General features: G+C 42.0%; 1 protein-coding gene across 1 annotated transcript; it reads right to left on the reverse strand.

The window, feature by feature from the left end:
- Positions 1-3,139: 3,139 nt before the first annotated feature.
- On the reverse strand, positions 3,140-39,504 carry LOC134431494 (spindlin-Z-like). The gene is made up of 5 exons (XM_063179504.1): positions 39,392-39,504; positions 27,252-27,300; positions 5,903-6,156; positions 4,669-4,902; positions 3,140-3,393 (listed from the first exon to the last, which is right to left on the reverse strand). The coding sequence occupies exons 1-5, from the start codon at positions 39,441-39,443 to the stop codon at positions 3,194-3,196; spliced, it is 789 nt and encodes a 262-aa protein (XP_063035574.1). The 5' UTR covers positions 39,444-39,504; the 3' UTR covers positions 3,140-3,193.
- Between the last annotated feature and the right edge of the window lie 32,585 nt (positions 39,505-72,089).

Below are 72,089 nucleotides of genomic sequence, written 5' to 3' on the forward strand. Positions count from 1 at the left end.
TGAAGATAAATCCTCAATTTTAAAGAATTAATTTTAAGAAGATGGATACCTATTGTTATAAATAGGATTTTCCCCAAAGTATTTCAGTCTTTATGTAGTCCCACTTAGTTTAGGGTTTGGCATTCAAAAGAAAAAAATTCATTGTTTTACTTATCAATTATGATTTTATTTATTCTTGAACAGAATACATGGTCCCTTCAAATGCTGTATGACATACAACTGGGAAATTACCTTTCGTTGGAACTATGTTTGCCTCACCAGTGCATTTAATCCTATTAACAACCATTCAAAGAGCACAATAAGGAAATTCACAAAAAACTGAACACAAAATAAAAACAGAACAAACCCCAAACCTAAACATTATAACATGCAACTTCCATTTGTTACATTGAATGTTCTAACCTTCTAAGCATGCAAAAAAGGATGGTCTGCATTTAAGGTGGGTTTTTTTCCTTTTTAAAAGTTTTCCATGGCAGCTCGACATCATGCACACACAATATACAACAATACTACAGCAGGTAAATGAGAGGCTAATAATTTTTATACCAAGATCCATGGCTTGTGTCATCACAAGACCTATGATAAATTTGGAAAGTAATGTTGAACCCCTAGAATAAGGGACCAACATGTAGTTACTAGGGTAATGCAAGCACTGCATGCAGATCTGAAACATGAGCCTAAAGTAAGCCCAAAACAGATGGCAGGGAGTGGAATAAGTCTCAAGTCTCAAAATGGTGGTTTAAGCTATTAAAAAAACCATCCACAAAACCAAAACCACCCCTCCACACAAATCTTAAGAAAAAAAAGATGAAAAGAAAAATCCCATGCAACAGACAATGGGGACATCTAAAAACAACCATAAAATTTGACAGTATATACTGTATAGATTATATTCTAATTAGCAAAATATGTGGTGTATTAGAGTGGCTTACATAAAAACCCACAAATGCAAGCCAAATGCTAAAAATGTTCCAGTAGAGCTAAACCTCAAATATTTCAAAACAAACCTTGTTGTTACATCCTTAGATGTAAAGCCCAAAATTCATTGTAATAAGTTATTAGTGTATTTTGTGTGTAATCAATACACTCATTCTTGTGCCACAAATATCAACTTGGGCTCATGGAGCCAGGCTCAGCTTTGAGATTTACATGCAGGACTCTTAAGAGTCAATAGGAAGCACATAACAGATCTGCAGGATGAAAGCACTGTGTTGCAAATCTGTTCATTTTGTTCAAAACACAATGAAAATTTACTGACTAGATACTTGGTGCTTAAAGACTGGATTGAGAAGTTTTGAACTGAAAGACAATAGCCTGCCTTTGGTTGCCCATGGTGAAATACAGGACATAATGCAATATAGTAGCAAGGGACAAAGAATTGATACCATATTTATACAGTATTACCATTTAACACCATAACGAGGCACAAGCCTTAAGGCTAAAGCATGAAATCAGGCAAAAAAAAAAAAAAAAAAGACAGAAAAGGATTTAAGCCACTGAGTCTTTGCTATTAAGAATACTCACAATAGAGGTCAGACCCCTGATCTCTGATTAGCAGTATCTCTCCTGCATCCTTCCACTAACATCATCAAGTTGGATATCTACATATTCCTTCTTTCCATCAATAGCGTTGACTGTATTCACATTCTTCATATACTGTATTTCTGTGAAGCAGTGGTTTGAAGCCTGTAGAGATCTGTTTCAACATGAAAATTTTGTTGCTGTGCTGATCCTCATTACAATTATGATGCTTTTAAAAGTTGCTATTCTTAAAAACCCAAATACCCTAACCTTGATTTACAACTATGTTGCAAGATTAAAACTGTGAAAGGATTCTGCTGTTGTGGGCTGTTATTTGCATCCACAATCTAATGCAGATGACTGAACCACTGAGACAGCCTATAGCTCCCATTAGATAGTACATCACTGGCATGCATAACTCTAGTGTTCACAGAATGAAATTCATGTTAATGGCATACCTCAAAGCAAGTACACCACAAAAGGCAACAACAGGTTTAAACTGTAGATTTGTCTGGACACTCCTTACGTGGAAAAGCCAAAAATAGAATACACTGAAATTATGCCTTCTTGAACCAAAATGGTTAAAAACAATAGCAAAGCCCAGCACAAAACAAAGCAAAGGAATACAGCAGACTGAGGAGAAGGCAACAAATGCTTCTCCTTCTCTAAAGGAGGTCCTCAGTGTAAAAGGACGCCCTTCCCGCATAACTTGTGTTTATTGTGTAAAAGATTAACTAATACTAGCTTTCTAAGTTCACACACAAACATCCAGGTTGCTAGGTTCTGATATTAAATGAGAGACTACTGATTGCTGATGTGTAGTCCAAAGTCTGCTTAAGTAGCATTATATACTGTTAAACTTGTGGCACCAAGCACTTGTATTCTGCTACGAAATGTGTATAACAAAACAGAACACAACATTTAGGATTAATGGCAGCTTTGTTGTGTGTATTTTACTGGTTCCTACAACTTGTAAACACAGGCCCTTAACCTTCATTTTCTAATTAGCTGGATATAAAGATTAAATATATTTTTATAGCTTAAAGCCTTTTCACTGAAAGGTGCATAAGTCAAACACTTGATATCCTACTGCCCTGTGACTAGTAAAAAACACACAAGTATTTAATAGCTTAATTTGAAACAGAGTAGAAACACAGTAAATTGATGTTACGTGGGTTAGACACTCCTTACTGCTGCACAAACTGTTTAAACCTTTCAGAAAAGTCACCTCTGTCTCAACCCAGAAAACAAGGACTGCCAGTAGCCAAGAAATTAAATTTAATGTTGCAAAAGAAGACATATGAAAAATAGCAAACTACACTTGCATGTGGCAGTTGAACAGGTGATGCAAGGTTGAAGAAAAAGTTAATCTAAGAAAAAATCTAGATTACAATACTAGATTGACTTCACACAACTTGAATTTGCAACTGTTCTTAGCTTTTAACTCCCTACCACCCAAATATATTGATTTCCTTCAAGAAAAGGAGCTCTCTTACACAAGATGTGTCATAATCACATAAATTTGTATTATTCAGAACAAAACAGTTGCTGGCAGAGATTGTGGGTTCGCAGGGACATCTAAATTTTCATTCAACTGAAAAACAGTCAAGTCTGTGTCTACAAATTTTACATTTAATAGTTCCACAAATTTGGCAGAAGTTCATGATGACGTCTAGGATGTCTTCACCAAATCATAGACATAAATATGGAAATCATCATCAAACTTGATGAAATAGACAGATGGTTTGGCTTCAACTTGATGAATGACCATGCCAGTCCGTTTTGAGCCATCTTCTTTGGCATATTCCACTTGTTTGCCTACCAGGCTGTCTACAACTTCACCTGGTTCTCGTTCTGCAGGAGGCGAATCATCTGTAATATGAAAATACATTGTACTTTGGTAGACATTTATGGATTTTTTGCGATATACAAAACTGCAGACTTCTTTATAAGTTAAGAAAGTCACAAGTTCAAAATGCAAAGTATGTCTAAAGTAGTTTAGACAAGTGCCTATTGCCATGCTTCTAGAGTAGTCACAGATGTTATTTTTTAAGTAATACTGTTCACTTTTATGAATTAAAAATTAGCACTTCAATTGGTTAGAAAAGTAAATCTTTTGACATGGTTTACACACCAATTGCAAAAAATGTTTGTAGATAATTGAATTTGAGCCCCCAGCAGAACAAGGCACTGAGTATATTTAACAGAAAGGCAGGTGTACTAGAACTCACTATCCAAAATGTCAATGCAAATATGTCATTGCAACAAAACTACATCTTCCAAGCTAAGTGTAACCTCCTTAATCAATAATGCTGTAAAAAGGAGCTTTCAATTTTACACTAGAATGGATACTGTTGGGAAGTTTAATCTTATTATTTGCTTTTCAATCAAAATCTACCCAGAAGTATCCTTAAATACACAATTCGCATTGTCTGTAAAGGACAAAAATTATCAACAAATTTTTTTCTTCTTTTTTTTTTTTTTTATTAGCTAAAATCCCTTGAACAACACTGATTCTGCAAAAAATATTTCTAGGAAAAAAGCCAATTAACTTTCACTTTAAAAAAGAAAGAAAAAATAAAATATTCCTCCTAACCTATTGAAATTTTTTCCTGTTTATATGTTTAAACATATGAGAGAAAATGAGTTTTGAAATTATTAGTGCTTCTTTCCTCCAAGAAACTATTCAAAAACTTTTCAAACTGATGATGCTTACCCAAACTAAATTAACCTATTTTAGTTAGCCCCAAGACATTATTTTTATAACAACTGCTTCAAAAATATAACTCCTTGATTTATGACACTTCTATAAGAAAATAACAATGGAAAGATTCTAGTTTGTGCATGTAAAAAAAAAAATCTAAGTGCAATCTCTTCATAATAGTATGCATATCTTTATCAAAATTAGGAATTATAATGGAAAAGGATTTTCCAGTATTTATTGCATATTTCACCACTGACTCAAGGAAAATATTTCAGAAATTGTTTAATACACATATTTTTTCAGTTGTGTTGTAACCTTTGCTAGTTTTGATACTTAAAAAGATACTTCTTTGTCAACTCTCTTTTCCATACATAACCCATAAGCTGTATAATAATACAGAGAGATGCCACTTTTCAGAATAAAAAAGTAACCAGTCTACTTACTGGAATCGGGCATAATGCGAAGGTCACCTTCTTTATAGTCATCTAAGAGTTGGTACATATACAACACAGGATCTTTCTCGTAGGTAATATAAAACCATGTGTTCATAATAGGAGCTCGAGCCAAGACCATCCCCCTCCATTCATCTTTTGAGCCATCCTCTGTCTCAAACATATGTTCCACAGCTTTGCCAATCATTGTGTCTGCCAGATGGGCATCACTAATTCGAGATGAAGCTGAAATGGTAGCAGTTTATAAGTATGTCCATTCAAAAAGTATAGAAATAAATCTTTACAAAACATAATCTTTATCCAGATTCATTAATAATTTTAAAGTTAGTAAATTCACATAAAAAACAAATAATGCCCATTTCAGAGAGTTGAAGATCAAAGAACAGCAGAACTCGAATAATTATTTTAACATGTTAACACTATTGACATTTTCCATCATTGCACTCCCCCCAATCAAGCTATCATAATGCAAGGTAAAGGGAGACCAATATAAGCCACAGCATGGAATAGCATCAGTATTTTAAATGTTTATACTGAAGGGGAGGAGGAGGGGAGGAAGAGAGGTAAATCACAGAGCAGCTGTATGAAGTTATTAATGAAGGTGTTAGGTTTCGTTCCCCCTAACCCCATTCTAGAGACTGCTACTGATTTCTTTGCAGTCAGGAAACCCAAGAGTTGATTCCATTAAAAAAACCCCCACATTATTAGGTCAAACTTCGAACTTTACAGTTTGGAAACACCTGCAGTTCAACAATTCTGTGCTAATTATAAAAAACAATAAAGCCTTGTTACTAGTTAAGTTACTAGTTACTAAGTTATTTCACTTAGAAAATGCTTTTCCCCCCTCCATTTGTATTAATACCTATTGAAAGCACATTAAAAAAAACCCCAACCAAACACATAATTAATGTCAAACACATGCAAGACAGCATAGCCAGGACATTTCTCAGCTGGCTCAGAGTTTAAATTTTAATAGAAATATCGACGCTACATGTACATAAGCTCATTAGGGATAAGACTCTCAAAAAGAAAACCCATGGAACTTTCTACATACAATTTAAAGACAAGCGACAGCACTAATCTCTCAGTTATCATCAAAACTTTGTGAACTAAAAAAAATAAAAATTGAACAGAGCATTTAGATTATCTACCATATACTGAAAAGTAATTTAATAAAATTTAAATGTTCTGACAACATATGCACATATAGGAAAAAACCTCTTACCAACTCTGTCTGGAAGGACTTCAAGTGCTGAAACTCTTTCATCTTTGTGAAGTTCTAGTCCATACACACAATCAAATCCATCATACTTTATAAGATAGAGGGAGGGATTTACAGGAACTTGATCAAGAACTGTGCCTTTCCATTGTGTTACAGGTCCGCTCCCTTCTCTCCAGCCATGCTGTATTCTGCAGCCTACAATGTTTCTTCGTGGCTGAGAAATAGGTTTGCTTGGTCCAACATTGTTTCTATGCTTTCTGTACACAGATACAAACATAACATTAAACAAGTACATACTCAAAATTCTACTCTGGACAAGAGCTACATGCTTTAAGAAGGCAATATATTACACTTATATATTAATATAAGATACATTAATTTATACAGCTTAGTGTACCTTATTCAAATTAGGGTATAAAGAATACTACATTGCTCTGGTAAAAGAAAAAACCCACACTGAAAAGTAGTGGAATACTTTCAATATTTTGTATAAGGTTGCTTTCATAGTAGTAGTTCCTAAAACTAGTTTGCTTAAGCCAAAAGAACTATTTTAGGCATCGCTACACAGAAAATCAAAAGTAAAACTTGATTGCTAAAGCCGTAAATCAAACTTGATTGTTAAAACCCTAAATCAGCTCTGAAAGAGCAATGTCACCTAATAGTATATACTTTTGCTACCTTGTTGCTCTCCGCAGAATGGTAAACATAATTCCCTCACCCTAATAGGAAGAATCCAGTGGAAACATTAGTGGTGGTTGGTTAAAATTCTTCAGAGCGTTTGTTTTCCCTAACTTGTCATCTGAAGGAAATTTCACTTCCCTCTGCACTTACAGGTATCTTTGACTTCAAGTATTTTTAAAGGCACATGGTAGCAACAACATTTTCTAACATTTCTTTTTAGTACAACACAAGAAAAATTATATGCAAAGGTCACAGCAAGAGAAGTGATACTCTCTAAGCAGATAATAGATTAAATATACTTTTTACCCTTCCTCATTTTTGTAATCTAACTTGCATAGGAAGATTCCTTCTGGTGAGTGGCAGCTGCTCTGATAAACAGTCATGTAAGCTATTTGACAGTTTCAACCCACTAAAACAGTGTTACACAAGTTTTATTCTATTGAGTTAAATAAACCCAAACAGTAGCTTGACATTTGTGAATACAACATATGAAGAAACATGAACATTACAACATTACATTGGTGATAAATGTATATTATCATATTTATTTTAGCATGTTACAATATGCATATTCATTCCTAGAGTGATATTTAGTGGGTTGCCTGATTAAAATTCTCACAAATGTTAGCTAATTCCAAAATAAATGTTTTTATTAATTACCAGTTATAGTAGTCTTCATTTAAATGGCAATATACACATTAGAAGCATGCTTAAAAGCAACATCTAAAACCAGAAAAATCAGTTGCAGAAAACAACATCCATCCTTAGATTAGTGACAGTGACCAAAGAAAAATGTCTCTAGGAACAATGAAAGCTCAAAGAACAACCCATGTATGCAAGAGATCCAAAAGACAAAAATAGCAATCTTATCAATGAAGTCTCATAATGAATCTTAAAAACCAATAAAAACAGTATATAAAATTAGTAATGCTGAAGATGTAATAATAACTCCATTAAAAACAAGATGTATAATTCCTTCAATAGCTTGTCCCACCTCAAGACTTTCATTCTTCATGAAAGTCTTAGCAGAGTTCCACAGTATCTTTTGTCTAATTTAACTTCTGTGATGATTTAATCTGATTAAGATCAGTCTGCATTCACAATTTATCTTGTTGAAGTTAGTATTAAAGAAATGCTAATCTCTTCCAATTAAGAGGAACTCCTCTGCAGAGTTGGTTCTAATTTTCCACAGAAACTTGAACATATGTTCAAATACTCATTCTTGCTCAAGTCTTAATTTAAAAAAAAAATTATAATAGTCTCTGAAAAGTTTTATTCTGAATAAATGAGATGAGAAATCTGTTTCTTGGGCACAATGAAAATTACTTTATTTTGCATTAAATTAATCTATTGAATTTTAATGAATTGTGATTCCATTATTCCATTTTAAGGCATCCTCACAGAATAAAACCAACTGTTACTGAAGCTAAAAAGTTAAAGTTAAAAAAGGTAAAATAATACTGTTCATGTTTAACCACACAGTTAATTTCACTTTCTGCTTATAAATCATAACATTTAAATTTGCACAATTAAGTGAAAAGCTTCAGTCACTTAAAAAAAATGACAAAAAAAAGCTACACAATACAGTTCAATTTGGTTACTACCTTTTAAAACACCTTGGAGAGAGCAAAAAGTGTCATATATGCAATTACAAATCAAGGAGCAGCTAGGTATACTTGCAGTTCAAGTTTTCCTTTGTTTGAAGGCTGGTACTGCTGGACAGCCACTCATTGTTATTTGTATCACTATTTGTTATAGCAGGAAATAACGATTTTCAAACAAATAAATTGCCAAAGAATTGGCATTTTTGCTTGCTACTGAACATGTCATAGGAAAGAAAACAGATTACTAACTGACTACAAAAAACAATCATAGAATGATCAGCCTTTAAAAATAATTTACATCCAATTCTTCTACCCCCTGCTATGGACATCCTTCATTAAATCAGGTTGCTCAAAGACCCATCCAAACTGACCATGAACACTTTTCAATGATGGGGAATCCACAGCTTCTCTGGGCAATCTGTTCCAGTGCCTCACAACCCTCATCATAGGAAATTTCTTCCTTATGTCAAATCTAAACCTACCCTCTTTCAGTTTAAAACCATTGCCCTTAGTTCTGTCAATACAAACCCTGGTAAAAAGTTTCTTTGTCTTTTCATAAGCCCCTTTTATATATTGAAAAGCAGCAATAAGGTCTCCCCAGAGTCTTCTTCAGGCTGAACAACCCCAACTCTCTCAGCCTGTCATCATAGGAGAGGTGTTCCAGTCCTCTGATTTCATTTTCATGGCCCTCCTCTGGACCCACTCCAACAGGTCCACATCTTTCTTGTACTGAGGACCTCAGAGCTGCATGCAGTACTCCAGGTGGGGTCTCATTAGACCAGAGGGCTAGAGTCACCTCTCCTGTTGTGCTGGCGACACTTCCTTGATTCAGCCCAGGATACATTGGCTTTCTGGGCCGCAAGCACACATTGCCATCTCATATTCAATTTTTCATACGCTAGTACCCCCAAATCCTTCTCTGCAGGGCTGCTCTCAATCCATTCATCCCCCAGTCTGTATTGATACTGGGGATTGCCCTGACCCAAGTGCAGCACCTTGTACTTGGCCTTGTTGAACTTTATGAGGCTCACATGGACTGAGCCTTTTAAGGTCCCTCTGGATGGCATCCCTTCCCACAAGTGAATCAACTGCTCTGCTCATCTTGGTATCATCTGTAAGCTTGCTGCAGGTGCACTCAATCCCACTGTCTATCAGAGAATCATAGAATTGTTTGGGTTGGAAGGGGACCTTGAAGATCATCTAGTTCCAATCCCCCTGCCACAGGCAATGACACCTTGAACTAGACCATGTTGTACATAGCCCCATCCAACCCGGCCTTGAACACCTCCAGGGATGGGGCATCCACAACTTCTCTGGGCAAACTGTTCCAGTTCCTTACCACACTCCCAGTAAAGAATTTATTCCTAATATCTAATCTAAACCTACTCTCAATTTAACCCATTCCCCCTTGTAATGTCACTACATGATCTTGTAAATAATCTTGTCCCATCTTACCTGCAAGTTCCCTTCAGGTACTGGAAGGCTGCAATTAGGTCACCCAAAAGCCTTCTCTTCTCCAGGCTGAATAATCCCAATTCTCCCAGACTTTCCTTGTAGAAGAGGTGCTCCATTCCTCTTATCATCTTTGTGGCCTTGTCTAGACTTGCTCCAACAGGTCAGTGTCTTTCCTGTGCTCGGGATCCCAGAGCTGGATGCAACACTGCAGATGGAGGCTCACAAGAGCTGAGTAGAGGGGCAGAATCACCTCCCTTGACCTACTGGCCGCACTTCTTTTGATGCAGCTCAGGATACGATTGGCTTTCTGGGCTACCAGTGCATGTGGCCAGCTCATGTCTAGCCTCTCATCCACCAGCACTCCCAAGTCCTTCTCTTCAGGGCTGCTCTCAATCTGTTCATCCCCCAGCCTGTATTGATATTGGGGTTTGCCCCGACCCAGGTACAGCACTGTGTACTTGGTCATGTTAAACCTCATGAGATTCCCATGAGCCCCTTTCTTGAGCCTGTCTAGGTCCCTCTGGATAGCATCCCATCCTTCAGGTGTGTCAACAGCACTATGTTGCTGATAAACATAATGAACACTACTGGTCCCAGTATGGACCCTTAAGGGACACCACTCCTTATTGGTATCTACTTGGACACTGAGCTGTTGACTTTGAATGCATCCATTAGCCAATTCCTTATCCATGTAACAGTCCATCTATCAAACCCATGTCTCTCCAATTTAGAGGAAGGAATAAGTCCACAGCAGATAATATCAGTTGCTCTTCCCTTGTCCACTGATGCAGTCACTCCATCCTAGAAGGCCACTGCATTAGTCAGGCATGACTTGCCCTTGCTGAAGCCATGTTGGCTGTCTCTAATCACCTCACTGTTTTCCATATGTTTGAATATGTCTTCCAGGCAGATATGTTCCATGATCTTACCAGGCATAGAGGTAAGACTGACTGGTCAGTAGTTCCCCGGGAACTTTGCACCACCCTTTTCAAAAATGGGTGTGTAATAACCGTGACCAGTATACTTCCATATAAGATAATAGTCAACTTTCTCAAACCTCTTTTTATATCAATAGTATGTTGTTTCTGTGATAAGCACAGGAACACATAAGTATGTAAATTTTGAGATGGTATAATGAGAAAATCCAAAATGTTTCCATTCTGTTTTATTAGAATTATCCTTAAAATTTCACAAAGTTTTGTTCCTAAAGACTGGAATAACATTTCAAAGCCTTAGCCATTCAAAATTTAAGTCGTCATATGTCACAGCTAGTCTGTAGCTGAGCAATAAATTTGGTTAACAGACAGAGACCTCAAGTAATCACGTTCCATGTTAAGCTGCAGACATCTCACTGGTCAGGACACTGTGTTAAGAGCAGACCAATGAACATTATAGACTGGGATGTTTCAAACCCCCTATATAAGGCTGGGTTCAAAGAATAAAGCTCTGTCTCTTGCCACATGGACCTTGGGTGTGTGTCGTCTGTCTCTGACTCACCCCTCCATGTTACAGTCACACATACATAAAACACACAGAGCCAGGAAAAGCAAATAACGTCAAGTCCTGAAAACAATTCCTGATGCTTCAGTTATGCACTCATTGTAAAAGGCCCTTCAATTCCACTAAGTTTCAGATCCTCTTATTTCAAAGAAATTATAGAATCATTTAGGTTGGAAAAGACCTTTAAGATCATTGAGTTCACCTGCAAACCTAACACTGCCAAGTCCACCCCTAAACCACATCCCTAAGCAACACATTACACATCTTTTCAATACCTCCAAGGATGCTGACTTCAACACTTCCCTGGGCATTCTGTTCCAATGCTTGATAACCCTTTAACTGAAGCTATTTTTCCTAATATCCATTTTAAACCTCCCCTGGCTCAACTATTGCTTGTTATTTTGGAGAAAAGACCAACACCCACATCACTACAACCTCTTTTCAGGTAGCTGTAGAGAGCTATGAGGTCCCTCTGAGCCTCCTTTTCTCCAGGTTAAACAGCCCCAGTTCCCTCAGCTGCTCCCCATAAGACTTGTGCTCCAGACACTTCCCCAGCTTTTTTGCCCTTCCCTGGATACACTCCAACACCTCAATGTGTTTTTTGTAGTGAGGTGCCCAAAACTGAACACAGTACTCGAGGTGCAGCATCACCAGTGCAGAGTACAAGGGGACAATCACTTCCCTAGTCTTGCTGGCAACACTATTGATGATATAAGCTAGGATGCCATTGGCCTTCTTGGCCACCTGGGCACACGCTGGCTCATGTTCAGCTGACTGTCAACCAACCCTCCCACATCCTTTTCTGCCAGGTATCTTTTCAGACACTCTTTCCCTAACCTGTAGTGTTGCATGGAGTTTGCTGGGACCTAAGTGCAGAACCCAACACTTGACCTTGTTGAACCTCAAAAAACTGGCCTTGACCCATTGATCCAATCTGTCCATATCCCACTGTAGAGTTGTTACAGTGATTGAAAAGGATGTTGGCAAACCAAATATCTCCAAATGCTGCAGCCACCTCACTGGCCAGGACCTGAAGAGGTGTGGAGTTCAAACCAATGAGAACATCCAGACTGGGTCTTTCAAATGCCATATATAAAGGAGTGGTTGGAAAATAAAAGCTCTCTGTGCCACATGAACATTGGGGTGAGTGGTCTCCTGAGCCTCTCACCCCTCCCTCCCCCATGATCTAACACAGAGTCTTTCTACCATCCAGCAGATCAACACTCCCAGCCAACTTGGTGACACCTGTAAACTTGGTGAGGATACACTTGATCCCCTCATCCAGGTCATTGATAAAGATATTAAACAGGACTGAGCCCTGTGGATGATGTCAAATTGGTTTTTGCCTTTTTTTCTTTTATATATTTTCTATATTCTTTACATGTATATTTGTAGCTCTGTAGCCTATCATAGTATTTGTAGCTAGCATTTTACCTACTCTATTAGACAGAAGGACAAAATAAATTCCCCAGTGCCTCCAAGCTGTGGGTCCAAGGTTAGATTCTGTGGGAAGTCAAGGTTGAAACTACCTCTCTGAGATACATTTTTTTATACAAAGTTTAGTTACTATTTAAAAGAGGGGGAATTCAAAGAGGGTTGAATGGGGGGAGCATTACCTCACCATGTCTCTAATTGGGGATTTTTGTAATTTATGGTAATTTGCTAAACATATAAAAATACAATAGAAATAGAGCTAGAAATACAACTAGAAAGCCAAGCTGGGAGCACTCTTCAGCTCATGACAGAAGTAGATATGTTAGCATTAGTCAGCTGCAAGCCTTGGCAACAGAAAGCAGAACCCTGAAGAAGGAATGCAAAAGTTAACGGTGTGCTCGGTACAATGTGCTTGGTAAGCAGAAATTATTTAAGATTGCACATATCTGCACTAGTGTGTTCAAGGCTTTTAATTAATCAATGTTACCTAGTTACATAAATGTTATAGTTGTGCTATTTTTAGTTACAGCTGAAAAGGTACATAAGCTCAGCTGTGTATATCAATAAACGGCTTCATGTGTGCAAACCATGGAGACCCCATCTCTTTATTAATTGCTGTCAAATGGTGCCCTCGTGGTAAGGAAGCGATGATCGTCTAGCTGAGTGATTGACAACAAGCCCTGCAAAACAAAGTGCTGCTCTGAGGAAGCAGGAAAGCCAGCTGGCAACGAATCCTTCCGGGATAAAGGAGGTGAGGTATCCCTCCAGAATATAAGAGGTTAACTGCTGCAGGGGACAATGGGTCAGGGGATGTCTGCCCGGGGAAAGAGACATTTTTGAACTTAAGTCTAAGCTGTTGCAACAGCATGGCAAAACTTTGCCCTCACATGACTTAAAAGTCCTATTACGATGGGCAGCAGCTGAGATACCAGGAGTCACAGAGTCCATGGTCTTTATGACAGATTTGTGGGACAAAGCAGGAATTAAGCTATGGGATTCTGCTACCAAGGAAAATAAAGCAGCTGCAGAAATGCTACTCTCCTGGTGGGTGATTTCTGAGGTCTTAAAGGCCCAAGAAAAGTCCCAGGCTAAAGAGAATGCCTGCCCTTCCTCTATGGCAGAAACTCAATGCTCTTTAAAATCTTAAGAGACTGCTGCTAAAATCAAACAGATTGCCATTTGCCTCCCCTTTACGGTAGAGTCTCAGAATTCCTTACATTCCGAGGAGACTGTGTCTCTCCCACCACAACAAACATGACCCACAGCCCCGGTACCCTCCCTTATGAGGGAAAGGGAGGGGGGCCCTTTGCGCTCTGTAGGGGATTTAGCTGCTGGCTACTGCCCAGACAACAGCGTGGAAAACAAAGAGGAGGACCACTTTGATCCTGGGCCCATTGATCCTGACAAAGAACCTGATTTGTATCCCTCTGATCCTCATGACAACTGGGTCTGTTTAAAACAGCAAGCATTAAGAGAGGGGGAATTTGACATTGCTGAAAGAATTGTGGCACCGGTAGTATATTTGGGACCCTAAAAGTGAACTGCCCATTGGGAACAGCTGTCTTTCCCAGAAATTAAAGAGCTCCAACAGGCAGCTACCAAGCACGTCATCAGTTCACTGCATTTTGCAAACATGCTAGATTCTGTTTGCTGCTCACATAATGACGCCACACAATTTAAAAACTCTTGCTCGGCTACTGCTATGCCTCATTCAATACAGTTTATGGGAAAAGGAGTGGGAGAAGGGTCTGCAACACCTTCTTATAACTTGTGTGGGTCATGCTAATCAGACCCTGGCAGGCCTCACAATCAGACAGCTTATGGGAATGACACCATACACAGATCCTGCTGCCCAGTTGCGAGACTGCCCAAGGGAAGCCCTTGATGGAGTCCTGGATGCAGCTCACCAAGCCTTTCTTAAGGTCCCCGATGCAAAAACACCTCAGAAAGCGTTCACAACCATTGTCCAGGGGCCTAAAGAGTCCTACATGCAATTTATTGACTGCCTTAAGAAAGCACTTGAACACCAAATTGATAATTCTGACACCCGTGAAATTTTGCTTTTAAAATTTGCTGTTGAAAATGCAAACACAGACTGTAAAAAACAGCTTAAGTCCCTGCCTAACCAAGAACCAGCTCTTATTAAAATGGTTGAAACATGCAACTATATTGGGACAATAGAACATCAGTATGAAGCCATGACCGCAGCTTCTGCAGCCATCAAAGGTCCCTCTGGAACTCCCGGAGTCTGTTTCAGCTGTGGCAAACCTGGCCACCTTAAAAAAGACTGCTTCGCTCAGAAAGGAGCTAAGTCAAAAACCCCTGATGTATGTCCACGGTGTCATCAGAGGCGTCATTTTGCTAACCAGTGTCACTCTAAGTATGATTTTGAAGGTCACCCAATACAGGAAAACTGGAATTGCAGTGTGGGCAGGCACCACGCTTCTACACAAATACCTCAGCCGCCTCCACAGATGCTGCCACCATAGATGCCAACTCCGCAGATGCATCCACCAAGGATACCCTGTGGATGCCATGAGACAGAGAAAGAGAAACGGCAAGCATTTCTCACAGTAGCTTGTGAGAAGTTTTAGGGAGTTGGAAAGATGTGATAACTCGTTGAGCATAAACAATTTGCAGGTAGTGTTTTTATACTTTATTATTACAGCGACCTGAGTGGGCGCTGCTGGTGATAGAGAGACGGTGAATCTTGTATTTTGATTAGAAGGCTTGATTTATTAAGATATGATATATAATACATTATGACTATACTAAATAGAATATAGAGAGAGGTTTGCAGAGCTGCTAGCTAAGCTAAGAATAGATAGAAAAGAATCTCAAACAAAGTTGTGTCTAGGGACTCAGTCTCTTCACTTGCTCTGGTGATTGGCCCTTAATTATAAACATAGGAAATGAGCTAATCAAGGTGTCCCTGTTACATTCCACAGCAACTAATAATAATTGTTTACCTTCTCTTCGGGGGCCTCTGGCCTCCCGAAGACGCAGAAATCCAAAAAAAAAGATTTCTGTAGAGAAATGTCTGCGACACTTTAGTTTTCTGTTCCTCTCAAGGACAGTGTGTGAGGAAGATGTTTCTGTTAGTTAGCCAGTAGAATAGAACCTATTGTACTACTCTATAAAAACCACGCGGTTCTTTTGAATAAAGCCTTCTTTGCATTTTCTACGATCCTGCCTCTCGCCTGTTCCTGCCTCGACCTCGGCGCAAGAGTGACAATACCCAGCTGAGGATCGCCTCAAGTCTTTGCCCAGCAACTGCAGGCAGTGCCGTACTGGACCTGGCAACCTCAATCACAATAACATTGCTCGATTCTTCTGTTCATTTACTCGCTACAGGAATTTTTGGCCCACCGGGACCCCAGAAAAGTGCTTTGCTGATGGGGAGGTCTTCAACTACCCTTTTAGGACTTTTTGTCCTCCCAGGAGTGATAGACTCAGACTCTGTTAGGGAAATTAAAATCATGGCTTGGACCCCCTTTCCACCCTGTACTGTCCCTCAAGGCACACATATGGCACAATTGATTCCCTTTTCACAAAATTTGTCATTCCCTGTAAAAGAATGCAAAACAAGGGTGGGAGGACTTGGTTCTATGGGAACTCCACAAATACTGTGGGCACAGACAATTTCTGATGAATGTCCCACTTGCAAATGTACCCTGAAATTACAGGGGGAGCAGATAACACTCACTGGTATTTTAGATACTGGAGCTGATGCCACTGTTATCTCTCAAGCCAAGTGGCCCCCCACATGGCCCCTCACACAGGTACCCCAAGCCCTCACTGGGACTGGGGGGACAAGTGCACTTATCAAATTTGCTATCTACCTCAGGTGACGGGACCTGAAGGTCACATAGCCTCAGTAAAACTGTTTGTTCTGCCTGTACCCATGGTATTATGGGGACGAGATGTACTTTCTCAATGGGGTCTCAAAATTCAGTCTGATTTTCAATAGGGGCCATTGTGGCATGTGATACCCTGAAATTACCCTGGAAAACTGATATATCCCTCTGGGTGGACCAGTGGCCCCTCCCACTACCTAAATTGCGCACTCTTACTGACCTTGTCCAAGAACAACTTCAGAAGGGACATATAGTCCCCTCTACCAGTCTCTGGAATTCACCTGTGTTTGTAATTAAAAAAAAAAACTGGCAAGTGATGGTTGTATCAAGACCTCTGCAAAATCAATGCTGATATGGAGGACATGGGAGCACTCCAGATGGTCTTCCATCTCCCACCATGATCCCTCGAGATTTGCACCTGACAGTCATTGACTTAAAAGACTGCTTTTTTGACATTCCTTTGCATCATGATAATGCTCCTAAATTTGCCTTTTCTGTCCCAAGCACTAATATGCAAGCATCCCTGCAAAGGTATTACTGTGTGGTCCTTCCCCAGGGCATGAAAAACAGTCCTACTATTTGCCAGTGGTTTGTTGTGAGGGTCTTCAGCCCCATTTGCCAAAAGATGCCTGCTGCCTTATTATATCATTACATGGGTGACATTCTTATTGCAGCAGAAAAACAGGAAGTTATGGAGGAAGCCTTAGTCCTTATTGTTGCTGCTGTAACCCAGGCAGGGCTTTGTGTTGCTTCCAAAAAAATCCAGCATCAACCTCCTTGGAAATACCTCAGCTAGCACATTAGGACCCAGAGTATTTCTCCTCAGCCTTTACAAATTCAAACAGACATTCACACTTTGCATGATGCCCAAAAGCTTTTGGGTTCAATTAATTGGGTTCATTCCTTGCTAGGAATCTCAAATGCAGATGTGAGCCCTTTGATCTGTTAAAAGGACAACCAGATCTCCTGTCACCTCAGCAGCTCACACCAGAAGCCTGCCAAGCACTGCAGCAAGTAGCTGATGCTATTTCAAATCGGCAAGTGGCCCGCTGGGCCCCTGAGTTGCTTTTTTCTTTAATAATTCTGAATTTGGCAAGGCAACCCCATGCTTTGACTTTTCAGTGGGATCCTAAAGTGCCTGACCCCTTGCTGACCATAGAGTGGATTTTTCTGCCACACCAAATGTCTAAAACTATAAGCACACAACATGAGATGCTTGCTTTGCTCATTGTAAAAGCTAGACAGAGACTTACCACACTTGCAGGTGTGGATTTTTGTTTGATCTCTTTGCCTATTACTACTGTCTATTTACAGTGGCTGTTGCAGAAATCTGAAGTTTTTCAAATGGCCCTCACTGACTTTTCTGGACAACTTTCTACACATTCCCTGAATCACAAGTTTGTGGCAACCAGCTTTAATCTCCTAATGCGACCCAAGAGAAGTGAGGTTCCGTTACAAGCTTTAACTGTTTTTACAGATGGACAGATGGATCTGGCTGCACCCACAAGTTGGTACTGTTTTGATGGAAAACAGATCTCAACCAATGGGATTCATATTTCACCACTGTTTCAGGTTCTCCCCAGATTGCTGAATTGGCAGCTGTTGTGCAGGCCTTCCAGCGATTTGTCACCCTTTTTAACTTAATAACAGATTCTGCTTATGTTGCAGGACTTGTGGAGAGAGCTGAAGCTGCCATACTAAAGGATGTTCCCAACAAGGAATTGTTTCAGTGGTTACAACTTGTTTTCCTTTTAGATACTAGGCAGCACCCCTATTTTTGTCATGCATGTCAGGTCTCACACTACTTTACCTGGTTTTATTGCAGAAGGAAATCGGCAAGCAGATTTACTTACCCTACCTGTTCAACTGCCGGACCACTTTTCCCAGGAAACACTCAGTCACTCATTTTTTCACCAGAATGCTGCTGTGCTCACCTGTGCCTTTGACTTGACCACATGCCAAGCTGTTAGTATTGCAGCTGTGTGCTCAGACTGTCAAAGACACTCCTTCCCCTCCGTTGCAGGAGGTGTTAACCCTAGAGGACTTCAAAGCTGTCAAATCTGGCAAACATATGTTACTCATTTTCCTGAATTTGACAGACTTAAGTACATTCATTCCTCTATTGATACCTTTTTGGGTCCTTTATTTACATCCTATCATACAGGAGAATCAGCAAAAGAAGTTTGCCATTACTTTACGAGTGCCTTTGTAGTACTGGGTATCCTCTCACAAGTCAAAACTGATAATGGCCCAGCATATATTTCTCAGAGAGTTGCAAATTTCCTTGCCCTCTGGGAAGTAACACACAAAACAGGGATTCCTCATTACTCAACAGGCCAAGCTATAATCCAAAGGGCCCATGCTTCACTGAAGCGTCTTTTGTTACAACAGAAAGGGGCAATGAGGAATGCTACTCCGGCAAAGTGATTACAAAAGGTGTATGTTTTTGACTTTTTAAATTGTTCCCTCATGGATCTTAACCCTCCAATTGTAAGGCACTTTGGCAAAAACCCTCAGTTAGAAGTTAAGCAGAAAGCCCCTGTCCTTATTAAGGACCCAGAAACAGGTAAAAATATAGGACCTTATCCCCTTGTCACATGGGAAAGAGGTTTTGCTTGTGTCTCCACAGAAAATGGCCTGAGGTGGATCCCAGCCAAGAATGTGAGACCTTTCAGAGAATCCTTGCATACCTCCCTGAGGATCCTGATCACCCTGGCACTTCCTCCCTGGTTTTGCCCACTTCACCCTCAGCTCTGCCTTCTCAGACTGCAGAGTCCGGATCTCCCAAGAACCCGCGGCCATCCAAACCAGCTTCTACCTGACCCGAGGGGACTCATCGACCTCTCACCACTTTGAGAGCTGTACAGTCGACTCATTCCAGAGATAGTAAAAGCTCTAATTGCAGAAAAAATCTCCCTCTGAGAAAAATGGCAGAGATGGAGTGAAAGGAGGCTTGGACTTAGATGTGAAAATAACCCTATCCCTTGTTTTATTTGCAGAGACTATTCCCACCAAGTGTGGACTTTATGTTTCTGTTATAAGTGCCAAAGAAAGTGGTATTGCAAATCAGAACACTGGCTTTGGGATTGCCCACAGTGTGATCCTTTGCACTATTCTTTTGGTGATTGTGTCATTTTAAAATTTGTTTGTGGGAAGGAGCATGGCTGGCTTCTACATCAGTATTTTTGGGAGTCGGATGTGCCTTCTCAGGCTGTTTATTCTGGTAGGACTCCTTCTCGATGAAGGAGAGGTAGTTGCAATGCCACCTCTTCCAGAATGCAACGTGTGGCTTACACTAGCTCAAGCTTTAAATGAATCTACGTTGTGCCTATCCATGACCTCCCTCAGTGATCCTTTCCAGACTCGCCTAGTAGCCATGCCTTTAGAGAAAAGTGAATGGGATGCCTTATATAACATGACAGTGCCCAGGGATTGTATCGCCCCAGGTTGAATTGAGTCAGTGTGGTGGTGCAATAAGTACTGTAAAAAGAATAATAGGACAGAAAGATGGTATTTTACTAATGAGAGAGAGTTAGAAGTAAATAAAGTTTCTGATTTTTTTACTCTTTCCCTACAGCCACAAGAATTGGACATTTTTGGATCCACGCAGTCCTTTGCGTGTTTCTTTTAAAATCATACTAGTGGACCCTTTGCTGAGAAAAGATTTGGCCTTGATGTTTCGGGCACGGGAATTTATGCTAATGCTTCTGCCTGGTGTAATCATACCCTGCCTCAGCCAATTTTACCTGCAGTGGCTTCTATTGGGCTAATAGACAATAAATTCTTGATATGTGGAAACAGAGCCTGGAAACTAATATCAGGAAGGGCTGTAGGAAGCCCTTGCACTTTTGGGCAACTAATCATGTTTCACTCCTTACAGGAAAACTTACCATCTTTACACAGATTGGTGCGAGCAAAGTGTAGCACACACACATAGCCTAAATTGGGATGATAACATCGAATCCTGGAACATTGAAGCCGGAGTATTTGCCTCAATTATTCCATCTATAGGCATGACACACACATTAAAAGCTTTAAATAACCTTGGCTGCTGGCTTGCAAAGCAAACTAATGCTACTAGTTCTGCTTTAACAGGCTTATTAACAGTTGTTGATAGTGTGAGACATGATACGCTGCAAAGTAGATGTGCGATAGATTTTTTGCTTTTGGCGCATGGACACGGTTGCAAGGATTTTGTAGGCTTATGCTGCGTGAATCTTTCTGACAACTCTTTGTCTATTCATGCTAACATACAGGTCCTTCGAGATAGTATAACCAAATTAAGAGTAGTAGATGATAGTGACTGGCTTGGGCATACACTTGGGGGATGGGGGCTTACTGGCTGGCTTAAACACTTAGCTAAAACAGGAATTTATATTTTAGCCATATTATTGCTTATGATGATTTGTTTGCCATGTGTTTTGCAATGTGTTCAGAGACTGATTGATAAATCCACAAAGAAAATTTTACTGGTGGAAAAGAAAGGGGGACATGTAGAAATACAACTAGAAAGCTGAGCTGGGAGCACTCTTCAGCTCATGGCAGAAGTGGATATGTTAGTATTAGTAGGCCATAAGCCTTGGCAATAGAAAGCAGAACTCTGAAGAAGGAATGCAAAAGTTAACGGTGTGCTTGGTACAATGTGCTTGGTAAGCAGAAATTATTTAAGATTGCACATACCTGTGCTGGTATGTACAAGGCTTTGAATTAAGCAATGTTACTTAGTTACATAAATGTTATAGTTGTGCTATTTTTAGTTACAGCTGAAAAGGTATATAAACTCAGCTGTGTGTATCAATAAACAGCTTCATGTCTGCAAACCATGGAGACCCTGTCTCTTTATCAATCGTCATTAGTATACTGCAGGTCAGGTAGACAACATCCACAGCCTTTTCCTTGTCTACTAAGAGGGTAACCTTGTCATAGAAGGAGATAAGGTCAGTGAAACAGGACCTGCCTTTCATAAATCCAAGCTGACTGGATGTGATCAAATGGTTGTCTTGTATGTGCTGCATGATGGCATTCAAGATAATCTGTTCCATAGCATTCCCAAGGATCAAGGTCAGGCTGACGGTCCTGTAGTTCCCTGGATCCTCCTTCCAGCCCTTCTTGTAGATGTACATTCTATTTGCAAACTTCCAATCAACTGAGACCTCCCCAGTTAACTGGGACTGATGGCAAATTATTCAAAGTGGCCTAATGAGAACTTTCACCAGCTCCCTCAGTAACCTTGGATGGATCCTGTCCTGCTCCATAGACTAGTATGTGTCTAAGAGGTGTAGCAGGTTGCTGACTATTTCCTCTTTGATTATGGGGGCTCATTCTGCTCCCTGCCTGTCTTACAGGTCAGTGAGCTTTGTACCCTGAAGACAACTGGTTTTGCTATTAAAGACTGAGGCAAAGAAGACCTTCATTACCTTAGTCTTTTCCTCATCTTTTGTCATTATGTTTCCCCCCTCATCCAAAAAAGGATGGAAATTCTCCTTAGCCCTCCTTTTGTTGCTAATATATTTTTAGAAACAGTTTTTATTGTCTTTTACAGCAGTAGTCAGATTAAGTTCTAGTTGGGCTTTGGCCCTTCCAATTTTCTCCCTGCACAACCTCTCAACATCCTTGTAGTCCTCCTGAACTGACTGCCTTTCTTCCAATGGTCATAAACTCTCCTTTTTTCCCTGAATTCCAGCCAAAGCTCTCTGTTCAGTCAGGCTGGTCTTCTTCCCTGTCAGCTTCTCTTTCAGCACACTGGGATGGCCTGAGCCTTTAACATTTTCTTCTTGAAGAATGTTCAGCCTTCCTGGACTCCTTTGTCCTTCAGGACTGCCTCTCAAGGGACTCTTTCAACCAGGCCCCTAAACAGGCTGAAGTGTGCCCTCCACAAGTCCAAGGTGGCAGTTCTGCTGACTCCTCTCCTTACTTCTGCTACACCTATTGGGACACACGAGACAGATGATGGACTTTGGACTTGGTTAGCATAAGAGATTTGATAACAGGATGCCTTGGCAAGAACAAACAGAGCTTTGAAGATTGCAAGAAAATTGGATCAGACTGGAACAGGGAAGAAGAATGAATCAACTTCTGCAAGCAAGAGATGTTTAAAATGTATAAGTTTGTTTATGCGATGATTAACCCAATCACTGTTTTAAAACATTACTAGTCCTCCTAGAATAAGTATATAAGCAGTTGTACTTCACAATAAATTTGGATTCTTTGACCATTTCCCAGAGTCCCCGTCTCTCTTCATTGCCTATAACACCAAGCAGGAACTTGTCACCATTGTCCCCTATCGCTTAAGTCACCACATTCTGCCAAGCAAAGACAGGATAGGAAATATTCCATATCATATGTCCTGTCTGCCTGACAGTCCCGCTGCAGGGAAGGTAGGGGGCAATTCCAGTAGTCTCTCTTTCACTCTCCCTGATACTCCTTAACAACCTACTCATCACGTTCTAGAGCTTTGTTGCTAAGCGGCGGAGTTCCTCTACCTGAGTGGACCTCCCCCAGTTGTGCTCACTGCTGCTGTACAGTACTGGCATAAGAGTAGGATATGCCCTGCAGCCCCACACTTGGGTAGCAGCATCTTCCCACCAGAGCTCTGTCTGAAAAACTGTCATTCATTGTGGGTGCAGAGTTTAGAGTGTTCATAGCCTTCTGCCAGCTGGATACCATTACTTCCTGGTTATGTTGGCAGAGCTACAGTGCCTTTTTTGCACGCCCTTCCCTGCAAACAGCCCTGTTGTGTCACTAGCACTCCCTAGGGGCTTCTTTCATATGGAGGTGGGGGGGTTGACCACCATTCCTCCTGGCCCCACCCAGGTCTTATCAGCAGCTGTAGCACAAGTGTGGGCTCCTGGCGGCTCTTGTGGCTCCCCCAGGTTCAGGAATCCCCCCTATGCTATGGATTGTGCTGGCACCAGAGCTGCTCATCTCAGTGACTAAGTATTTATCTTGAAGACACTAAGCTGATAAGTGAAGTCTTGTTATGAGAAAGGGTTTTATTAGCAGAACCAAATCATGGAAAATTCAAAGAAATTTAGGAAAGAGGACAAATGAAGAAGAGTAGCAATGGTCAGTACAATTTCTATATTTCATGCAATCATGTAGAAAAATTATTAAAAATAGGGCCTGAATCAGAATTTTGATACTATTTTGATACTATTACAGTCTGTCACTAATGGGGGATAATATGATCAGAGAATTGTTATAAACTCTTTTTCCTTAATATTCAGACTGTGAGGCACATTACTAAAGACAGACGTTGTAAAATACTTTCTGTCCTCCTTCAAAAGCCATCATTCAGTTGTGAAATTAATTTTCTTAGGATTACAGGTGTATCGGGCTTACGTGGCAAGGTTTTGGTAATGGACACACATACACATACAGACATGACAACACCTGCAGAAGTAGCCTCTATGAGAGGAAGTCAGGCTACCCTGTGCCAGACACAGCTGGTTCCAGCTGGCTTGGCAATGGTCCCACTGACAGCTAAAGTAGAGAGAGACAATCAGCAAAGTTTATGGTGCCTTTGTGAAAACATATTTAGCAAAGAGCAAAAAAACCACCACTGGACAGGCAGAGAAGGAGGGGAAGAAAAGGATCCATGCTGGAGCAGTTAGGTATTTAATGAAGGAACTGAGGCCCATGGAGAACCCACAGAGAACCCATGCCAGAACAGAGTTTAACTGACAGGACTGTCTTCCCCACAAGAGACCATGCTGAATCAGACTTTCCTGACAGGAACTGTGACCTGTAGAGAACCTATGCCAGAGCAGGAAGAAATTAAGTACAAGAGGAAAGGAGTGGCAGAAAGCAACCATTATGTAGGGACTGTAAACTCCCCTCCCTCATTTTCCCTGCACCCTGGGGGTGGTGGTGAGTCTGGAGTGAAGGAATTAATTAAACATGGGAAAGGAGGAAAGAAAGGTGTTGTTATAATGTTTGTCTTCCTGTTTCTTACCACCTGAATCTATTTAAATTTGCAATAAATTAATTTTCCACAAGTCAAGCCTGTTTTGCCTGCGATAGTGCCTGGTAAGTGTAGCAGAGCATCTCCCCCACCATAAGACCTTATCTGTTGCTTGTTAGCTGGTGAAATAACTCAGGGCATCCTGCCCCTCACATGATCTTCACATGAGCTTTGGTGAAATAATCAAGACAGCTTGTCTTGTAGTGAGAGATTTCGGCGACATGGCACTAAGGCTTTCAGCTGACAATAAACATCTTGCTGTGGAAGCAAGATGTGGAAAGATAAGCTGGAATTTCTGACTGACAGACACTTCACTTTACAAAGTATAAAAGCTGCACAAAACTTTCACAAAGCAGGAATCTTCTTCACATTCCTTGGAAATGTGTGGGGCTTTCTCCCCAAAGTTGGGACACCTGCTTTTTGGTTACTCTCCCAGGAGTTGAGGGAAGGGAACCTGTGTACACTATTGTCATTTCGGTGATAATTTACATTGACTCCTAATCAATACTATTTCTTTGCTTGCTTTAATATAGGTACCTTAATGTCGTGCACTGTTTTATGTAATCTACTAGTAGTTCTTTTCATTTTATACTGTGTAATATGTAACTTTGTTTAAGGCCTTTTGTCGGTTTTCTCCTGCTTATTCAATAAATAACTCATTTTATAATAGACCTGATCTGCCATTCTTAGAACTTGCAGGCCAGAGCTATTTTAGTTGCAGGCCAACTTAATTTAGGCTGCTGCCAAAAATCTGAGGCTAAGGCAGGGCTTGTCTGAAGCTCCCATTCAAATTGGTAACAGTAAGCAATCTTCCTGTCTTTATCTTGACCCATGAACATTCTCATTCTATTTTCTCCCCCTGCATCACTGAGGAAGGGGAGTAAGCAGGTGGGTGGGAGTTTGGCTCATAGTCAAGTATAAACCACCACAAGAAGTTAGTTCAAACTGCAATCAGAAATTCACAAGGGATAAGTACAGTGATAGTTAAGGGGCAGATAGAATCTTCACCACAAAGTCCTTGAACCACCAACTATGAGAAACTGGTAAGATGTTATACTTAGACTATTGCCTTATGCACCAAGGGTGGAAAAGATAAGAACCAAGAGACTACTGACTGATCTGACACAAACAGAGTCAACTTTTTATTCGCAAAAATCATCACTACCCATTGACACTGACAGAACATTCAGAAGAACTGCCCTTTTGTAGCTGACCATGGGACCCCCTTCCAAAAGGGTCAATGGTTAACTAACATTTTAGTTAAGAAGAATTTAGAAAACTAATCCACACAGCTCATTTTATCTCTTCCTCAGTTACTGGACTACGTCCTGTTCTGTCCTGGTGGCTCTTCCCTCCCCTATGAACTTACGAACTGAGTTTAAAATCTCCCCTACGACCTTCAAGTGCCAGTAACTTGTTCCACTTTTTCTTTTAATGAGGAATGTAAAAGTCATCATAACTAAATCAATGACAAAGTATGCATTATTAATTAATGGTCTGCGGTAATGGCTCATAGTAGTATCAGCATACATTTTTAAACAGTGATTCATATCTCACTTGTTTAAACATGTCTACAGTGCTACTTACTGTTAATTTCAAAAATATAAGCAATGAATATGAAATAAAAACAACTCTATACTAGTGTGTCATTTGCGGAGAAGTCATTGAGCAGCACACAAAGTCATCTTGGTTTGGTACAAAATAAAACCTTCACCAAACAATTCTTAAACAATTAAACTAGACTAAATCAATATAAAACTCAGCTGGGTGCTTAAGTTAAATGCCTCAAAATCACGTGACTTAGGATCATGACTTAATATGCCCCATAAAAGCCTTTATGCTAAAAAATATATAACCTATTTAGGTATTTAAATAAGTGTATATCAAAATAACAATAAAGACAAATCTAGCCACCCTCAAGTACAAAAGGCAACCCACCTCTGATAGTCTTCCCATCATACACTCCTTTCTCTGAGCGGTTGAAAAAGAACAAAAGAAATTAAAATTTAACTCTACCTGTCTCTAGGCAAATAAATGTTTATCTCTGCCTTGTAAGGAGATAGACAAGACTGAATAATGAAGAGTTGGTGGAAGGAATTAAGAGTAGTTTTACATAAGGTGTTGCATTTGAGAATAGTTAATACTAATTCAAATGTTAATCATGGAAGATATTTCTGCCAGACAAATTGTTTTGGATTTATGCCTGTTGTATATCAGCATTATAGGACTTCATACTCAAAATATAAGTAATAGCATTTTAATAAATTTCACCTTTCTCTAGCTTATTTTAGAGTTCACCCACCAGAGATGCAGCCAGATACATCTAGCTGTTCGAAATGAAGGTAAATTTTGTCTAAGCTACTACATATATCTTTTCACATTTACTCATAGCAACATTTAGCTACTACTATCTCAAATTCTAGTAGAGTGAATAATAAATATGATGAATGTATAGGATAAGCAAGTAACCTTCACACAAATAGTAGCCATATTACAGTACATTGAATTTTTTTTAAAAGGTAAAAAAACCTTTTCAAAAACTAAAGCTGCAATGAATCCTAGAGTACATATGCCCAATTTCTGGCTTGCAATCTCTTGTTTCTGAATTATAAGTTACAGAATTTTATTGACAGAATAATTTCTCTCGGAATAACATTCAAAATGATGTTTAGAACTGTACCAATGGTGCATTCTTTCCCATTGTCCTCCCAAAAGAATTAAAGTCTGATTCTACACACATACACCATTTGAATACTGCTCCGCATTTTTTTCAAAATGACTGGAACAATATAGATACATTTCTAGAATGTTACTGCCAGTTATTGAGAACTACACTTGAGGAAGTATTAGGAACTTACTTGTGGGAAGTTCTTTTCTTCATCATGCTTGCAGAGACTCCCGCATGACCTACAATATAAATGATGGAATTATTAAACAATAAAATCTGTTTATACACAATGTCAAAAAGATATCTGACAGAAAAGTTCTCCTTTTCAAGTAAAAAAGCTTAAACACATCATGATGGGATTTATCAATGAGTTTCTACAATGGAAGAAGGCTGAGAAGATAGGCAAGGACTACGTACTCATGAAGTTAAGTGAAGAATTAGGGAGTTACTGATGACAACTGTTACAAAAAGCCGAACTTAACACAAAGGAGACTGAAGGTAGCCTTTGTTATAGATAAATGGCTACAACAGTTAAGGGATTAAAATGGCTGTGTATCTGCCCTTGAGTTGATAATATCATCAAATACATATATTCCTGCATTAGTGAGGCCAGAATGGATGGGTGTATACATGGCTCAGCCAAAATCATTATAAAAACTTAGTATAGAGACAAAACCAAGTATAAAAACTAAGTATAGCATATATAGTATAAAAATGGTCCAACTAACAGACAGAACTTGGAGTAGAGCAACAGGCTTGAGTTGGTTTCAACCCACATATTTCTTCTCAACAACTGGGGATGACCAGCATTGTGACGGAGACCAATAATGGCAAACACATTTGTATTGTGATACAACTGTACATTGCAACTGCTATACTCTGCTAAATGTAACTTGTACTTGCACTGTTATTTAAGTAAATTGCTGTATCATTCTGCTAAATCAAAGTTCCATGTAATGTCAAATAAAGAAATTCATGTATTGGGTTTGCATGGCCCGGTTTTTGCAGCAGGGGGAACTACAGGGGTGGCTTCCATGAGAAGCTGCTAGAAGCTTCCCCCATGTCTGACAGAGCCAATGCCATCTGGCTCCAGGATGGATTTGTTGCTGGCTAAGGCTGAGCAAATCAGAAATGGTAGTAACACCTCTGTGATTACACATTTAAGAAGTAAAAAAAAAAAAAAAATTATTGTGCAGTTGTAATTGCATCCAGAGAAGAGAGGAGTGAGAATATGTGAGATGAACAGTTCTGCAGACACCCAGGTCAGTGCAGAAGGAGGGGCAGGAGGTGCTCCAGGGGCTGGAGCTGAGATTTCCCTGCATCCCATAGTGCAGACCATGGTGGAGCAGGCTGTCCTGCTGCAGCCCATGGAGGAGTCCCACATCAGAGTAGGCAAATGCCTGAAAGAAGGCTGTGAATTTGTATGAAACCTGTGATGGAGCAGGGTCCTGGTAGGACTTGTGACCCCATGGGGGACCCATGCTGGAGCAGTCTGTCCCCAGATGACTGCACCCCATGGAAGGGACTCATGATGAAGCAGTTAATAAAGAACTGCAGTCCATGGGAAGCACTACCATTGGAGAAGTTTGTGCAGAATTATCTCCCATGGGCAGGACCACATGCTGGCACAGGTAAAGGACTCCTCTGCCTGAGCAACGGCAGAAGCAACCTGTGATGAACTGACTGTAACCCCCCTTCCCTGTCTCTCTGCACCTCTGGCAGGGAGGAGGTAGAGCTGAGGAAGGAGGGAGGGATGGGGCAAAGGTGTTTTTAAGATTTATTTTACTTCTCACTATCCTGCTCTGATTTTGTTTGCAATAAATTCAATTAATATCCCTAAGCTGAGTCTGTTTTGCCCATTATGGTAATCAGTGAGTGATCTCTCCTGATCCTTAACCCATGAGCCTTTCACTATATTTTCTTTCTCATGTCCAGTTACAGAAGAGAGTGGCAGAGCAGCTTTGGTGGGTACCTGGTATCCAGCCAAGGTCAACCCACCACACTTCATAAAACTAACATTGGCATTAAAGCATTAAACCCTATACACATGGAATATCTAAAATGACACAGTCAGAGAGTGTTGGACACATGCATGTTATCAATTAAAAAACTCCTCATATATCTGTAGAAATGTTCAGAATTTAATCCATGGACATTTAAATTCACACCTACAGAGAAATACTTAATTGAGGTTTCTCTACAGATCCAAACAAATTCTTAAACATTATGTGCATGTTCCAAGCATAGCTTTGGCATATGTATTCAGAAAATTAATTTTCATAATAGCAATAGTGTCACACAAGAGTTAAGCACTGAAAGTGCAATTAACCATAACAGTTTCCATAAATATTTTAATATTTGGATTTTCCTATGGAGAAATAAAAGGACATCTATCACGTGACAGAAGTGGCAGAATTAAAATAAGACTACATACATTTTGTTTGCAACACTCAAGCTTGTACTGAATCCATTAAAATATGCATCTCCAGTTTTAACAACAGCTGGAATTTGAAGTTTTCAAAAATTAGGCCCTCCATGCAAATAGCTACAGTAAAGATGCTATTTGCAATAAAGACCAAGGAAATAGAACTTCCCTTGAACATGTTTATAAGAACTAACAGCTAGCAATTAAAAGATATCTCGAAAAATATGAATATAAGCCCAAAAGATTTTTGAGACTTGACTGCACCAACTGAACAAGCAGTTTCACCCCGTCATTAGTCACCTCTTAATTATATGAGGAAACAAGTTTAAAAACATACTTATTAAAAAAAAAATCTGTTCTCATAAAGTAAAAAACCATAAACACACAGACTTCATGTTTTCCATTACTGATCAATGAGAAAAAGTAAGATTTAACTAAATCAGTTCAAGTAGTTAAAACACTATAAAAAGCATACCCACATATTTAGCAGGATGGTTCAACACAAAACTTGTTTTCTGTCCTCTGCTCAGAGATTTTGAATCTTACTATACAGTGCAACACATTTAGCCTTCCAAAACAAAAGTAGCCTTAAAGATACACAGAAGGAAGATCTATTACAGAAGCTGCAAAAAACGCAAAGGAGAAACTATGCACTGTACTCAGAATGAGTGTTTGCCCTGTTCAGTAACTGTTCACCTTAGGCACCTCTTATTTTTGATAAAACTCAAATTCTACAGCCAGATGACTTTTTTTCTCTCAAATTCACTCACGTGCAAAATTTCTTGACTATTCATACACAGTCTCCATGAATGAAATGACGTACCAAACTAACAAATATTTACAACACTGAACTGAGAGTTTGACAGTAGACTACCCCATTTTGCTGTCAAATAAAAATGAGCTTGATGGGTCCTGACAGATTTCAAGAACTTGCTTGTTCATATACCTAGCTCTAGAGAAAAATCAACTGAGCAAACAGTACTGCTCAGTTTCTTGTGTTGGTAGCTTAAGGTAGTGTCCAGTTTAATAAAAAGTTTCAACACTTAGATGAAGAATGTGAATATAGCCTACTTACAAGAAGAGATGGTAACAAGGTACATGAAGAAATTGAGCACAAGAAAGACATGGATCTGTTAGAGTGAGCCCAGAGGAAGGCCACAAAAACAATGTCCAAATGCCTCTTAAAGATTGACAGGCTTGGGGCATCGACTGCCTCTCTAGGAAGCCTGTTCCAGAGTTTGACCACCCTCTTGGTAAAGAAATGCTTCCTAATGTCAAGTCTAAACCTCCCCTGATGGAGCTTTGAACCATTCCCACATGTACTGTCACTGGATACCAGGGAGAAGAGCTCAGCACTTCCCTTTCCAGTTCCCCTACTCAGGAAGCTGTAGAGAGCAATGAGATCACAGTTTAGCCTTTTTTCTTCCAAGCTAGATAAGACCAAAGTCCTTTGCCATTCCTCAAAGGACATTCCTTCCAGTCCCGTCAACAGCATTGTTGCCCTCTTCTTGGGCAATTAAAGAACCTTCACATCTTTTTTTAATTGGGGTGATGTCCTGTTTTAGGGAAAATTTGGGAGAAAACCTCCAAAAGTGTCCCCCCCAGAAAGCAAACTCACATGGCCTCTCCCCCCAACCGGTTTGGGAAGAATTTACTCAGAAAGAAGTGGAAAAAACCTGTTTATTTATCAGGCAAAGCACTCCTCAACACAAAAACGAACAATACCAGATGACAAAACTCATTCATTGCTCTAAAGAGATGACAAATTCAGAAAGTCTCTCCTGTGGGTGGTCATTCTGTTATCAGTCCCTCCAGCACTGGGAAAGGCTGTTGCCCAGAGAAGGTGCCGGTAGGCTAAAAAGTGCAAGCTCTCAGTGTTTCCCCGGGTCCCAGTCCAGAGCAGGTTTGAACGGTTCCAAAAAAAAAAAAAAAAAGGAAAGAAAAACAGTCCAGGGAACTTCTTTGCTTCAGCTAGCTAAACTAACTAAAAAACCATGGAGCACGGTGTTCTGCCTCATCCATGCCCAGACACCACAGTGGAGGAGTGAGAGCAGGCTGATAACAAAACTCCGTGCTTCTTTTTCTCCCCACCTTCACTCTCAGAGCCAGTCTTGAAGGCACAGAATATAATATCCAGCATAAACAGAACACCCAGTTGGGGATACAAGCATCATAACATCACCCTAGGGCAGGGGCCAAGAAGTGCACACAATACTCAAGATGAGGCTGCATCAATGCTAAATACAGAGGGATAAGCCCCTGATTCCAGGCTGAAGCAGCCTGTCCTTGGAGGACTGCACCCCAAGCAAGAGTGACCCATGCCGCAGCAGTTTTGGAAGGACTGTCTGCCAAAGGGGGGAATTCACATTGCAGCAGTTTTGGGAGAACTACTGCTTGAGAGATTGAAATCACGTTGGGGAAGCTCATGGAGAACTGTCCCCCGTGGGAGGGACCCCACAGCATAGCAGGGGAGCAACTTCTGTCCATGAGCAGTGGAAGATCTTGGGTGACGAACTGACCAAAAACCCCATGCTCTGTCTCCCTGCACTGTTGGTGGGAAGGAGGGAGGGGTTGGGGGAAAAAGGTGTTTTTAAGGGCTTATTTTGCTTCTCATTATCCTCCTCTGACAGTGTTAGTTACAAATTCACTTTGTACTTCTAAGTTGAACCTGTTTTGCCCTTGGAGTGTTTTCTTCTGGTCCTCATCTCAACTCATGAAGCCTTCATTAATTTTTTTTCCTTTCCTCCGCCCAGCTGTAGCAGGGGAGGGCTCGTGAGTGGCTATCATGAGTGCCTGGTGTTTGGTCAGTGTCAAACCATGACAAGTGGTAAAGCTCATTAGAACAAATTCACAATATAAATGCCTTTCTGTTTTTGTTTTTCCTGCAGGAATAGGAATACTAAACTTCTGATGTTTTAGGATTTCTTTCCATCTGTATATTTTACTTTTCCCCCAGGTATTAAAGGGAGAAATAAACTCTCACAGCATAAGGTAGACATAAACCTTATCTTACACTAAGGCAACAAATCAACTGTGCAGAAGACTTTTAAAATTCCAAATAGCTTGCACAGTTTCTTTACAAAAATATTTATTAGTAAATACATGATGTTGTAATTATTACTATGTCTTAATGACTTAAAATATTTGAGAGCAAATAAAAATATTTTAATACATTAATGTTTAACATATATATTAAAATCATAGAATGATTTGGGTTGGAAGGGACCTTTAAGATCATCTAGTTCCAACCCCCCCGCCCATGAGCAGAGACACCTTCAGATCCAACCTGGCCTTGAACACTTCCAGGGGTGAGGCATCCACAACTTCTCTGGGCAACCTGCTCTGGTGTCTCATCACCCTCAAAGTAAAGAATTTCTTTCTAATATCCAGTCTAAACCTACCTCCTTTCAGTTTCAAGTCATTCCCCTTTGTCCTATCACTCCATGCTCTTGTGAAAAGTCCCTCTCCGGCTTGCCTGTAGGCCTCCTTTAGGTACTGGAAGGCTGCTATAAGGTCTCCCCAAAGCCTTCTCTTCTCCATGTTGAACAACTCCAATTCTCTCAGCCTGTTGTCCTAGGAGAGATGTTCCATCCCTCTGATCACCTTTGTGGCCCTCCTCTGGACTCGCTCTAGTTGATCCATGTCCTTTTTATGTTCAGGGTCCAAGATCTGAAAGTAGTACTCCAGGTAGGGTCTCACCAGAATGGAGTAGAGGGGGATAATCACCTCCCTCAACTTACTGGCTACACTTCTTTCGATGCAGCCTAGGATACAATTGGTTTTCTGGGCTGGAAGCACACATTGATGTCTCATGTCAAGCTCCTTATCCATTAACATCTCCATGTCCTTCTCCTCAGGGCTGCTCTCAATCCATTTTCCATTAAGCAAGTATTTGTGCTTGGGATTGTCCCAACCCAGGTGCAGGACCTTGCACGTGACTTTGTTGAACTTCATGAGGTTCGCAGAGATCCACCTCTCAAACCTGTCAAGATCCCTCTGGATGGCATCCCTTCACTCCAGCGTGTTGACCACAGCACACAGCTTGATATTGTTGGCAAACTTGCTGAAGGTGGACTCGATCCCACTGTCCATGTCACTGAAAAAGATGGTAAAAAACAGTGCCGGTCCCAATACTGACCCCTGAAGAACACCACTTGTCATTAATCTCCACTTGGACACTGAGCTGTTGACCACAAGTCTGAGAGTGACCATCCAGCCAATTCCTTATCTACTGACTGCTCCACCCATCAAAACCACATCTCTCCAGTTTAGAGACCAGGATGTCAAATGCTTTGCACAAGTCCAGGTAGGTGATGTCAGCTGCTCTTCCCTCATCCACCACCTCTTTAATCCTGTCATCAAAGGCCACCAAATGCATCAGGTATGATTAGCTGATGATGTTGATAGTCACCTTTAACAGAGAATGCCAAACATAACAAGCAAAGCAGAAACTTTGTTTACACAAATCATCCTGAAATGTCTAGTATCATCTAAATGGCTTCTGACCGAAGCATAATTGGCATTAGTCACTCACTGTCAAGTGTCCAATTCAAAGGAAGACATTTAAAAACTTGCCAACAATTTCAAGGGCAATTGTGGTGGCTTGACCTTGGTTGAATGTCAGGTGCCCACCAAAGCCACTTTCTCACTTCCCTCCTCAGTTGGACAGAGGGGAGAAAATACAATGAAAGGTTCGTAAATTGAGATAAGGACAGGGAGAGATCATTCACCGATTGCCATCACAGGCAAAAAAGACTCAACTTGGGGATATTAATTGCATTTATTACCAATCAAATCAGAGAAAGACAATAGGTAAAACCAAATATTAAAAACATTTTCCCCCCACTCCTCCCTCCTTCCCAGGCTTAACTTTATTCCTGATTCTCTACCTCCTTCCCTCCAGTGGTTCAGGGAGACAGGGATTGGGGGTGAGGGTCAGTTCATCACGTGTCATTTCTGCTGCTTCCCCCTCAGGGAGTGGAGTCGTTCCTGTTCTTCACTGTGGGGTCCTTCCCACAGGACCCAGTCCTTCACAAACTTCTTCAACATGAGTCCCTCCCACAGGTTGCTGTTCTTCATGAACTGCTCCAGCATGGGTCCCTTCCATGGGGTGCAGTCCTTCAGGAACAGGCTGCTCCAGCACGGGTTTCTCACAGGTTCACAGCCTTCTTTCAGGCAGTGGGTCTCCTCCATGGGCTGCAGGTGGATCTCTGCACCCCCTGGGGCCTCCATGGGCTGCAGGGGGACAGTCTGACATCACTATGGTCTTCACCATAGGATGCAGAGGAATCTCAGCTCTGGCACCTGGAGCACGTCCTCCCCCTTCTTCTGCGCTGACCTTGGTGTCTGCGGAGTTGTTCCTCTCCCATATTCTCCTCTCTTCTCTGGCCACAATTACTTCTGTGCAATAACTTTTTTTCCCTTCTTAGATGTATTACTCCAGATGCATTGCTACCATTGCTGATTGGCTCAACATTAGCCAGTAGTGGGTCTGTCTTGGAGCCACCTGGCATTGGCTCTGCCAGACATAAGGTGAAGCATCCAGCAGCATCTCACAGAAGCCACTCCTGTAGCTCCCTGCTACCAAAACCTTGCCATGCAAACCCAGTACAGAAATACATTCAGATAAATATTTCAAGTGAAAAATTAGTGTGTCAAGTATTTTGGGGTCAATCTTGGTTTGGTCTCAAGCAATAATGTGACTTCAAAGATGTTAACAGTAATTAGAAAACAATAATGGATAGTTATCAGATTATATATACCATGAATGTCATTGAATGGATTTAAGTTCATATCCTTTACCTTGTCCTGACTATGGAATGACAAGTGCTACTGTTTCAACTTGCACATTCCATGAAATTCCATGTTTTAGACATTATTCAAAATAAACAGTGTTGATATAATTTGCCATGAATATAAAACCAGAAGTTAATACTGAAGATCAGAAAGGAAAAAAACCAAAAAACGAATACACAAAGTGATTAATTTTATGCTTCTTTATAATAAGCAGCAAACAGTCAAACTTGGATAGATCTGAGGAAGAAGAAAATATATATGGCTCAATCTCTCATGACTAAAAACCTAAATATTTTCAATAATAAAAAGTCAAGAACAAAAGACTTAAGCATTTAATTGCCAGTTGGCCTTTGCTTTTTGAGCCTGGATTAATTCTACCAAATGTATCCTTAAAATATTGTTAAATTCAATAGCAAAACTAGAAGCCATGTTTCTGAATGCTTCTACCTTATAGAGAGAGAAAAAGGGTAAGACAACACAGAAATAAAATAAACATTCTTTGAGGGTGTGGACTGTAGAGAAAGTACATATATTTCAACTGGAGCAGGTAGGAGGAAAGAAAAGGAAGAGGGATGGGAGAAAGCTACTAGTTTTTATTTGTCATCATATCAGATGGTACTCTCCATTCAGTCTATCAAAATTAGATGGACTCTTCAAAACAAACCACAGCTGCTTATTTCTCAGAATATCCTGTCTTTATGGCAGGCAGCAAAAGCTGGACATTTAAAAATCATATTTCAGTATCTGCTGTGGAAACACCATGCAATCACATGAGAATTAATCTTGATTTTATGTCTTTCAGAATTACTTTGTATGACCTGAAAATTTCAGAGATGTGTTTATTTACACCTAATATTGCCTGCCCTAAGTCAACTCCAAGAGTTTGGGAAACCAGACCAGGAGAAGAGTGGTCAAATGAATTCCTGACTCTCCCAAAAGATTTCATTGCATCTTAAAGTAGTAGAATCTGGGAGTGGAATCTCTTAATTCCCAAGGACAGTACTGGTAACAGCTAGGAAGGACTGTAAAGGACAATGCATTACATTTGTACAGCATAAAACAAGTGATCACTAGGCTCAAAAAGTTGAAATAGAAATGTAAACACAAGGTGTCATGGTTTAGGAATGGTATTCCCCAATTTAGTGTTCCCACCGAAAACACCCCAGACCATGTGCCACTGGCTCACTTTTCTCCCCCCACCCCACATGGTGGGATGGAGAAGAGAATGGGAGGCACAAAATGGTAAAGATTACAGCTTGAGATAAGAACAATTTACTGTAAACTGCAATGAAATAAGAAAAATGAACAGGAAAGACAATACCAATAACCAGGACACCAGAGTAATCACAATTTACCTCACAGACAATTCAACTGGATTATGTTAATAAAAAAAAAATCAGGATTCACCTATATTGAGGAGAAACATGCTCTAATTAGAAGCACAAACACAAGGCCAAGCACTAAGGAGCTGACTGATCTACTGAAACTATATCCTGGGAGTCTGCTCTATATTTTAACAAAATTACTGAGACTGTAGACACATGCTCTACTGTTGTGAAAAGATAAGAAACAAGTTTGGCTTTCCTTTGTTTCTCCATTTTGGGTGTTATCTTTTATTTCTCAAGATGGAAATATTAATTCTGTTTCCCAGTATAGGTAAACTTCAAAAACCTGGATACTTCTGTCAAATATATTTTTCTCTTCTTTTAAACCTACTTTACAGCAAATAAAGGCCTTTTGTTTTGGTAAGATCTGATTAGTGAGAGATGCTTCTGACCAAGTAGCAAATGAGACCATATGCAATACGGATTTCATTTTACAATAAATGTGAGGTAGAGAGATAGAAAGAAACAGAAAAGAGTAAAGGGTGGAGAGAGAGAGAGAGAGAGAGAGAGAGAGAGAGAGAGAGAGAGAGAGAGAGAGAGAGAAATCAAGCAGAAGACAGTCACCACCCCGGAATACAGTGGCATCCCATTGGTCCTTCTTCACTCCAGGCTTCTCAGTGGTGGGGGTCCCAGAATCGTTCTTCTGAGGGTACCACCTTTATACAGTCCAAGTTCTAAGTATCACAGAGTGGTCACAGATGCTGTTCCCATAACTTGGGGTGATATGTGTATGAGCAGTTGCTCTCTTTTCCACAGTGGAAATTATTGTCTGGATGCATTAACCAGGATGTGCTAACCAGATCTTGCCTCACCAGGCCTGGAATTAGTGCCTTCCTGTTGCTAATTCCTCCCTTTTGTGCTTAAGTCAAGTTCCTACTGTGGTGGCTTATCTTATGGCAAGTTCCTTCTGTGACCTTGTGTTGTGGTTTAGGAATGGTATTTCCCAATTCAGTGCCCCCACCAACTCTCCAAACCACACACTGTTCTCTCTTGCTCCCCTGTTTTCACCTCCTCCTCCCCACTGTGGATGGCTGGAGAGGAGAGCTAGAGGCACAAAAAGCAAAGATCACCGGTTGAGATAAGAACAATTTATTGGAAACAGAAATAAGATAAGAAAATAAACAGTAACAGCAACAATATTAATAACAGAATGTACAAGAAAAGAAATGATTCACATGGAAAAACTCCACGATAACAGACAATACCGGAAGGTTCCCTCTGCCATATTTTCTCTTCTGGAAGGAGCCCCTTCTCCCCATAAAAGAGCCCTTTCTCCTGCTCCCAGCAATGACATGAGGTGATATAGAATAACCTCCATACTCCAGTCATGCCCCCTCCTGGCTACTGAAAAAAAATAATTCTGTCCTGGCTGGAACCTGGACACCTTGATGGTGTTTGAGACAGGCAACTGTGCTCCTTGCACCTTTGTAGGCAGACAGGCAGGACAGAGGAAAACTAGCTTTTTCAAAGAAGCCACCACTTCTAACTCATAACAACTGATTTGGTTTTCTAATTCCAGCTTCTTGTCACTTAACCTAGTTGTGCTTTTGATAGTTTTTTTCTCCCAGTTATTTTTTAAAATATTTTAATAAAATACAGCAAACTCACTATAATTTTAATTTCTATCATATTGCAAGGTCTTTCAGCAAGAAAAGAGCAAGAGAGTCCCTGCCTCCCGCTGCCTTACAGGAATCAGCATTTCAGCAGCATTGGAGCCACTCTACATGAGTTTCAAGCTACTGAGCGGGGGTTGAGTCTGCAACTGTCAGGAAGTTTCTTCCAGTGTTTCGGCAGCATTGAAGCCTTTTGGACAAAAATAGGTTTTTCCAGGTTTTCTTTTTCCCTGCTCCTTTTGTTGTTTGGGGGTGGGGGGGAGTTTTGGAACTGCAGAGGCTTGGTTGCTGTTCTGTTTTCCTTTGTTCTCTCTCATGGCTGCACAGTCTGGAGAAGAGGGCTTCTCTGCCATCTTGTCTTTGTCCTCTGGGCCACATGGGCTGTCCGGGTGGTAGCCATATTGTTTTCTTTTTTCTTGGGGAGAGGGCCATGTAACTCAGCACCTTTGTATCTAGTGGTTATTGCTGTTTTCTTGTTTATTGCTGGGGTTTTTTTTAGTGAACTGTTATTTTTTCACTTATCTCTTCATATTTGTCTCTTCTTATTGTTGAAAGGGGAGTGGTTAAAACTAAGGGGAGATAACATTTCAAAGTCTGCACCCCATAAAATTGCCTTAAACTAAGGTTGGTTTTGAAGTCTCCTAATAATGACTACCTGGTACACTTTCCTAATCTACACCTAAAATTAGGAAACATCCAGCAAATAATTCCATCACCACCTATGTTTGTCTTTCTCTTGCAACATGAGAAAGAGAGAAGGTCTTGATACTGTATAAGCACTGTTCAGCAGTAACATCAGTGTTATCAACACTTTTCAGCACAAATCCAAAACATAGCACCAGGCCAGTTACTGCAAAGACATTTAACTCAATCCTAGACAAAACCAGCACAACTTCATAAATGTAATTCTGTACAGCTTAAATTTATGTATATACTTTCAATCCCACAATTCCAATAATTCTTATCTTAAAAAAACCCAACAACCATCAACCGTCCCAATCAAAACCAAACAGTAACAGTTTCATAAAACCATGAGTACATAAGAAAAATCTGTAAGGACACTTTTTTACCCACTAAAAAACAACAATACTCAAATTCAGTAACACCTCACCTGCATCAGCTCTGGACCGCTGACCTGGTGATTTTCCAAATGGGGTCTTCATTCATCTGTGTTTAAGTGAGCAGCAGAGCTGCTAGACTAGGGTCAAAATCCAGTTCTTCCCAACTCCCCAGATATCTTCTTATTCTTGTAATACAACAGCTACTTATTAAAATACCGTCCAATCATCAATTCGTTCTTCCTCAAATATAGGAGAAGCACTTTCAGTTATATCACTCTGAAAAACAAATCAGAAAATATAGTCTGATTTGAGATTTGGTTAAAATAAACAATGAAGTGAAACAGAATATTTTTTCTTTCATGTTCTATGAGAAGTCTCTTCATATTCTGTTATACTGGATGCATTCCATATTATGAACTAATTTTCAGAACTCCCATACTACATTTGAAAATTATAATCAAAAAATATCCAGTAGAGAGAGCATGAAAGCATAGGATTCTCACCCTCCCCAAGTTACAAAGCAGCTATTCCTGTTTTAAAAAATTTATGGTATTTCAGGGACAAAACTCCATATTTCCTCTGAAAGTTTCTATAATAGTTTTCAACTTAGTCTTTGTTATAAATGATCAAATTGATAGCCAAATTATGAAAAACTTAACAATGATTTATTGGGTCAATTACAAAAAAATAGAATTTCGAGCAACCACCACAATCAAGACAGCGTCAGTCCCAGGTATGGACGCTGGGTGAAACCAGAGGTTCGTCCGACAGAGTGACGGCTTCCCCTCAAAGGTTCACCCTGAGTGTTTCCAGCGTCTGGTTTATATACAGTTTATTAGGCCTGAGGCAAAGATGACCACATCTTTCTATTCACTTCTTTGAACGTAAATCCATTTCCATACATATGTTGAAATAGACAAAGACAGGGTCCCGGTCTGCAGACAGAAGTCTAGGTACACATGGGAGGTTTGCTTTCACATGTAATATGTTGGTATCAGTCCCTGAGTACCCAGATGCAATCAGGACATGTCTGAATCTAGTGAAATTCTTGGGACACAGCAATTAATCACAGGCCAGGAAGGCCCCGATGTTATCTTCCAGGTGCAGGAGACAACAAAGTGATCGTTATGGTCCAGGAAGGTCCCATTCAGACGTTAAACAGGCCTGATGCTATCTTGAGCTGCCAGGAATTAGTTACAATCTGAATAGAACTCCGTTCCTGGCTGGGGAGGTTAAAACATTATTTCTACAATATTTTATGCCCACACATATCTGTTTATACAGCATGAATTAACTACATTACATATCACAGTCTGTACCACCTTTATGCTTACACAGATGGTTACTGTGAGAGATGCAAGGCATGGAAGTTAAACATTCTTGTCTGCATTACAGCACCCATCTGTCAATGGACTTGAACAAAAAAAAAAAAAGCCAAGTGGGATTTTTCCACCTTCTGAGGAAAAAGACCCCACAAACAATGCATGGCATGGTGCAGCTGTTTGCATAGCAGACCACGAGGAAGGGTGTGCAGGGAGAGCACTGAGGCTCTGAAGATGGAGTAGTTAGCCGAGTTGATGGCCATCACCCTCGTCAAGGGAGCGCAGATATGGTTTCGACTTAGACAGAATGTTTCCTCTGTGCACACCAGAAAGGATGTGGCAACCCAAATGGAGTGTTCACAAAAACACACAGCCATCTAGGTCTTAGGCTGCAAGGAGTGCCAGAGTCGGCCACTGCTCCTAGAGGGTATCCTAGGGTGATGTTATGATGTTTGTATCCCCAACTGGGTGTTCTGTTTATGCTGGATATTATATTCTGTGCCTGACTGGCTCTGAGAGTGAAGGCGGGGAGAAAAAGAAGCACGGAGTTTTGTTATCAGCCTGCTCTCACTCCTCCACTGTGGTGTCTGGGCATGGATGAGGCAGAACACCGTGCTCCATGGTTTTTTAGTTAGTTTAGCTAGCTGAAGCAAAGAAGTTCCCTGGACTGTTTTTCTTTCTTTTTTTTTTTTTTTTTTTTGGAACCGTTCAAACCTGCTCTGGACTGGGACCCGGGGAAACACTGAGAGCTTGCACTTTTTAGCCTACCGGCACCTACTCTGGGCAGCAGCCTTTCCCAGTGCTGGAGGGACTGATAACAGAACGACCACCCACAGGAGAGACTTTCTGAATTTGTCATCTCTTTGGAGCAATGAATGAGTTTTGTCATCTGGTATTGTTCATTTTTTGTGTTGGGGAGTGCTTTGCCTGATAAATAAACAGGTTTTTTCCACTTCTCTCTGAGTAAATTCTTCCCAAACCGGCTGGGGAGAGGGGCCGCGTGGGTTTGCTTTCTGGGGGGGCCCCTTTTGGAAGTTTTCTACCAAATTTGCCCTAAACCAGAACACAGGGCAACAGAGAAAACAGTTGTGTGAGGTGCAATCAGGTCAACAATCTGCTCAGCCCAGTGGCAGAGCTGAGAGAAGTAGAAAGGCTAAGAAGTATCAGGGACTCTGAGGAGATTGACCAGTGGAGCGGGACTCTACCATGCCTTAGACAAATGACCCATCATCTGCTTCACAAGAAGCAATAGATATCCTACCCTCTCCCCACCAGGAAGAAGGAGGGGACTGTAGAGATGGAGGGGTGTAGAAATGGGTTTCTACTCAGGATGGCAGGCAAATCCCCTCCTGAGCTACTTCACCTTCCCAGATGCCCTTATACAATAGTTATGAACCCTGGAATCTGAGGACCAGGGAAATGAGAATGTGGATGAAAGTCCATCCAGGCTGGAGGGGTTGCCTAGGGCAGGGCAGCCTACCCACTGCATCATGACCTCCTCAGTTAAAAAAAAAAAAGAAGCGTTGTAGTAGTAAAGTAGTAGTCATTGGCGACTCTTTTGAAAGGAACAAAGGGCCCAATATGCTGACTGGACCCAACCCATAGGGGAGTATGCTGCCTTCCTGGGGCCTGGGTAAGGGACATCACCAAGATACTTCCCAGCCTGGTAGGTCCCACTATTACCTGTTACTGCTTTTTCAGATGGGCAGTAACAAAGTACCAGCAAGAAGGCTGCAGACAACCAAGAGGGACCTCAGGACCTTGGGACAACTGGTCGAAGGATCTGGAGCACAAGTTGTGTTCTCTTCTGTCTTGCCAGTTCCCTGCAGGGAATGATGGGGCAACAAACAGGAAAATCATGCAGATGAACACCTTCCTTTGAGACTGGTGTTACCATTAGAATTTTGGGGGTTTTGATCATGGGTCAGTTTACATGACACTGAGCCTGCTGGCAACAGACGGGGTCCATCCATCTCAAAGGGGGAAAAAAAAGATTTTAGCTCAGGAGTTAGCAGGGCTCAGTGAGACAGCTTTAAACTACACTTGAAGGGGATGTGGACAAAACCAGGCTCAACAGAGATAAGCCTGGGGGTACCATGCAAATGTTTGAGGGACAGTGTGCTACCAAGGTCCTTCAGTCTGCCATATCAGTGGAGGTAGGGGATGGAGATCCATGCAAAAGTAAGGATGCAAGGGTTAATGATGTGTTAAAAATCCCAGAAGTATCTGAGAATGGTCACATGAATAAGAGCTTCTCCCCACAAAAAGGCAGTAGGGTTATTAGCCCAACTAAAGTGCATTTACACCAATGCACACAGCATGGGCAACAAACAGGGGGAACTGGAAACTATTGCACATCAGGAAAACTATGACGGTTGCCACCACAGAAACATGGTGGGATGATTTGCACGACTGGACTGATGCAAAAGATGGCTATAAACTCTTCAGAAGGGACAGGCAAGGAAGGAGAGGCAGTGGGCTAGCCCTGTATGTTAGGGAGTGTTTTGATTCTTTGGAGCTTGATAATGTGTTATGACCTTGTTCTTGTTAATAAATCCCTTGGGGCGGATTAGAGGGACACTGAATGACTGGGGTATATATATAAGTTTTCCACCTGAGCCTTATCGAGAGGGAGGACACTGACATGATAAAAAACATTAACCCACTACACAGGATCTGCTTCTTATGGGCCTTTTCCCTTATCTGGCTTAAAACCCAGCTTGTTAACATTAGTCACTGGTTATCCAGTATACAATTGCAGGGCTCAACAAGTTTATCTAAACAAAGGTCAGTTTGTAGTGGTCATCCTCTGGTGGTAAATGTGCACCCCCTCTGCACCTGGGCTGTTTTTTGCAGAGCAGAGGCTTTGCCATCACATACCCAAAAACTCTCCTCCTCGCTTTCGGCTGGGGGGGTACAAACCTGCTCTCAGCAAAGCACTCTGCTGCTTTTGCAAATGTCCGATTGAGTAATTAACTGTTATCATTTCAGTCTCTCACATGATGGTATTATAGAATTGAGTGTTTATCAGTAAGTATACTGGGGTTTTATGGACAGGTTTTGGTAGCTTCTGGCAGGGACTTGCAGTCCCATGAAGGGAGGAGCCCATGCTGGTGCAGGTTTCCTAGTAGGACTTGTGACCCTGTGGGGGATCCACACTGAAGAAGCTGTGCCTGAATGACTGCATCCCGTGGGAAGAGTGACACACATTGCAGCAATTTGGGGAGGACTGTTGCTCATGGGATGGACTCACACTGGAGAAGTTCATAGAGAACTGTTTCCTGTGGGAGAGACCCCACATTGGAACAAGAGAAGGACTCCTCTCCCTGAGCAGCAGCAGAAACAACTTGTGATGAACTGAGTATAATCCTCATTCCCTGTCTCCCTGTGCTGCTTGGGGGGAAGAGGTAGAGCTTGGGAAGCAGGGAGGGATGTGGGGAAGGTGTTTTTAAGATCTTATTTTACTTCTCATTGTCCTACTTTGATTTTATGAGTAATAAATTAAATTAATACCCCAAATTTGAGTGTTTTGCCTGTGACAGTATTTGGTGAGTGATGTCCCCCCAGACATTATCTCAACCCATGAATCCTTTTGTTTTATTTTGTGTCTCCTGTCTGGTTACAGAGGGGAGTGACAGAGCAGTTTTGGTGGGTGTCTGGCATCCAGCCAGAGTCAATCCACTACAGTAAGAATCAGGGAGAAGGCTAAGAAGGCAGATGTCCTGGTGAGAGTGTTATAGATCACCCAAGTAGGATGAAGAGGCAGATGAAATATTCTGTAAGCAGCTGGGGGAAATCTTGTGATTGTTGGACCTTATTCTCATGGGAGACTTCAACCTACCAGATGTCTTCTGGAAATTCAACAGAGCAGAGAGGAAACAGTCCAGGAGGTTTCTGGAGTGAATGGAAGAGAACTTCCTGACACAGCTGGTAAATGAGACAACCAGGGAAGGTGCCCTGCTGGACCTGCTGTTTGTAAATAGAGGAGGACTGCTCAGAGTGAAAGTCAGAGGCCATCTTGGGCAAAGGAATCAATAAATTATAGTTTTCAATTATGAAAGAAATAAGGAGAGATGTCAACATAACTGCCACCTTAGACTTCTGGAGGGCAGACTTTGGCCTATTTAGGAGACTGGTTGAGAGAGTCACTTGGGAGGCAGTCCTTAAGGGCAAAATAGTCCAGGAAGGCTGGATGTGCTTTAAGAAGGAAATTTTAAAGGAGCAGGAGCAGGCTGTCCCCATGCTGAAAGATTGTCCTGGGTTGACTATATGATGCTTTTATCCCTAATCGTCTCATTCTGTTTATGTTGAATAATAAGTTTTGCACCTTTAAGAGTGTTCCAGAGAGTGAAGGTGGGGAGAGAAGATGCGCGCAGTTTTGTTTTCAGGCACTGTACTCCTCTTCCACATTCCTCCTCCTGGACTGTTGTCTGCGGACAGACAGCGGGACAGAGCTCTTCTTTTGCTTTTTAGTTAGTGTTAGCTAGCTGAGGCAAAGAAGTTCCCTGGACTGTTTTTTTTCCCTTTTCTTTGGACCTCTTGAAACCTGCTCTGGACTGAACACCCAGGAGAGCACCGGCAGCTGCAGCTGTGGCCCACCGGGCCAGGCCTGGCCTGCGACATTTCCAGCACCGGAGGGACTGATCAGAGACTGAGTGAGCCAAGCTACAATCCGGGGTTTTCTCAGTTTGTCATCTCTTTTAGAGTGGCAAGGGGTCTCATTGTTTGATATTGTTTTGGTTTTATTGTTTAATAAACAGTTTTTTTCCACCTTTCTCCAAGGAGGCATTTTTTCCCTCCTGAACCAGTTGGGGGGAGGGGCCGATTGGATCTGCTTTTCCCACCGGAGCTCCTTTGGGGGATTCTTCCCCAAATTTGCTCTAAACCTGGACAAAGATGAACCAGCAGGGAAGACAACTAGCATGGCAGAACAAAGAGCTTTGTCTCTGGCCACTGCTGTAAAAGACAACAAAAACTATTTCTACAAATACATCAGCAACAAAAGCAGGGAGAAGAAGAATTTCCATCCTTTTTTTGGATGAGGGGGGAAACATAATAACAAAGGATGAGGAAAAGGCCAAGGTACTGAATGTCTTCTTTGCCTCAATCTTTAGAACGACCAGTTGTCCTCAGGGTACCCAGCCTCCTGAGCTGGAAGACAGAGTCAGGGAGCAAAATAAAGCCTCCATAATCCAGGAGGGAATGCTCAGTGACCTGCAGTGTCACTTAGACCTCCACAAGTCGATGGGGGTAGATGAGATTCACCCAAGGGTACTGAGGGAGCTGGCTGAAGTGCTTACCAAGCCACTTTCAATCATTTACCAGCAGCCCTGGTCAACCAGGGAGGTTCTGGGTTGTAGCAGCCACAGGGTCTGCAAGGCCTCCCTGGCGGTCAGTTGCCTAAGATAAGAAATTCCTAGTCATGATGACTGGACCAAAAAAGCCCCTCTTCCACCTTCGGACCCTCATTATCTCTCTGTAAGACGATAGGTCATATTTGCCTCGACCCTTACTATTGGACTGTTTCTCAAAACTCCTATACCCTATATAAACACCCACTTCTGCCCAGTTCTGCAGAAGAGCTGTCACTGTGACCCTTCACAGAAGGTGCCAATAAAGACACTTTAGTGGAACCTCATGTGGCACTTCTCCTCTCTCTCCCTGCATCTGCTGAGGCACTTAGCAAGCAAAGAGCTGAAATCACTAAAGAGCTGAATTCATCAAAGAGCTGATCTCACTTAAGAGCTGAGCTTCTTGCTAAGATTGCCTGCAGCTGAGAGCCTGGCTGAGGGACCTGGACAGGCTGTGATTAGCAGGACTTCACTATCTGGACACCTACGGCAGCCGGGGTTGGAGAGACCCTGGAAGCCCCGTCGTAATAAAACCGGGTGACTGGAAATTAGCAAATGTGACACCTATCTATAAGAAGGGTCAAAAGGGGGATTGTGGAGAGCCTGGTTCAAACATGGCTTAAAGAAAGAGGCCATGAAGGTATACAGCTGATGGAAAAGTAAAAGGCAGCTGTGGAGCAGCAGTTCCCAGGCTTGATTCTGTAAATAATTAGGTTCTCAGCCACCTTTTTTATAAACAGCAGGATTCTCTGACAGTCTTCTCATAACAGTCCTTGGCTGCTCTGGGAACAGATATGAAGGTTTTGAGAACTTTTCATATCACGGTGAGAACACTAGTTTTGGTTTCAATAAACAACCACGGGTATTGTAAACAAAAGGAGGGGCTAGAGTTTTCTCTGTAACCTATCGTGAGCTCGGATTTTGCAATATGCATGAAGTTAATTAACACTGTTATAAAAGGTGACTGATTTGATCAATAAATCGGAGTCGATGCTCATCAATCGGATGGTCGTCTCCCTTCACTTCAATAGGGGATCTGGGGAACAACAGGCCTGTCAGCCTGACCTCAGTGCCGGGGAAGGGCATGGAGCAGATCATCTTGAGTACCATCATGTGATACATACAGGACAATCAGGGGATCAGGCCCAGCCAGCATGGGTTTATGAAAGGCAGGACCTGCTTGACTAACCTGATCTCCTTCTATGACAAAGTCACCTGCTTAGTAGATGACAGAAAAGTTGTAGATATTGTCCACCTAGACTTCACTAAAGCCTTTGCCACCATTTCTCACAGCATTTTCCTGGAGAAATTGGCTTCCCATGGCTTGGACAGGTGAACTCTTCACTGGGTAAAAATCTGGCTGGATGGCCAGGCCCAGAGAGTGGTGGTGAATGGAGTTACAACCAGCTGGCAGTCAGTCATGAGTGGTGTTCCACAGGGCTCAGTATTGGGGACAGTTCTGTTTAACATGTTTACTGAGGACCTGGGTGAGGGGATCAAGTCCACCCTAAGCAAGTTCACAGAAGACACAAAGTTGGGCAAGAGTGTTGATTTGCTGGAGAGGGATCTGGCTTTTGCTCATTCACTTGACAGTGATTTTTTAAGCAATCTCAAACACTCTTGTGTCGCAGACATTTTTTCACAGAAATCCTTTCTTTCAGATTTCTGTGTCTTCTGGAAGGCTGAGGCCTCAGAAGAGAACATAAACAATTATTATCAGCTGCTGGGGAATGCAACAGGGGCACCTATTTTGATTGGTGATTGGTTCATGTTCCCATGTTTATAATTAAGGGCCAATCACAAAGTGTAAGCTAGGGACTGAGTCCTTGGCCACAACTTTGTTGTAGATTCTTCTTTCTATCTGTTCTTAGCCTAGCCTAGCTGCTCTGCAAACCTCTCTCTATATATTCTATTAGTATAGTAATAATGTATTATATATAATATATAATAAATCAAGCCTTCTGATTCAAGAAACAAGATTCACCGTCTCTCTCTCACCAGCTGCGACCCACTCAAGCGCAGTAACACTCTTGTTCATAACAGTTGGCTAGATTGATGAGCTGAAGCTGACCACATGGAGTTCAATAAGTTGAAGTGCTGAGTCCTGCACTTGGGTCATGACAACCCCATGCAGTGCTACAAGCTTGGGGAAGAACCTCTGGAAAGATGCCCAGCAGAAAAGGTGTGGAAGTGTTGGTTGACAGCTGGCTGAACACGACCCAGCAGTGTGCCAAGGTGGCCAAGAAGGCCAATGACATCCTGACTTGTATCGAAAATAGAGAGGCCAGCAGGACTATGGAAGTGATTGTCCCCTTGTAGTTGGCACTGGTGGGGCCACACCCCAACTACTGTGTTCAGTTCTGGGCCCCTCACTTCAAAAAGGTCATTGAGGTGCTGAAGCACATCCGGAGAAGGGCAACAAAGCTGGTGAAGTGTCTGGAGCACATCTTGGTCTTGAGGGGAAGCCATAAGAGGAGCAGCTGAGATCACTTGGTCTGTTCAGCCTGGAGAAGAGGAGACTGAGGGGAGACCTTATTGCAGTCTACAACTTCCTCATGAGGGGAAGAGGAGGGGCAGACACTGATCTCTTCTCTCTGGTGACCAGTGACAAGACACAGGGGAATGGCCTCAAGTTGTGTCAGGGGAGGTTTAGGTCAGATATTAGAAAAAGGTTCTTCACCCAAAGGGTGGTTGAACACTGGAAAAGGCTCCCCAGGGAAGTGGTCACAGTACCAAGCCAGCCAGATTTCAAGAAGCTTTTGGACAATACTCTTGGGCACATGGTTTGACTGTTGGGGACGGTCCTGTACAGAGCCAGGTATTGGACTTGATGAGTGATTCTGTTGTTTAGCCTGGAGAAAAGGAAGCTCAGGGGAAACCTTATTGCTCTCTACAACTACCTGAAAGGTGGTGGTATGAGGTGGGTGTTGGTCTCTTCTTCCAGGTAACAAGTGACAAGACAAGAGGAAATAGCCTCAAGTTGCACCAGGGGAAGTTTAGATTAGATATGAGAAAAAAATCTTTTCACTGAAAGGGTTGTCAAGCATTGGAATAGGCTGCCCAGGGAAGTGTTCGAGTCACCATCCCTGAAAGTGTTCAAAAAACCATGTGGATATGGCACTTGAGGACATGGTTTAGTGGAGAACATGATGCTAGTGCTAGGTTGAAGGTTGGACTTGTGGTCTTACAGGTCTTTTCCAACCGTAATGATTCTATGATTCTAAAGAAAAAAACCCAAATACAGAGTTATTACATTTGACACTGAGATCCTGGACAAATGGTCTAAATTATAAGAATATCACGCTATATCCAGTTCAAGGACCCAGAGTTTGGAGATATTTCACTAGGACTTGCATCTTCAAAAGCTTTGTATTACTGGGAGAGAGATCAACTTTGAAGCTAACTCTATGCATCCTACAATGAAGGGTAATCTTTGTCTCAAACATTCGCATACATATATATGTATAAGTATACATGGTATCTTAAAATAAATAAAATCCACATATGAAAACAATCATAAAATGTGAGACTTCCCAAAGGTTTAACATCTCCAAAACACTAGTGCCATATCACTGAAATTGACTACCAAAGTTCAGCTGTTTGGAAATTAGGCACTGAAGGGGGTAATTTTTCCCCATGTATCAAGAACTACTTTTTTCATATCTAGAATTCAATCTCTACTTCTTGGAAGTATGCAATGAAGGAACTTTTTCATGCACTTATAAATCCTACTGCAACCAAAGGATTATTCCAGATATTCTAGTAGCCTACAAATTATGGCCATGACACCCAATCTCCATCTGACTGGCTTAATATTTTGTTAGCCTTAAGAATACAGCGGAAATTCCATACCCAACATGAATGTGGGATTTTGTCTTTAAAGGAGTGGCAGCCTCCATAAGTAGCATATGACATCTAATTCCAAGAGATGACTATGAACAGCACTGCATTTACAGGTATCAAAGACTTCGATCAGTGGGTCACTAGTGAAAACACAGAGAATAAACAGTAAACTATTTTATTGGGTTTTGGAAGAGGGGGTACTGCAGGGGTGGTTTTTGTGAGAAGATAACAGAAGCTGCTCATATGTCTGACAGAAGGGGAAAAATTGCTGCACAGCAGAAGTTGAAAGAGAGGAGTGAGAATATATGAGAAATAGCCCTGCAGAGACCAAGGTCAGTGAAGAAGGAGGGGGAGGAGGTCTTCCAGGTGCTAGAGCAGATGTATCCTCCATGCATACACAACTGTTTACAGCAAAAGAGAAAGAACTATATCAGTAATTCAGGTGGGCATTTTACCATATGAATCTAAAAGGTGAAACACATTTTATAATCACCAAGAACTTTATCTAGTACAGCTGAAACCAAGTAAAAATATTCGTAACAAATATGACACATAAGCTTTTATATACATTAAACAATTGAGAATTTCAAGGTATACAGAATGAATAGAATCACCAGTATTCATAGAAAACACAAACAAACAAGTTTTCCTATTTTATACTTAAAGCTAGTAAATTAGACTGTCAGTTATAGACAGCTAGAAAGGAAATCCATTCTTATTCCAAGTACACATTGAATTTTGAATAAGAAATGGAGGAAGATAGATCTCATTTCCCTTCTATGGGTAGGCAGCCATATAATATCCTTTCAGATCTGCTTACTACTTATTGCTTAGCTGAAACAAGTTGAAACAGCATATATGTAAGCATATGGCTACTAACTACACATTACTCTCTTCCCTGTTCTCTGCAGCTGAAGTTTTCAGATGAGAATTTGTTCCTTTAGTATTTTCTCATTTCCAATAGTACTCTTCTTCAAATTTGAGACACGTCTTTTTTCCTCTACATAGAGGGCAACTTGCAACAACAAGAACTACTGGTATTAAAAATGCTTCAGGTATTGTCAGTACCCTTCTAGAAGCAGAATGTTCCAGTTGCAAAGAATACACTGAACATCTGGACAGATTTTCCAGAAACTAAACATCTGCCTCTCATGCTGTTGTTTTTTATAGGACCTAAGCATTTAAAAACTATTCTCTGATTTCTTTACAAGCATAGCTATTTCTAGAAGGTCTTTAGAAGCAACACAAGCAGCTAGCATCACTAACAACGCATTGCTTTTTTCTTTTTGGAAAAATTAAAAATTATTGTAATTCAGCTTTGGGCATGAGAGTTGCACCTCCTAAAGTAGTCAGACATAAGGTTGAATCTTGCCTCTCCTCTAAAACAAGTCAACTTTTCCTCCTTTATTGTCAAAGTTGAAAAGGTCCCTGGATCATCTGTTTTAACACCTTGTGGATTCATATCCAAGAACTAAAACTCCTAGTTTCTATCACATGTAAGATCTGTCCATCTGATGAACTTGAATTAAGTTCCATAACCAATGCAAATACTGTCTGAGTTCTCCTACTAATCCAGTATAATTTTTAAGGAGGAAAAGATAACACTGGAATTTAATGCAATGTTGTTTCTGTGAGAAGTATTGCAGGGATGGGTTTTTTCCTGTATTTATAAAGTTATGGACTAACTCAGTACGTCTCTCCTGCAGTGACATAAAAAAAGGTGAACAAGATTTGGTAGAAAAGAAATCTCTCCTTTCTATTACCTTAATTTCCCAGGACATCAGCAATTAAGTTACGACTCCACTGACAAGTTGGTGAATTTTATTTCTTCCACTGGGAGCCTTAACACTTAATTCTGCTACAATGTAGATGGTCCAATCCCCTAATGAAGTATGCTAATCATAGCCCTCAGAAGAAGCAAGAATAATTTATCACACTGTTCAATTCTCTTAATACATTTTAGGAAAAAACGTTATTCTAGCTTCTTTTGGAGAATAATAGAAGGAGATGATACTCAGCAGTAAACAACATTATCCATACAATCCCAAATCATTATTTTAAATGGTTATGCAAAATTATGCTTTAACTAAACTCTCAAGCATATTTGATTTTTTTCCAGCATTTTATTTTACTAACATTTCTGGGGAAAAGGTTACCAACTCAAACAAAAAAGAAAGCAACAGCTTGCATAAAAATGTCCATATTGTCAGTCTACAGGTTTCCCAATTATTCCTGAACTGTTCTGTATGCTGAAGGCTTCAGAGAAAGATGCAAAGTGCATTCCCCCTCTCTGTAATATGTATAATTAAATAGCATCATAAATAAGTATGCCTGGAAGAGTCCTCAAAATTAACATCTACTTTAAATGGTTTTCTTGACAGAAGGATAAGCTCATTATAGTTGTCACACTGTGTTTTCTGTTAATTATATTTCTGTACTTTCCAATTATTTTTGAACAAGTATGCAGCCTAAAATGCTTTCAAATTTTGTAAGCATACTTATATTTTATCTTTCAAATCACTAATGGGATTTCAATGAAAACTAATCCAAGGACATGCCAAGTGTAGATTATCAGAACTCCCTAGTAGACCATGAAAGAAGTTCAGCTGTAGATTAGTCTTCTAGGTAGAAGAAACTAATCTTTCTAATGAAAACTACCTCTCAGTGTGTACCCATAATTTGCTTGTTTTTTATATTACAGCTTCCATAAATGTTAAAGTAAGCAATGTTTCTGATATGAAAAAGGGTAGCTGACCAAAGAAACAAAGCAAATTTATTCCTTTTTAGATCAACCCAAGAGATACATTGCTATTTATTTTATATATAGTACAAGAAAATGAAAAAAGTTTTCCTTCCTGATAATATTGTGAAAAATTGACTCACAGCATCTTCCTATTTATTCAGCACCTACCATCCACCAAAAACAGTCAATACAGGTAGATATTTTACCGGCCTTTCCTAAATCTCCTAGTATCTTGAAAGTAAAGGCTTTATTGCTGCAACCATAGAATCACTTGGGTTATAAAAGACCTTTAAGATCATTGAGTCCAAGTGCAAACATAACACTGCCAAGGCAACCACTACATCCCTAAGTACCACATCTACATGTCTTTTCAATGCCTCCAGGGGTAGTGCCTCAACCACTTCCCTGGGCAGCCTGTTCCAATGCTTTATAACCCTTTCTGTGAAGAAATTTTTTCTAATATCCAATCTAAACCTCTCCTGGCAAAACTTGATGCCATTTACTTCTGTCATATCACTTCTTACCTCGGAAAAGAGACTGACACCCATCTTGCTACAACCTCCTTTCAGGTCCTTTAAAGTCCTTTAAGATCCCCTCAGCCCCCTGTTCTTTCAGAATAAACAACCTTCATTCCCTCAGCCACTTCATAAGACGTGTGCCCTAGACACTTCACCAGCCTCGTTGCCCTTCTTTGGACATATCCTAGCATCTTAATGTCTTTCTTGTACTTAGGGGCCCAAAACTGCACATAGTATTGGAGGTGAAGTATCACCAGTGCTGAGTAGAAAGGGACAATTACTTCCCTAGTCCTGCAGGCCACACTATTTCTGATACAAGCCATGAGGCTGTTAGCCTTCTTGCCCACCTGGGCACACACTGGCTTATATTCAGCCAGCTGTCAACCAACACTCTCACATCCTTTTCTGACAGGAAGCTTTCCAGACACTTTTCCTCAAGCCTGTGGTGTTGCATGGGGTTGTTGTGACCCAAGTGCAGGACCTGGCACTTCGCCTTATTGAACTTCATACAAATGGCCTTGCCCATTGATTCAGTCTGTCCAGATTACTCCTGTAGAACATTCCTACTCTCAAGCACATCAACACTCCTGTCCAACTTGCTGTCACCTGCAAACTTACTGAGGATGCACTTGATCCCATCATCTAGCTCATCAATAGACAAATTAAATAAAACCCATCTCAATACTGAGCCCTGGGGAACCCCACTTGCAACCAGAAGCCAACTGGATTTAATGCCATTCACCATCACTCTCTGGGCCTGGATATTCAGATGCTTTTCTACCCAGTGAAGAGGACACCTGTCCAAGCCATAAACAGTTTCTCCGGAAGAATGCTGTGAGAAATGGTGTCAAAGGCTTTATTGAAGTTCAGGTAGACAGCATCTGTTGCTATGTCCTCATATTAGAGATAGAAATGAGACATACACTCTTGTTCAAGCAGTGAGAGAGAAGCTCCAGTTTATTTCCACATCCCAAATTTATAGCGTTTTACAAAAGTTTCATGCTCAGTTCCAATTGGTTGGTAACTATTTGTTACCCCATTTGATTGGTCAGTTCACCAGAGGTGCCTACCTGCCGACTAGAGTCTTTGTTTGCATTCTTCTCTTCAACAATTCAGGATAGTTTTCACAGGTGCAGTTAACAGTCACAGTCTCAGAATTCTTTCTCATGAGAATAACTAGATTTTCACTGTTACAGGAGTCCATTCTCATGAAAGCTGACAGTTTTATCATGGGAACTTATCAGGCTAGCTGCCAGCTGTACTTAGCCAAAGTAGCAGGCCTAAGCCATGATTTTACAAAGCCTTTCTTTTATAGGGTTTTTACCTATATGTAACAAACATCCACAGCCTTTCCCTTGTCCACTAAGTGGGTAACCTTGTCATAGAAGGAGATAAGGTCAGTCAAGTAGGACCTGCCTTTCATAAACCCAAACTGACAGAACCTGATCAACTGGTGGCATGCACAGTCACATAATGGCACTCAAGATCATCTGTTCCATAACATTCCCCAGCACCAAGGTCAGGCTGACATGCCTATAGATCCTTGGATCCTCCTTCTAGCCCTTCTTCAACATAGGCATCATGTTTGTTAACCTTCAGCCAACAGTGATCTCCCTGGTTAGGCAGGACTCTTGATAAATGTTTGGAAGTGGCTTGGTGAGCACTTCGGCCAGCTCCCTCAGTACCCTTGCACCCATCCTGTCCCATAGACTAGTGCATGTCTAAGTAGTGTAGCAGGTCTCTAACCATTTCCCATTGGATTATGGGGGCCCTACTCTGCTCCCCGTCTCTGTCTTCCAGGTCAATGGGCTGGGTAGCCTGAGAACAGTTGGTCTTATTCAAGATAGAACAAAAAGCAGCATTGAGTACTTCAACCTTTTCCTCATCTTTTGTCACTGTTTCTCTTCACATTCAATAAAGGATGAAGATACTCCTTAGCCCTCCTTTTGTTGCTAATGTATTTATAGAAACAGATTTGATTGTCTTTTATAGCAGTATTCAGATTAAGCTCTAGTTGGGCTTAGGCCCTTCTAATTTTCTCCCTGCACAACCTCCCAACATCCATTAGTCCTGAATTGACTGCCCCTGTTCCCAGAGGTGATAAACTCTTTTTTTCTCTCTGACTTCCAGATAAAGCTCTCTGTTTAGCTTGGCCGGTCATCTTCCGTACAAGCTCATCTTTCAGCACATGGAGATGGCCTGCTTCTGCCCCTTTAAGATTTCTTTCTTCTAGCACATCCAGCCTTCTTGGACTCCTTTGCTCTTCAGGACTGCCTCCCAAAGAATTTTCTCAGTCTCCTAAACTGGCCATTGAATTCTGGGATAGTAGTACTGCTGACACTACTCCTTACATCTCTGAGAATTGAAAACTATCATAAGACTGCCTCCAACCATCACATCACCCACAAGTCTTTCTTTGTTCACAAACAACAGATCGAGAACCTTCTGAAAGGACTTAAAGAGCACAGTTGCCCACCTCAAACACTGTCAAGGCCACAGAAGGAACTTGCCATAAGATAAGCCACAACATCAGGAACCTGAGATAAGCACAGAAGGGAGGAATTTTCAACAGGAAGGCACTAATTCCAAGCCTGGTAGAGGTGAGATCTGGTTAGCACATCCTGGTTAACACATCTCAAGAAAAATTCCCAATGTGGCAAATTGCTGTGGGAAATGAAGCAACTGTTCATACACATTATCACCCTAAGTTATGGGAACGGCACTTGTGACTACCCTGTGAATACTCAGAACTTGGACTGTATAAAAGTGAAACCCCCAGAACAGCAACTCTGGGACCCCCACCACCAAGGAGCCTAGGGTGAAGAAGGACCAATGGGACACCGCTGGATTAATGGTAGTGACTGTCTTCTGCTTGACCCCTCTCTCTCTCTCTCTCTCTCTCTCTCTCCTTCCCCCCCCCCCCCCATTTCTATTTATTTCTATCTTTCTACCTCCCATTTACTGTTAAATTAAATCTGTACTATTGACTTCGGCATATGATCTTGTTTGCACCTCAATTCAGGCAGAGGCATCTCTCACTAATTGGATCCCAATACCTTCCCTAGTTGGCTCAGTCATGAACTGTGTCAGGAATTTACCTTTAACACACTCCCAAAACCTTCTAGACCATTTCCTGTCTGCTCTGTTGTATTTCCAGCAGACATCTGGTAGGTTGAAGTCCCCCATGAGAACAAGGGCCAGTGATCACAAGACTTCTTCAAGCTACTCATAGAATATTTTGTCTGTCTCTTCACTCTGGATGGGTGCTCTATAACTGACTCCCACCAGGATATCTGTCTTGTTGGCCTTGTCCCTGATACTTACTCATAAACACTCAACCCTTTTATCACTGTTATCAGGCTCTAGATAATCAAAACACTCCCTAATATACAGGGCTACCCTGTTCCCTCTCCTTCCTTACCCATCCCTTCTGAAGAGTTTTTAGCCATCCATTGCAGTACTCCAGTTGTGGGGGTCATCCCACCATGTTTATTGTCATAGTTTTCCTGATGCACAATGGCTTCTAGCTCCTTCTGTTTTTTGGCCATGCTGTGTGCATTGGTGCAGATGCACTTCAGTTGGGCTATTGATCCCACCCTTTTTAGGGAGAGATGTCCTAATTCCTATGTGACCATTCTCAGGTGCCTCTGTGGTTTCTACCACATCAATAACCCTAGTGTCTTTGCTGATACATAGGTCGCCATCCCCTACCTCCACTGAGATGGCTAGGGCATTGCACTCATTAGGGCCAGGGCATTTAAAATGTGCTCTAGTGTACTCAGCACATAGTGGAGTCATCCAAAGGAACTTGCTAACACACTGTCCCTTAAATATTGAAGTGCTGCCACCAGGCTTTTCTCAAGGGAGCCTGGTTTCATACCTTTCCCTCATCAAATCTAGTTTAAAGCTCTTTTATTGAGCCCTGCTAATTGCTGCACAAAGATCCTATTCCCCATTTGAGACAGGTTGTCATGGTTTTAAGGCCAACTGGAGCTAAAAAACCATGAAGCCACTTGCTCAATGCCCTTCTTTTTCCCCCTATCCCCTGGTCCCCCCGTCCTGTGGAATGGGGAGAAAAATCTAAGTAAAACTTGTTGTTGAGATACAAACAGTTTAATAATTGGAAGTAAAGAAAAATGCAATAATAATGGTAAAAAATAATGATAATAAAAAGGGGAAAAACAAGTGATGTATCATGCAATTGCTCACCACCTGCTGACCAATGCCAGACCCCTCCTTCCCAAATCCAGATTGGCTCCTCTTCCAGCTACCTTCCCCCAGTTTATATACTGGGCATGATGGTCTATCGTGTGGAATATCCCTTTGGTCAGTTTGGATCACTTGTCCCAGCTATGCTCCCTCAAAATTTTTTTGCAAACCTCCTCACTGGCAGAGTATGAGACAAGGAAAAATCCTTGGCTTAGGAGAAACATGACTTAGCAAAAACACCATTGTATCAACATCACTCTCATTATGGATCCAAAACACTGCACTGTAACAGCTACTGAGAAGAAAATAACTCTAGCTGAAACAAGGACACAGGTGTATGTTGTCTGTTGCCAAAAGTCCTGGCATGGTGTAGACCAACCCATGATTAAAGAACCCAAAACGCTGCCAGTGACACCAGGCTCAGTGCTTGGTTGTCATAGTTTAGGAATGGTACTCCCCAATTCAGTGCCCCTGCCAAGACTCTCCAAACCACATGGTGCTCTCTCTTGCTCCCCTGCTTTCCCCTCCCCCTCCCAAAATGTAGATGTACTAGAAATGTAGATGTACAAAAAAAACCCAGGCTAATTTCTTCCCCTCCCCAAGCAAACAAACTGATCAGAGCCAGCTAATTTTTCCATTTGTGGAATTGCTAAAAACAAAACAAAACAAAAGCAAAAAAGGGATGAGTAACTTCACTTTCATCAAAAGAATGGTGTGCTTTTGTAATATTTTATTTTTCATCTTTTGCTTTTTGTATAAAATGTAGAAAAAATATATTAGGAACATAACTATTGATGATATAACATTCACACCAGTATTGTGGTGTAGAAATTAGATGGTGTCTGTCCAGAACTTTTCAAATTGCTTAATCTTTCTTTGATGAATAGTTAGAAGTGCCTGCAAAAAGGATGATCGTCTTGGCTAATCTAGTTCAATAGTTCACAAATTATGGCTTCTCCCACTGTACTGGGCTTTGAATAAGCTGGAAATACTATTGGAACATCTGATTAGTCTTCTTCATTCCATTTAATTGAATGCTTCTCTATATCTACCTACAATTCTTAAGAGAAAGAAAGGGAAAAAAAACAAATGCTAAGAAAGTCATATAACCCACTACTGAAGAAACCATACCAGCTATTCCAGACTTAAAACACTGAACCTGAAGACATGCAGGCTAATTATAAAATAAATAACATTGACAACACTACATGTTCACTAAACCGGACAAACTATCAATATGTCAACTGATGCTTACAATTAGCTATAGGCAAAAGATTCTGCCAAAATTAATAAAACACCTGTTTATCAACACAGAGGCAAAAATTAAAAGCATGAACGCAAAACTGAAGTGATGAAAACAGTACAGAAAAATGAAGGTAATAGAGATAGCAGTGGGAAACTACACACGCATACCTACAACAGCAGCTCTCTGACCACAGAAAGCAACACAAAACTTTCCCAGGCCTTTCTGGGAAAGGCTGTGAGAAGATCAGAGAAAACGATGATAAATAATTCTTAGCTTGCTGCACCTGTTATTGTGAACACTTGGAATGTGTTATGGAGATTTGTTTACCAAAGGGTAGAATCTTAATTAACTAATAGTGATGGTATTTTAATTAGAGGACCAATTAGGTCCAGCTGTATCATAACTGTCTATAAAACAATGGATTTCTTAATAATAATATAATAATAAAGAGATTAATCAGCTTTCTGAGAATCAGAGTCAATACTAATTATTACCCAGCTGGAGGCCCACTACAGCAACACATAGCATATTCAGAAAGAGATGAGGGGGAGGGAACAAAAGAGATAATTTTCATTAGAGGTTTTAAATTTAGTCTCATGCTAAATTAGCTTTCTGAAATTCCCTCCAGGTTTCAGGGGGAAAAAAGCTGCATGGTTGCAATTTTTAAAACTGTCCTAGGGTGACGTTATGATGCTTGTATCCCCAGTCGTCTGTTCTGTTTATGCAGGATATTATGTTCTGTGCCTTCAAGACTGGCTCTGAAGAGTGAAGTTTTGTTTCGGCTTGTTATCAGCCTGCTCACTCCCCTACAGTTGTCAGGACAAAGAGACGGGGCAGTACATAGTGCTGCTTCTGCTTTTAGTTTTTTGGGCTTGCTTTCACTTTGCTCTTGCTCCTGCTTTGCTCTTGCTTTTGCTTCTGCTTGTTAGTTAGTTTAGCTAGGCAGTCTGAATGTTCCCTGGACTGTTTTTCTTTCCCTTTTCTTGGAACCACTCGAACCTGCTCCAGACTGGGACCTGGGAAACACCGAGAGTTTGCACCTTGTGGCTTGCAGCAGCTATCCCCAGCGCCGGAGGGACTGATAACAGAGTGACCACCCCCAAGAGAGACTTTCTGAATTTGGCATCTTTTTCAGAGTGGTGAAAGAGTGGTGTCATCCAGTATTGTTCATTTTGTGTGCTGGGGGATGCTGTGCCTGTTAAATAAACAGGTTCTTTCCACTTCTCTCTGAGGAATCCTTCCCAAACCGGTTGGGGGGAGGAGCCATGTGGGTTTGTTTTCTGGAGGGACCCCCTTTGGAGGTTCTCTACCAAATTTGCCCTAAACCAGGACAAAATTTGGTGCCTAACGCGTGGCTCGAGAGAGTGGAAAAAACCCTGTTTTGAGTGCATTTTGGATGCCATTACTCTGTGTTTGTATAAAGCAGTTAATAGCCATGTTTTTTTGAATTCATAATGTTTCTTGGGGTGAAGGCTTGCATGCATTTCTAGTCCCTAGGTTTTTTTGAGATCTTATTACCTCTATGGTCCCTAGGTTTATTTTCTTATGCAGAAATACCTCTAGAATTGTCCCTAATACATAGTTTTTACAGCAGAGGGGCAGTGACCAGAATAGCTATCCTGCTGGGCTTGGTGGTAATGACTTGTAGAAAGTTTATAAAGGTGCTGGGGTCTGCTTCAGGTATGAATGGTTCATGGCTATGGTTATGCATCCAGTTTGTTAGAGGAGGGGATGAGGCTTTTCAGCCTTTGCTTTCCTTCTTCTCCTCTGAATCTGTTACATCACTATTGGAGAATGTTCAGTTTCCCCTGAATGTTCAAGAGACCATCTTTTTGGTATTTAATCTGGTAAGCTTCCTCTATACAGTCTGCTGCTTCTCTAGAATGAGGGCTGTGATTTCTAGAGAGGCTGATGAGACCCCTGACCCAGGAGTAGACCCAGGAGTGGAAAATCCTGAGTGGTGTGGGAAATGGGAGGATATGGGCCAAATCCTGAAGGAATTTTCTGACCCTATAGTCTGGGACTTTCCATGTGAACAAATTCAGAACCCAGCTGAGGTGGGGAAATACCTGAAGGGGTCGACTCTTAGCAGAGGTTAATCCAAGGTTTATTCTAGGAGCTCCGAGGAGCCTCTACCACCTTAGGGGGCCTCCTGCTGAGAGCCCCGGGAGAGGTGCCAAGGTTACATTTAAAGGGAGGTGGAAACCAAGAGTAGATAACATTTTACTAACCAGTAAGTGACCCTAAGGGATGGATACTGGAGGATAGACATTTAGGACAGCGTATGGGGTAACACTTGGGCGGGTTGACCCTAGTCTCTGGCTAATCACTCGACGTCCTGGACCGAAACTTCTAGATGGAGGGGATGGGATGCTGAGTGATTGACAGAGAGCCAGAGTGGGTATTTGGGGATGATCTCAGCAAAGGAAAGGGATTACACAGGTAAAGGGAGGGGGTGCAATCTGGGGTAAACCATTTGGGAAAAATACTGGAATACAAAAACAAAACTATTACAAAGTATAAAAAGGAGAGGGACTTTTATATGGGCAGATAGTGATAGAACAAGGGGCAATGATTTTAAACTAAAAGACAGCAAGTTTAGATTAGATATTCAAAAGAAATTCTTTACTCAGAGGGTGGTGAGGCACTGGCACAGGTCGCCCAGAGAGGTTGTGGATGCCCCAGTCCTGAAGGTGTTCAAGGCCAGGTTGGATGGGGCTCTGAGCAACCTGGTCTAGTGGAAGTTGTCCCTGTCCATGGCAGTGAGGTTGCAACTAGATGGTTTTTAAGGTCTCTTCCAAGTGAAACCATTCTAGGATTCTGAGATACCCCAGAGAGAACTGTTGGACAGTGGAACTCATTTTTGAAATAGCCTCATAAACTCCTGGGCTAAGGAACATGGCACTGAGTGCTTGTATCACATGCCCTATCATCTACAAGCCTCCAAAAAGACTGAGAAATATAATGGATTGTTAAACACTATACTGAGAGCATTGGGCACTGGGTTTTAAATTTAGCAGAATTTGAGGAAGAAGGGAATTAGCTGGGGAAGGCAATGTGTACTTCTTCCTCGGAAAAAAGGCAAACCCATTCATGGATCTGGGTATAATTGGTGGGTAATGCAGAAGCATGGGAAGATCCAGTGTGTGCCTCAAGGAGATTTAACCTTGGGGGATAATAATCTGTGATGCAAGTTGTATGTTATAGGAAATAACATATCAGGGACTACTTCAACCAACCAAGAGTGAGCTTCACAAGGAACTGGGTGAGTGCAATGATGACTCAAACCAAGCTGGTGTTTGCACCCACCAATCAAACATGCTGCTTTTCCTGTCCTAAGAGACTACCTTGACAGATGAGGCCCAAGTCATAGTCAGTTCTTATGAACATCTGGGGGAATGATAGAAGCTCGTGGAATGGGAAAATGATATCTACCTATCTCTTAAGACACAGTAGTTAATGGGAATGTATAAATTTGTATGTTGGGTAGAAAGATGCATTAAGCATATAGCATAAATTGAAAATATCATTAAGAAGGGATTTCCAGAATGAGAATTACCTCCAGAATGAGAAGACCCTGATTGAGCAGGGAGGTTGGGGCAGATGACCTGTGAGAGTCTGTCTGAATTTTCCCTCATCTGCCTCATGATTGTCATTGGGGGACCACTGAAGAGAAGACCCCCCCTGTCTAAAATCTTTGGCTCTGAAGGAGAAAGTTACACACGCCAAAGGCCCTGAGACCCAAGAGCACAGTGCTAAGTTATTGTTTTCACAGGTGTTGTTTGCTGTATGCTACACTGAGCCCAATGAGAAGGGGGCACCATGCCCTTTTTGCAACAATAGCCTTGGAAGTTGTCCCACCTCTCGGCCTGGCTGACTTCTCCTGAGTTCAGGTGGTCTCACACAGAAGACCCTCACCTGTTTTACAACCACCATGACAGACAGACTGAGATGTAAGAAGCCTCTCCATCAAGGACTGAGACATGAAACCCCTATGTGAAAAGGCCCCTCTCCTCCTTCCAAGGACTGGGACTGAAACCCCTCACCCGGGGAAGGTGTGTAGGGGGAGGCAAGCTGACCAAACCGAGATGTTTGCCTGCAGGTTGTGACCACTGGACCAAGAAAACAATGGCTCTCGTTTACTGCTGAGAACATGGACTACCTGTTACATCTATTCCTTATTGTATCTGTTCCCCCCCCCTCACAATTCTCAATAGAATTATCATAATAAAAACCTCTGAGTTAGCTAGAGATTTTGAGATCTCCCCAACGTAACAGGAGGATCCTCGACTGGACTGGACCAAAGGACTTAGTCTCTACGTTTGGTAGCTATATCCCCCCCCCTCTCTCTCTCTTTCTCTATCTTTTTCTCTCCCTTAATCCCTCTATTGCATTTTGCTGTGGTCATTCAATAAAGGTGCATTTGTTTTGATTATTACTGCAAATCCCCTGTGCCATGTCGTTTTTTTGCACCCTGAGATCACCCCCAGGAACCATCACGAGCCCCGTTCGTAAGGACGGATCGTGACATGACCCTACTGTGGTTCCTTCCAACCTTATCCATTTTGTGATTTTGTGAAATAGATATAAGGGGATAATAAGAAGATATGTAAATGTAGGAAATTATGTAGGACCTAAGCATGATGCAAATGGTATGAAAAAAAAGGGTGGAGATTGTGTTGGGTCCGGCTGGGATGGAGTTAACTTTCCCCATAGCAGCCCTCAGTGCTGTGCTTTGTATTTGTAGCTCACCAATGTTTTGGCTACTGTTGACCAGTGCTTGCACAGCATCAAGGCTCTTTCTTAACCCACTCACCCACCAACCCTAAGGGTCAGGATAGCCAACCAAAACTGACCAAAGGGATATTTCATACCATATGACATCATGCTCAGCAATAAAAGCTGAGTGAAAGGGGGTGTGGGGGCTGTGAGAGACTGGAGGAGATTGCTGGCTTGAAGCATTTCAGAGGGGTGGGGGTGTGAGGGAATAGGGCAGGTTGGGCCTTGCCTTTGGGGAGGCAATGCAATGACTTGTACACCTCACCCATCCTGGGCCTGTATCCCAGCCCTGCAGTGGCTGCCAATCATTGGGACACCAGAGGCAATGCTCCACACCCCACTTCTGGAGATCCTAACCCAGTTCTTAAGTGGTCAGATGACCAGAAGTCCCACCTGGGGGAAGGACTCAGGAAAGCCAAAGGGTATTTCACCCAGGACATGTGGCGAGCACGTCTTGACCCTACCTCCTATTGGAATTTCTATCAGCTGAACACTGCTGGAACTAGGAGTGGTAGCTATATTTGTTCTCTTCTATATTTTTTCTGTCTTTTCCTCTTTCTTCTAATTCCTTCAGAGTTCTGAGTAACATTTTGAGTAACTTTAAATTAGACAGGCTGTTTGCTAAGTTGAATGGGCTAAGTTAATGCTTTGTGAAATGTTTTACGTTGATTGAGTGCTGCTCTAAACCTTTTGCCAAAGTTCTCTGATTTTCTAAAGTTGCCAGTAAAGGTTTTTGTTGTTTTTGACCTCTTGAGAATATCTTGTTGGTATTTCTCCCATGCCTCTAACTCAGAGTACATAAAAAACTGTAAACCCTTTTAAGTGTGTCATTGAGTGAGGTTTTTGGGGCCTTACACAGGCACGTAACATTATTAAGGCATTTGTCTCCAAAGACCCCACTAGACAAACTGGGGCCCTACTTAGGATAGAATATTTCCAACTGAAAAGGAAACTATAACAATCATCTAGTCCAACTGTATGGTCTCCAACTGCAGACCAAAACTTCAAGCACAGTATTAAGGGCATTGTCCAAAAGCCTTAAACACTGACAGGCTTGGAGGATCAGCCATCCCTCTAGGAAACCTGGTTCCAGGGTTTGACCACCCTCTCAGTAAAGAAATCTTTCCTTATATCAAGCCTGAACCTCCCCTGATGCAACTTTGAGATATTCTCATGCGTTCTATCACTGAATACCAGAGAAGAGATTAGCATCTTCCTCTCCACTTCCCCTCATCAGAAAGCTGTAGAGGGCAATGAGAGCACTCCCTCAGTCTCCTTTTCTCCAATCCCTAGAAATCTATGGGGCCTGATGGGAATCCTCAAAGATGTGGCTGATGTCATCACCAAACCCCTCTCAATGATTTTTGAACAGTCTTGGGAATCTGGAGAGGTCCCAGATGACTGGAAGCTGCTGAATGTTGTCCTGATATTCAAAAGGAGAAACTACCGACCTGTCAGTCTCACTTCACTGCACAGTAAAATAATGGAAAAGATTATTCTGGAGGGTATTGAAAACACCTGAAGGACAACGCAGTCATCAGTCACAGCCAGCACAGCTGCATGAGTTGGAAAGTCCTGCTTGTCAAACCTGATTTCCTTCTACAACATTGCAACCCACCTATTTGATCTAGGAAAGCCAGTTGATGACATCTTTTTGGATTTCAATAAATCTTTCAATACTGTCTCTCACAGATCCTTCTAGACAAGCACATCATGTGGTGGGTGAATAACTGGCTCACAGGTCAGGTGCAAAAGGTTATAGTGAATGGGGTGACATCAGACTGGTGACCTGTCACTAGTGGGGTTCTGCAGGGCTCCGTCTTAGGCCCTGTGCTCTTCAACATCTTCATAAATTACTTGGATGAAGGACTGGAAGGGATACTAAGCAAGTTCACAGACAATACAGAACTGGGAGAGTCTGTTGACTTCCTCGAAGGCATAGAGGCCCTGCAGAGAGACCTCAACAAATTAGAGGACTGGGCAATCACCAACCATATGAAGTTCAACAAGGGAAAGTGCCAGATTTTGCACCTGGGAAAAGGCTACCCTAGATGTACATACAGACTGAGGAATGAGATGCTGCAAAGCAGCACCCCAGAAAAGGACCTCGGGGTCCTGGTTGAAGGCAAGTTGAATATGAGTCAGCAGTGCCCTGGCAGCCAGGAGGGCCAACTGTGCCCTGGGGTGCATCAGCCACAGCATCACCAGCCAGTCAAAGGAGGTGATTGTCCTGCTCTACTTTGCACTGGTGCAGCCTCACCTTGAGTACTGTCCTAGGTAACCCAAAAAATGTATATTATATTCCATATTTGTGCTATGCCATTTGCCCAAGATTGTTACTGTCCTTTTAAGATCTGAGGGCCAGAAACAGAATTGAGGAGGCAGGGGGTACCGGGGTGCCATTCAGAGACAAGACACTCAGGCAGAGTCTCTCTTTCATTCCCAGCAGTAGGCAGAGGCTCTCTTTCATTTTTCCTGTACCTTTAGAATAGTTGGCAACTCCTTTTTGGTTGTGGTTGCCAGAGGCAATCACCATCTCTGAAGCTGGAGCTGTCAGAGCCAGGAGGTGCTGCTTTCGGTGCCTGGGAAGACCTTTTCTTTCCCCACCCTAACACACAAACATGCCAACAGAAACTGGGTCGAGCTGGCTGAAAAAGAAGCAGAGCAATTGACACCACAGGTTTGCCTATACCCCAGTTCCCAAGTTCCAGCAGTTGCCTGAATTCCAGCCACCATTGTTGACGGAGCTGACACTGTCAGGAGAGACACTGTTGGGTGGCATGAAGCAAATGGCTTGGGGGACACTTAAATGTTTTTAGACTCCAGGTTTCTTTTTGTTTTGTCCTTGTTCCCTGTTGGCTGTTGTTTAGGGGAAGAGGGAGTTTTATAATCACAGAGGTTCATTTGCTGTGGGTTTTTTTTCTCTTTATTCTTTCTCTCAACCATGCGATCAGGAGAAGGGGGCTTCTCTGCCGTTTTGCCTTCGTCCCTTGGACAACACAGTCTTTTACTGAAGCTTCCATTTTAGGGGAGGGGCTTATCTGCCATGTTGCTTTTGTCCCTTGGACTACGTGTTTGTTAAGGATGGCACCATGGTGGGGGGGAGGGGACTTCTCCGCCATTTTGTTTTCTTTGTTTCCAAGTAGTCGACAGGACTCAACACCTTTGTATCTAGTGATTATTTCTGTTATTTTGCCTGTTGCTGTTTGCTGTTTCGTCCTTTTAGTAAACTTTTTCCACTTAGATCTTCTCAAATTCATCCCTCCTTATTGGTGAAAGGGGAGTGGTTAAAACTAAAAGGGGAGGTAACTAATTTTTGAGTGCCCACCCTGTAAATTGTCTTAAACTCAGATGAGTACTGTGTGCAGTTTTGGGCACCACAATATAAGAAAGGAGGGCAACAAAGATGCTGAAGGGCCTTGAGGTGAAGCCATGTGAGGAACAGCTGAAGTCACTTGGTGTGTTCAGCCTAGAGAAGAGGAGACTGAGGGGAGACCTCATTGCAGTCTACCACTTCCTTGTGAGGGTAAGAGGAGGGGCAAACACTGATCTCTTCTCTGTAGTGATGTATTGGATCTGGCTGAGCTGGAGTTCATTTTCCCTCAGCAGCCGTCATAGTGCTGTGCTTTGCATTGGTAGCTAGAAAGGTGTTGATAACACACCAGTGTTTTGGCTACTGCTGAGCAGTGCTGGCACAGCATCAGCACTGCCTCTCACCATTCCACTCCCCATCAGTAGGCTGGGAGTGGGCAAGATCCTGGGAGGGGACACAACCAGGCCAGATGATCCAAATTAACTAAAGGGAAATTCCATACCATATGACATCAGCTCAGATATAAAAGCTAAGGGAGGGAAGAGAAATGGGGGCATTTGTTTTTTTAGAGTGTTTGCCATCTGGAGCAACTGCTATGTGTGCTGAAGCCCTGCTTCCCGGGAAATGGCTGAATATCACTCGGTGATGGGAAGTACAGATTAAATTTTTTCTCATTTGCTTATGCATGTGCAAACTTTCATTTTTCTCTTGCTTTAGTAAACTGCCTTTTTTCAACCTACTAGTTGTCTTCCATCTTATTTTTCTCTCCCCTGTCCCACTGGGAAGGGGAGTGATAGAGCAGCTTGGTGGGCACCTGGCATCTAGCCAAGGTCAACCCACCACAGGTGACCAGTGACAGGACCCAAGGGAATGGCCTGAAGTTGTGTCAGGGGAGGTTTAGGTTAGATATCAGAAAAAGGTTCTTTACCCAAAGGGTGATGGGGCACTGGAACAGGCTCCCCAGGGAAGTGGTCATAGCAGCAAGCCTGACAGAGTTCAATAAAGTGTTTGTACATTTTCAGACACAGTGTGAATCCTGGGGCTGTCCTGTACAGGGCTGAGTTATACTCAGTGATCCTTGTGGGTCCCCTCTAACTCACCATATTCTGTAATCTAGACAAACCCAGTGTCCTTAGCTGTTCCTCATAGGAAATTACTTCGAGCTCCCTCACCAGCTTTCTTTCCCTCCTCTGGATGCATTTAAGGACCTTAAGACACTTTAAATCACAGAATCATTAAGGTTGGAAAATGTGGTATTCACATTCTCTGAACAGAGAGAGACATAATTCTCTCTCCCAGGATTTTTCCTGAAGAAGACAGTGAGAAGCTCAGAGAGAAGAAGAGAAAACAATTCTTATCTCTATTCACTGCTCCTGATGTTTTGTACATGAGGAATGTGTTATGGAGATTGTTTACCCAAAGTGATTTGTTAATTGGACACCGGTGAAGATTGTTTTGTTTCCTTGGCCAATTGGGTCAAAGCTGTGTCCTGGCTGTCTCAGTCACAGGTTTTTCTTTAGCATTCTTTAGTATAGTATCTTTTTAGTATGTAATTTAGTATAGTATTACTGTAATATAGTATAGCTTAATAAAACAATTGTTCAGCCTTCTGAATCATGTCATGGAGTCAGAGCACATTATTTCCTGCATCGGGGGCTCCTGGCAATGATAGGAAAAGACCACTGAGATAATCAAATCCAACTGCCAACCTAGCACCACTACCATATTCACTGCTAAACCATGTCCCCAAGTACCATGTCCACACATTTTTGAACACTTCCAGGGATGGTGGTGGAACCACTTCCCTAGGCAGCCTGTTCCAATTCATGAAAACCCTTTCTGTGGAGAAATATTTCCTAATATCCGATCTGAACCTCTCCTGACACAACTTTGGGCCATTTCCTCTTGTCCTGTCACCTTTTCTTGGGGATGGTTTTTATAGCATATCTGTTATAGATGAGTAATGCGATGGTTGACTCTCACAATTAAGGGGTGAATATTATGTATATGTTAAGAGAAGTTTGGTAGATGTATAGTTATGTTTCCCCTCCCCCTTGCATTGTTATCATGGGATAGACTGAGTAGTCGGGGCATTTGAGAGGGTCAACTTGTTACTATGACAACCCCTGACCTCCAATCAAGATGTAAGAAAGTGATCTCCACCACTGGACAGCAAAGAAGGAGTCAACTGACAAGACTTCGGGAGAGGCTAGAGGTATAAAAGGCAGAGCATCCATTTTGTAGATGAGCACATGGTGATTGAATCCTTTGCTCTCGGCACTGTATTTTTCCTTATTGTCCTCTGTTGTATTTTGATATGGTATTAATAAACCTTTAAAATTTTTAAAGTGAGCATTGTTTCTCACAATACCCAATTTTTTTGTTTGGTTTTGGTTTTGTGTCCGGAATGGTCACACCCCCACACACCCCGCCCCCGGCTCCGGGAGTATCCCGATGGTTGGAAGCCAACCCAGGATCCTGCAAGGGGTGAGGGCAGGGAGCTGCTGCTCCCTTTTCCTGTGGGGCGATCATCTCATGTGGCCATGTGGTGCAGTGCCTCTGACTGGATATCCTGTTGCCTTGTGTTTTTTGCCTGTTTCTTTATATTTCTTTTCCTTTGGCACTGTGACTGGGGCTTGCTGGTTTACTTTTCTGCTCCTCTGCTTGCTTGTGAGCCCAGAGCCAGTGCGTGTTGCGCTGGAAGCCCACTCTCCCCCACCGGGGCCGTTCCCTCTGCACGGCCCGACCCCGGGACGAGCCATCTCTGGTGAGCGATTCCCCACCCAGCCCTGCTGTTTCCTGCCGCTTCGTCAGGGCTTCTTGCTACACATTAACCCGACACCTGAACACCCTGCGGCTTCTGGCATGGCCCCGGAGTATTTGCTACACTTTGTCGCTCTGGGTGCACCCGCCTCTGCTGTTCCAGCCTGCTGCTCCAAGGTTTCCTGCTATAGTCCATTCAGCTTCCCGAGTGGCACTGAGACCAGCTGTCCCCCCATGAGTTTGCAAAGGAAACCCTCTCTCTCTCTCTCCTGCTGGCTGAGCCGCCATTACACACGTAGAGAGAGGTAGCTGAGCTCGTGCCACAGCGCACCCTGCAGCCATGGGGATATCATTGCACCTGTCTTGCCTGGCTGGGAGCCAACCGCACCCCTGCCAGCTGTGACCTTAACTACACCAAAGGGGAAAGTGCTTGACAGCCAAGAGAATGCCATTACTGGGTTTCTGTATTTGTTTGTTGTTGCTGCCATTGTAGTTGTTCATCTGCCTTGTTTTTTATATAAATGTATATATATATATATATTCTAGTAAAGAACTGTTATTCCTTTTTCCATATCTTTGCCTGAAAGCCCTGTAATTTCAAAGTTATAATAATTTGGAGGGAAGGGGGTCATATTTTCCATTCCAAGGGAGGTTCTCGCCTTCCTTGGCAGAAACCTGTCTTTCAAACCAAGATACACTTGTTACCTGAGAAGAGACCAACACCTACCTCGCTACAACATCCTTTTAGATACTTGTAGAGAGCAATAAGGTATTCCCTGAGTCTCCTTTTCTCCAGGCTAAACAACCTCAGTTCCCTCAGTCACTTCTCATAAGACTTGTGCACCAGACACTTCACCAGCTTTGTTGCCCTTCTCTGGACATCCTTCCGCCCTTCAGTGATCTCTTTGAAGTGAGGAGCCCAGAACTGAACACTATACTCGAGGTGCAGCCTCACCAGTGCTGACTACAGGAGAAGGATCACTTCCCTGGTCCTGCTGGCCACACTATTGCTGATGCCATTGGCCTTCTTGCCCACCTGGGCCCATACTGGCTACCATTCAGCCAGCTGTCACCCAACACTACCACATCCTTTTCTGCCAGGCAGCTTTCCAGCCACTCTTCCACTAGCCTGTAGCATTGTACGGAGCTGTTGTGACCCAAGTGTAGGACTCAGCACTTCACCTTATTGAACCTCATACAATTGGCCTCAGCCAGCCTGTCCAGATCCCTCTGCAGAGCCTTCCTACCCTCCAGCAAATCAATGCTCCTGCCCAACTTTGCATCATCTGGGAACTTGCTTAGGGTGCACTTGATACCCTCATCCAGATGTGCTGGTTTTGGCTGGGGTAGAGTTCATTTTCTTCCCAGTGGCCGGTATGGGGCTGTGTTTTGGGTTTCTCCTGAATACAGGGTTGATGATATAGAGATTGTTTTGCTATTGCTGAGCAGGGCTTACACAGAGCCAAGGCCTTTCCTGCTTTTCATACTGCCATGTTAGCAAGGAAGTTGGGGGTGCATGGGATGCTGGGAAGAGACACAGCTAGGACAGGTGACCCAAACTGACCAAAGGGATATTTCAGACCATATGACATCATGCTCAGTATATAAAGTGAAAGGAAGAAGGGGGAAGGGGGGGAGGGTGTGTGTTTGGAGTGATGGCATTTGTCTTCCCAAATAACCACTATGTGTGATGGGGCCCTGCTCTCCTGGAGATGGCTGAACATGTGCCTGTCCATGGGAGGCAGTGAATGAATTCCTTGTTTTGCTTTGCTTGTATGCATGGCTTTGATTTCCCAATTAAACTGTCTTAATCCCAACTCATGAGTTCTCCAGCTTTTACACTTCTGATTCTCTCCCCAATCCCACTGGTGGGGAGTGAGTGATCAGCTGCATGGTACTTGCTGGCTGGGGTCAAACCACAACAGTCCTTTTTGGCAACCAATGTGGAGCTCAAAGGGTTCAAGATTACAACATATTTGATGGAGTTGTGCTAGATTGAATTTATATCTTAGTGCTGTTTAGGTAGTAATGAGCAGGCTCCTGAACTTGCATTGGGACTCATTTTTTTATTGTATATTAGAATCCTGTGCTCATTAGCGGTTGTGTTTTGCTTTTGCTGCTTGCTGTAGTGCTGTACTGTTTATCATCTTACTGAGTTGTGCCTGGGAACATTTTGATAACAGCCATGGCGATGTGCTTGGGCTGGCAGATGGCCAGGGCAGTGCTGCTGTTTTCTGTGCTTCTGTACCAGACAGGTTGGAACTCCAGCATGAACTTGAGTTGAAGGGACTATGACACATGATGAGTCCATGATGGAGCAGAAATCTACCTGCAGCCTGTGGAGGAGCCCACACCGTAGCAGGTGGATGCCTGAAAGAGGATGAGACCCACTGAGAAGCCTGTGCTGGAGCAGGTTTGCTGGCAGGACTTGTGATATCACAGGGGACAGATGCTGGAGAAGTTAATCAAGAACTGCAGCCTGTGGGAAGGCCCCACACTGAAGAAGTTCAAGGAGGACTGTCTCCCATGGGTGGGACCCCACACTGGAGCGGGGGAAGCAGATTCCCTTGCAGCCCATGGTGCAGATCATGGTAAAGCAGCTGTTCTCCTGCAGTCCATGAAGCACTGGGATGAGACTATACTAATGGTGGACTATCACAG

Source organism: Melospiza melodia, chromosome W (genome assembly GCF_035770615.1).
Source record: "Melospiza melodia melodia isolate bMelMel2 chromosome W, bMelMel2.pri, whole genome shotgun sequence".
Taxonomy (NCBI): domain Eukaryota; kingdom Metazoa; phylum Chordata; class Aves; order Passeriformes; family Passerellidae; genus Melospiza; species Melospiza melodia.

Coding starts and splice junctions, on each gene's coding strand:
- LOC134431494 (XM_063179504.1), bottom strand. CDS start 39,443: ATGAAGACCCCATTTGGAAAATCACCAGGTCAGCGGTCCAGAGCTGAT. Junction 6,157..27,251: donor AAGAAAAGAACTTCCCACAA/GTAAGTTCCTAA, acceptor ATCTGTGTACAG/AAAGCATAGAAACAATGTTG. Junction 3,394..4,668: donor TCGCATTATGCCCGATTCCA/GTAAGTAGACTG, acceptor TTCATATTACAG/ATGATTCGCCTCCTGCAGAA.